The following is a 71238-nucleotide window of genomic DNA, read 5'->3' as shown; positions in this document are numbered from 1 at the left end:
AAAAAGATAGGACTATTACTTTGATTAGGAGCATATAAGACCTTCAAATACACAGAAGGCTTGCTGATATGCTTATTATATTGCCCTTAAATGTTAACACAAGAGTGACCACTCTTCCCAACAACCAAAACTATCATCAGATTTTGATCTACTTATCTGGTTGTTGTGTTGTTTTCTTTTTAACTCATTTTGCTGAGAATGCCACCCATCTAAATGAATCAAACTCCAGCATGTGACAAAATAGCTATTCCTAGGAGGCAAGAAAATTTCCCACCTACTCTGCTATTCACTTATTATAAAACAGCAAAAAGGAATCCCACAGAGAGATGTGAAAACTAAGAGAAAGGGGGATATACTTTTGATGGGTGCTGAGATGGAACTCTGAGAAACTCTCTTCAGAATATGTCTCCACTCATCCATGTCTATAGGGCATCACCAGAAGCCTGAGATTGGCTGCAGGGATATATACTGAGATGAATCCATGGGGGGCTTTCAAGCCCTCATTTAAAACTTGGCAGCTGTCCTCCAAAAGATGAAGGCAGAGGAGCAAAGAAATGTACCTATACTGAGGAAGTCAGAAGTATTATCACAGAGCCAAGCAAATTCCCTAGTGACCTTTCTTCCAGAACTGTACATCAGAAATTCTCAGTTTAAAGAGCTAGAAAATGACTGTTAAAGCCAAAGATCCTCCCACAAAGTTCACGAATGCCGAGAAACCAGGCTCTTCTGATGAGAAAGGGCTTCACCCCACCATCAAAAATTGGTGAAGTCAGTGGTGCACTGAACTCAGTAAATCTGCCACTGGTCCCAGACTCAACTCACACTTGGCTCAAATCAGAGTGATCAGCCCCAAATCCCAACACAATATGGTCAAGCTCTTTTATTACCGTTAGTGTGTGTGTGTGTGTGTGTGTGTGTGTGTGTGTGTGTGTGTGTGTGACAGAGACAGAGAGAGAGACAGAGAGACAGAGACAGAGAGACAGACAGAGATAACTATAAGTTGATTCTCTTCTTCCACCATGGGACCCCAGAGATGTAACTGAACTTGTCAGGCTTGGCAACAACTTATTTTATCCATGGACAATATCACTGGTCCTCTTTTTTTCTCAGATATTATTTTCACATAATACATCCAGGATCCATTTTTTTATTATTATACATAAAGGTTATAAAAACTCATGATTACAAGAGGAAAAAATTCACTATAATAGAAAGAGAAGTAGTCCAGATGTTGGAATCATCAGACAGCAAATAGAAAGGAACCAATAGATATAAGAACAGCTCAAACTAAACTATAAAGAGAAAAATCAAGATGAAAGATTAGAGCACTTGAGACATGGGAAAATATTTTAATACATATGGTTCAATATAGAGTATAAATTCTCTAATAATTGGAACTTTAGAAAGACATGTTAACGAGAGGCACAGGAGGAATGCTTGCAAAAAACTAGGGTTTATTTTTCCTAAAATCATTAAAAAGCACCATGCTACAGTCACAAGAAATGTAACAAAATACAGGAGAAAAAAAAAAAAAACAGCAAAATCCCATCTGTCATTATAGTCAAACTAGTAACACATAGAGCAAGTGTTAATATAGCCAGAGGAAAGTGGCAATGTTACAGGGGAAAAGAACAAACATAAAAAAATTAAGCAGGAGACAATAAACCCTCAGTGCTCAAAAGGAAAGAGCAAAAATAAATAAAAGCAAAATGCCTGAAACTCTTTACCTAACAAATATACACATCAAAAATGAAGACAAAAGGAAGAAATTTCCAGAGGGAAAAAGAGAAAGTACATCTGCAGTTAATTATATTTCAAGAAATGCACAATGTAAGGGATGCTATTCCAGGTAGACACCTTACTGCATCTGAGAAATAAAGAGTAAGAACACATTTATTAACTGGGTAAACATAAAAGCCCTTTTCAAAATTTCGTCACTTAAATAAATACGTATGTGACCTTAATTATAGTTAAAAGTCTATAGGCTGTCCAAAATAAAAGTAACTGTTTTAAGATTGTATAAGAAATATGGCAAATATATGGAAATATGATTAAATGTGCTTCTCATATCACCGTTTTTCAAATAAGATAGGGTGTCTGCAGGTAGATAATGATAACTTACAGTACTTATCAAGAGCCCAATGAGCTAGGAGATAAGAGAGATGAGCGCCATTAGACATTAGAGTTGATTTATTTAAGGAAGAAGTGACATAGAAGAGGATACAGCCAGTATTCACTTACAGCGATGGGTCAGCAATAACCTGAGATGGAGAGGTGCTCAGGGTAAGGTTAACACACAGATGCACAGGACCTCCTGCCCACTCTCAGTCCGAGGCTCTGAAAACTTTATGGATACCGGAGTTTAAAAACTACGGCCTATCCAGTCGAGCTGGGAAACAGGTCTCCTCAACCAGGCATCAGTTGGCTGAATAGAGAGAGGTGCCTAGGAAGACCTTGGAACTTGGACTTTGGATATGCCTGAGCTAAAGAAAATAAAGATCAAAGCAGCAGGGCCACTACTGTGGAAAGGCCCCAACAAGCTTGAGTAACTCTGTAACTTTCCCCTGAAACTATTTCTTTTGCTACAATGTGGCAGTGGGCTCCTGTGCACCCAGCACCAGGGAGACTGAAGTGGGAGTGAAGCTAAAGCTAGCCTGGGCTGCATAGGAAGATCCTGTCTCAGAAAAACAAAAGAGTAAAACACCACCAAAAGGAAATTGTCTCTGTAGCACAGTGCGTTATTTTGAATGAAAGTCTCAAAGGCAAGGGAGTAAAATAATCTGAGATTCATTTTTGCACATGTCCTAGAGTCAATACAGAGCTGGGAATACCACTTCCAGGGTATGTGAGCCTCTTTGTGGGTCTTTCTGTGTGAGACTGTTGTGTTTCCTTGTATCACAGCCACAAGGGCAAGAGACAGAAGCAGCTGTAAGCTATAATCTCTGCCATTTCACATTTGTCAGGGAAGGCATAAGCCCCCGTTAGAATTCAAGTGGGGAGAGGAGAGACTTTTTTGACAATGAGGTAAATATAAATAGGGCAAAGGGAGGAGAGTACTGGATATATCTATACACTTTTGTGTAGCAGGCTTTCTTGGGCCCGCAGCCCCCGAATCTCGATACAGAGACTTATTAGTTACGAATAACTTATTAGTAACTTATTAGTTACGAATGCTCTGCCTTAATTTAGTCTTGTCCCACTAGCTCTTGTAATTTATTTTAACCTGTTTCTCTTCATCTATGTTTTGCCTTGGGCTCTCTATTTTTCTTTCATTCTGTATGTCCTACTTTCCTGCTGCTTCTTTATCTGGGTGGTGGGTGGCTGCCTGGCTGGTTGGCGCCAGGGAGTCTATCTTTCTCCCTAGATTTCTCCTCCTACTTATCCTCTTTGCCTGCCAGACCTGCCTATCCCTCCTCTGCCTAGCTATTTGATGTTCAGGGTTTTATTAGACCAATCAGGAGCCTTAGACAGGCAAGGTGTACTGCCTTCTGCAATCCTTTGGAAACAAAATCTACCACAGCAGTCAATAGGGGAATAAATCAGATGATGAATCAGATGAATGGATAACAGTGACCCAGATGAGAAATTCCAACACAATTATATCTAAAATTGCATTATGGGGCTGAAGAGATGACTCCATGGTCAGGAGCACTGGCTGTTCTTCCAGGGATTCATTCCTAGCACTGGAATGGTGACTCACAACTCTCTGTAACTCCAGTTCCAGAGGATCTGATGCCCGTTTCTGGTGTCCATAACACCAGGCACCAAGTGGTACACAGACATACATGCAGGCAAACACACACACACACACACACACACACACACACTAAAAAAACAAAAATGAGAGAAAAATAGGACAGTCGAAGGGAGTCATGATGGCTGTTGTTGTTGTCAACTTGACTACATCTGGAATAAACTGCAATCCAGGAATGGAGGACACACCTGTGAGAGATTTTTTTTTTTTTTTTTTTTTTTTGCTTGGTTTGAAGTGGGTAAACCCACTTTTAGCCTGGCTGTTTGAGGTAGGAAGGCACACACTTTTGATCAGGATCTTGAGTCGGGAAGACACACACCCATAATTCACATTTTGAGGTGGGAAGACACACCTTTAATCTGGGCCAGATCGTCTGCTGGAAGCCTATGTAAAACATAGTAGGAAGCTTTTGCTCTTTGCCTGCTTGTTCTTACCTTGATAGAACATCCATTCCTTCACTGTCATTCAAGCCTACTTCTTCAGTCTTCCAGCTTATATTTAAGATTAGTTGAGACATTCCAGCCTTGTGGACTGAGCAGCTACTAGACTCTTGGACTTTCCATTCACAGGCATCCATCTTTGGATATTTGGACTGCAGTAAGTCATTCCAATAAATTCCCTTGGGAGCCTTTATCATTTATTACAGAAATAGCAATTAATATTCTAGGTATCAACTCCAGAATATTTGTTACTATGAGTTTGGCTGTATATAAAATATGTACTTCGTGCTTTATATTCTCAAATAGGCCCCAGAGAAAGGAATTCCTTCTCTTACCAAGGCATCAGCAGTTAAGAGCTGCAGTTTCTGGATCTCACACTACATAATCTTAGTTTTTCCCTTTGATATAGTGAGTGCTGAGAAGTCCCCTTTAATGAGTTAACAGCAAGTCAGGTTCCCACTAAGACTTACTTTTGCCAGGCCAGTTTTGCAAGTCACATCCAGGGAAGAAACTGAGGCACCTGCTTTTCTCAAGAGCCTACCTGCCTTCCTGGCTCTGAGAGATATGCATGTCAGAGAGTTGTTAAATGTGCCTGTGGGTATAAAAACTAGAAATCTTGTGGGATGAGAAGGCACTTTTAGAGACTTTTTAGAGGGACCTCAGGAGAACTTTTAGAAGAAGGAACTTTTGGAGACTTTTTTGGAGAAACCTCTGGAGAAGTTTTAGAGAATTTTTAGAAAGAACTCTTGGAGAATGTTTAAGAACTTTTGGAAGAGAACTTTAGGAGAACTTTTAGAGAAAGAACTTTTGAGGAGAGAGATTTAGAGAAATCTTAAAGAAGCTTTTGAAAGAGAACTTTTGGGAAGAATATTTTCTTGAAGAATAGAGTCATGAGAGGAATGTGTGCCTGTGTGAGCCAGTTTACTTCCCTCTCATTCTCAGACTGTTTTTAGAAAACCCCTACCCGCCTGCTGTCTAGCCTCTAGCCTGGACCCTGAAAGATCATTGAGGCTGGAACTTGAATGCTCTCGTTAATTCATTCTGAGTTCTGTCAGTCTGTTACTCTAACACTGGAGGGGAGTTTGCTTTGTGTCTTACCCAGGCTTCCTCCAAAAGCTCATTTTGATATAACAACACAACAGTAATTAATTTATTTTGAGGGGTTAAAGGATATACAATGAATAGTTGACTAAGGGTGATTGGTTCCTTTACACATACATAGAGGTGGGACAGATAGGTGTGAATAAATCCATGCTTATTCACACCAATCTGTCCCACCTCTATGTATGTGTAAACAGCCTATAGAGAGAAGTGCTGAGGATAAAAATCTTTGTCTCTTTACAATACCTCAGAATGTATATACTTAAGGTCATATAGGAATGAAGAGTGCAGTCAGGATTAGAATCCCTAACTCCAACTCTGTCAAACTGATCAATAAGAAGCCTGTTTTTTGTTTGTTTGTTTTTTGTTTTTTGTTTTTTGTTTTTTTTTTTTTGAGACAGGGTTTCTCTGTGTAGCCCTGGCTGTCTTGGAACTTGCTCTGTGGACTTGAATTCACAGAGATTAAATAAAACATAAATAGTGCGGCTTAGTGTTCCAGACTAAGAGGTTTTTGTTTTTGTTTTCTGCCATATATTCTAGAAAACAGTGTTAAAAAGAGGATGAATTACTCATGGAGATTAGGAGAGCATAAAGGGGAGTGAAGTGACTCCTACAGTTTTCCAGGTCCCTCACAAACATCCAGTGATCACAGGTCCTGAATGGCATCCTTTCTAAGCAAAATCTGCCTGAAACAGCACTGCCCTGCAATGCTAGTACCCCTGGGAACTTCAGCACTCCAGCGCTCTCCATCATTACAGAGGAGCAAAAGGAGTATTTGAAACCGCTCATTGACAAACACTGGAGGAAAAAAAAAATCTGACTTTTATTTTCAGCTAAGGAGTTGAGATGTTTAACGTATTTCCAATCAACTCGAAGCAAACAGCTTTGATTACAAACCAACCAATGTTCCTTTCCCACTTGAAGCTTCTCCAGCAGTAAAGGACAAGGCCTTAATCCCAGTTGTCCAGGACCAAAGCCTCAAATGCTTTTGACATCACAGTTCACCTTGGGTCACAAAACAAAGGGTATCAGCTTAACCTCTGCCCTGACCCCCTTCCCACTCTAGCCCCTCTTTCTTCCTCCCTTTCTGCTTTGTTATGGGAAGTATTTTAGTTTTTAAATATGTATTATATAATATATATTACATATATCTGGGCATCAGGCCTGGCGCTGATGGCGCACACCTTTAATCCCAGCACAAGGGAGGCAGAGGCAGGTGGATCTCTGTGAGTTTGAGGCCAGCCTGGTCTACAGAGTGAGTTTCAGGATAGCCTCCAAAACAATACAGAGAAACCCTGTCTCAAAAAAATTAAATTAAAAAAAAAAAAATATATATATATACATACATACATACATACATACCTATATATATATATATCTCCATGTGTATACATACATGGTGGGGGACCAGGGGGAAGGTTGTCCATGCACACTTTCACATGTACCAGAGTCTGAAAAGGTCAAAGGACAATGGCCTAGGGTGCTGTTGCCTGATGAACCATATACCTGGCCTCTTGTTTGGTTAAAATTCTACTGTCACTATTTGCACTTATCTGACCACTACATTTAAAAAAAAAAGAAAAAAAGTCAATGCAGCTACTGCAGGACTCTGAACTTGCAAACATTTCTTTCCAGACCTGAGTTCAAAACTACAAAACTAAAATAATACAAGCCAATAATGGGCTGGAGAGATAACTCACTGGTTTGAGTGTGTGCTGTGCAATCAGGAAGACTGGAGTTTGGATTCCTATACATAGATGCAAGTACACCCACATACATGAACACAAACACATAGAATAAACATAAAAAAACAGAAAATATATTTTTTTCTTTTGGGACTATATTAGGCATTACATTATCTGTATACCGAGTTGATTTTTTTCTTTCATTTTTGTATCTATTTCCTAAAGTATGGTTACTACAGAAATGGTACAATTTCTGCATCAAAACAAAACCCAGCAAGAGAGGCAGTCTCTTGTTACTTGAAACATAGTTTATGTAAGATCATTTATCATGAATTGCTGATAAGCTATTGTCTTATAAAAATATGGACCTTTGTTCCTTAGGGACCACCACCACTTCCCATAAGTTCTGCCTAATTCAACCTTTATAGGAATTCCAAGCTCCCCTAAGTTTTCTGAATCATCTCCTTCTCGAGCTACTCTTTTACTTTTCCTAGACATCTGGTAAGACAATTCTGCTTGCTGGAATGGATTCATAATTGATCCGAAGCTTTTATTTTCTGTCTAAAACATTTCAAATAGAGTTCTAACTAATGGGGGGCTTCCAGTAGAAATACTCATATCCTGAGCCATCCTAGCAAGAAACTGCTCCGCTCGGACCACAGGCACAAAAGAAATTTCAATGATAGCATTTTATACAAAAATTGCTGGTGAGGTGCTTTCAGTTCCTGGAACCAAAATATCTAGAGGTACTCAATCTTTCTTCAACTAACACCTGATCATCTGCTGATGCTGACAAAGCCAGACCAGTCATAAGATAAAAGACAAAAGCAGAAAACAACCCACCACAGACGTCGAGACACAAGAGACCATCTTGTCCTTTTGGGACCCTGCCAGTGACCTCCAGGAGACCTAGCTACGAAAGCGCACGCCTCAGGCCTGGGCATGTTTTTAGAAATACTTGCCTCATTTTACACAGACTCCACTGGAGTGGGTGTGGTAGTTCCTCATTTTTTGTTTTTAAGATGGATCTCAAAGATATCTCGCTGTACTGTATGAAGTGATGTTATAACCAACCTAAAGGACATGGAAAAATTAAAACTGCAAGTACTACCAAAAGCAGCAGTACTCCTTTAAAAATAAAATATTGTAGCCAATCTAAAGGATTTAAAGCCCTTAAGTTTTTGGACAAAGAAGAAGCTAATTTATCTACATTCCATGAGTCTAAATATCTTAGACTCATATTTGTGATCTGTTCTTGTAAAAGTTTTATATCACAGGAAATATGAGAATCTTTCCACACATCTAGTAAATGAGCCTTTGTTCTTTCCCAATCTTTTGAAGCATTGTAAGGGTAAGGTATAACACAAATATAATGATAACCAGAATGACACCTAATAGCCATTCTAGTTTTAATGTTGGCCACATCCTGTCCCATAGCTAGAACCACTTCCTCTAAGGCATTTAATTTTGCTTCTAATTTTTTTCATCTATAATACACTGTTATGACAATACTACTGAAATATTTTTCTGCATCTCATTTACAAACTGAGCTGTTTGCATTTCCCTAACTAAGGCAGTGGTGGAAACCGCAAAGGAGGTCAAAATAGCTATCAAAGCTGATATTCCTAAAATAAGAGCTGCCACAAATCTTTTTGGCCTAATTAAAGAATTTAAGGATTCCAATGTTTATAACACTGAGCTGTCATACCAAGGGTCGTTCCTCAAATCAACTGGAACCATAACATAAGAAGGCCTTTTAACAACAATCATAATTGTAAATTTCTTATCTAGTGCAGAAGTAACACAATTTGTTAAAATACAAGATAACAGGAAATATGAAAAGATTCTCCTTCTTTTCTAATATTTATCATTTTTTGATGTCCAAACAATAATCCATAAGGATATGCAACACAGGCTGAAACGGCAATTGCTGAACTAATTTGCAGTTTTGGTTTCCGCAACAGTATCATATTGGCTGCAGCAGCCAGTCTAAAAAGATCAGGGTGTACAGCAACATAATCTTGGTCCTGATCCCTAATAGCCCATGCAGGTTCAACAAAACCAGCAGAAAACCAACGCTTTAATGGCTCATTAGGTTTGTATCCATTAAATTTATCAGAATTAAATAAGATTGATAATCATAATTTGGAGAAGCTATTGAAAAAATCCCAGATCTGTTCAGTAGATCCTAAGGATAAAACATTGTCCCTGCATGATGAAATCCACATCGAAGCCAGGTTGGGAACTTAACGGAGTCCCCATCTCAAAATTGATCCCTTTTAAATTCTTGAATGCAATTTGGAAGCCTTTGAGGCAATGGCTGATCTCTATGAAAAGATTCATCAAAAATTATATACCCTAAAGTTTGAAATTGCAGTTCCCACATAAGTCTCTTACCCTGTTTTGGGTCCCGAGTATCAGCCTTTAAAGTAACCTCCCTGTCAGGAGTGTCTGTTAAAAAAGTCCTGTAGTTAACAGGAAGACACCCAGGTGGTATATCTCCTCTTAAAGCTAAGCAGATTGGTGACAAATCTGCTCTCCCCTCATAATTTACATATGTAGAGCAGTTCTTTCTCAGATGGTAATCTGGAGTTCCTCCTAAAAGTTCTGAATGACTTGTCATGACCTTTATGTAACCTGGATCTCTCCACCCAACTGGATGAATCAGAGGGGTCTTTGGCACCTAAGCCCAAAAACTTTCCCCTACAACCTCAGCCAGCTTAACAGCCAATATAGCTAAATAAGCAAGAAACACATTAACAGGAATAAACTTTGCATGAGATTTTTTTTTTTTTTTAACAACATTCTTAGCTTCTTTGGTGAGAGTCTCTGGCTGTGTCTAAGTTGGCAATTTCACTTTCCCCTGCTCGGTGTCCCGCTGGAGGGAAAGTCCCTTCAATGTTGTTTGAGTCTTGTGTAGGTCCTACTTCCTCTGCCTCCTCTGCCGTCTTGACAGGAGGGGCAGGGGCTGGGCGGATGAAGTGATCGGGGATCCAGATCAGTGAGTCTGCATCCTGTGGGAAGACACAAGCATAGCCCCGTCCCGAGGTACCCAATAGTAGGTCCTTCCAGAGGACCTGTGGGTGAACTTTCTGTAATGTTTTCCCCCAATGTCTCAGCATTAGTTGTTCCTTCTGAGGAATTTAAATGATTAAGCACAAACAGGGCATGAGGAAGTACATGATGGGGAGACAGATAGGATAGGAACTGGCCTTCTTGAGGCATTCTATATGTCCTTTTAGAGTTTGAAGAGTTCTTTTAATCATCGCCTGGCCCTCTGGGTTGTAAGGAATACCTGTGATATATGTTCAATGCCCCAAGAAGTCAAGAACTTTTGTAAAACCTTAGCAACAAAGCAGGAGCATTATCAGTTTTTAGCTTTCTGGGAATTATCAAAGTGGCAAATGCAGCACAAAGATGCTGAATAACATCCCTGACTGCGTCTCCCGTTCTGGCTGTGGCAAAAACCACATGAGAGAAAGTATCCACCACCACATCAACATAGCTTAGCTTCCCAAATTCTGGAACATGAGTCACATCCATCTGCCACAAGGCTAGTGACTTCAACCCTCTAGGGTTTACTCCCATCTTTGGAGCATTATTGCTTGGAGGACAAGCTCCGCATTGCTTAATTATTTATCTAGCTTGTTCTCTAGTAAGATGAAACATCCTCCTAAGAGCTAGTGCATTTTGATGATGCAGCTTGTGGTTCTCTAAAGCCTGTTCCACAGCTGGATACACTTGTGTAAAGAGGTCTGCTTGCCTGTTTCCTTCTGCCAGGGGCCCCGGAAGGCCTGTGTGTCCTCTTATATGCCCTATGTATAATTTATTTTGTCTCTTTACCAACTCTCTTAAGAGTTGAAGTACCCATTTTCTAGTACCATGTCTCTTCATCAACTCTCTTAGGAATTGAGGTACCCATTTTTTAGTACCTTGCCTTTATGCCAACTCTCTTGTGGCGGGGCTGAGAGGTTGCCCCTCTATTGGTTTTTTGACTGCTCTGGTTTATTCCTTCCTTGTGAAACTTAGATCTACATTCATTCCTCCAGTGTCTCCCCTTCTAACAATGGGGGCACATCCTCGGAGGCTGTTTTCGCCCCTTTCTCTTTTTCTTTTGGGCATTCTTTTTTCAGATGCCCTTCCTGTCCACAACTAAAACAGGAGGGTTGACCTTTTCCCCCTCCCTATGTCTTTTTCACCTAGGCGCTATATGGTTGGTTGTCCTTTCATGGCTGTAGCATAGGCCATTTCTTGTACTACTGCTGGTGAGGCATCCAAGCATGCTTTAATATATTCCTGTAAAGAACCTGTTTTTCTAATTGGTCTTATCAAATCCTAGCAAAACTGGTTAGCAATCTCCCAAGCCAACTGCTTAAGCAGAAGTTGTCCCTTCACTTGGAGGCAGCATTCCTCCAATCTGGAGATGAAAGACTCATAGGTCTCCTCATTGGCTTGTCTGATGCCTGATAAGGTGGTGCCCTTGGTACCCAGAGGAGGAATAGCTCTCCAAGCTAAAACTGCATTGGTAGTGATATCTTTTACTATTGCCTTAGGTATAGATACTTGTACATGGGGTGCCATAAAGGCTCCTGTGCCTAGTAGCATATCCATAGTAAGCTTAGGCTCCTTCCTTTTACTAGTGGTAAAGGTCAATCTGTTAAGGGTTGCTTTAGATCTTTCTTCATACTCTGTTCTCCAAAGTACATAGTCTCCTGGAGACAATGTAGCCTTAGCAGTCTGATGCCAATCAGGTGGTGTTAGCCATTGACTAGCAACCATATCCACAATCTGAATAGTGTAGGGGGCTGACAGGCCCATAGATTTTACTGCAGACTGTAATTCTTTTAAAGTCTTTAAGGGTAAGGGTTCCCATCCTGGCTCATCATCCTCTCTATCTACACCATGCACTACTGGTAAAGCAAAAGTTAAATCCCCTTCTTTCGGAGCCTGAACCACAGCTCCCTGAAAACCAACCAGAGGTAGGGAATCATTTTCTCGGTTTTGGTTTTGGCTTAATAGCAAAGGCTGCGACATTTACCTCAATGTCATGATGATCTCTGTCCTCACTAGGACCATATTGGGCAGCCTCTTCTTCCAAGACCCATCTTTCATGTTCATCTAATTCATCATCTAAGTCATTTCCCTATTTCTGTCTATTGGTGCCACAGCTAGTTAGTTGACCTCAATGGAGCGGTAAGTGTTGTTTCACAATTATCCACAGAGGGATTTTCTTGAATAAATTATCTCAAGAGGGGAGTTTACCATAAATGTGGGCAGAGCCCATGCAGAAGGAAGGTTTGGCTTTCTGCCTACTCACCTTCCCTCTACTGGCAAGTACAACTGTCCTGCTCCTGCCATTGCTGCATTCTTCACTCACATGAGAACCTCCTTCTTCAGGCTGCCAGCACTGTTTGGAGATCAGCAGTTCTCCAAAGAATCCTCCAGGCCCTCAGCATCAGGCTGGCACTTGAGACAGTTAGCCTCGTGGACGGAGAAACCCCAGGCTCTTGGCCTCTTGGTGTGAACCAGCCTTTGATGGACTACCTAGACCTTACCACAAGCTAATCTGATAAATCCCTTTTAAATCTGTATTCATGCTCTCACTTCTGTTCATCTGAAGAACCCTGACTGTACACATCAGAATAAGAACACTGTCATAAATTATCAAAACTTGATTTTAATGAGGGGAGATAACTTTAACAGATGTGAGAATGTTTTCTTTGTTGATTTTACATGAGAAAAACAGATGTGTTCTTCTACAGGAGAGGAAAAAAAGGGGAGGGAGTGAGGTTTAGAGAATTCTGACAGGTAACACATCACAAGGTTTGTCAGCCACCTTAGTGAGGAAAATAACAATGATCTCAACACATTCACTGCTGAACTGCTCAGTAACCCCAACTGATTTTCAAATTGGGAGGCAAATTACTGGCAATGAGTTCATCAAATTTAGATCTATCTTGAACTGGAACACTATAGAAATCAAGAACATCTCTGACCCTGCACATTTGATGAAGCCTGGAGTTAGGTACTGCATGGCCCAAGTCATCTGCTAAATGTGCCAAGAGTCTGAACTTCACATGACTATCATCCAGGGAGATATCTTGCCAATTACTAGGAAGAGATGAACCAAGAACTTCTTTGATACGTGATTCCAAGCGACTCTGGAGACCGTCAGGTGGTGTGTACGATCGGCTTCGTAAGGGTGGACACACCAAAACAGGTTCTTTTTTCACTTCTTCCACTGTCTCAGGTACCTCCGGCTCTTTCTCCTTTCTGGAATGACCAAAAGCAAACCTGAGTCTTTGGCTGAGTATCTTAATGAAGCTAATAAACATTTGACTGAATCTTGCCTTGCAATCAAAATCAAGTATTTTGTACACTTAAGACTTTCTGAGCACAGTGGAGAGCAGAAAAGAGTAAGATGGTCATCTACCCTTCAGATGTGTATAGTTGAATCAATTGTTAGAAAAGAAAACAAAAGCTTAGTATATATTTTACATACTTGCATGAATTCTAAAATTAAGTAAAGAACAAAGATAAGGAAAACTGTTCTGTATAGGGGTCCTAGTTCTCTGTCTCAGTTTGATTTCTATTACTATGACAAAACACCATGACAAAAGCAACTTGGGGAGGGAGAGAAGGGTTTATTTCATCTTACAGTCTGTATCACACACCCCATCACTGAGGGTCAGGGCAGGAACTCTGGAGGCAGGAACTGATGCAGCAGCCATGGAGGGCTGCTGCTTACTGCATTGCTCCCATGGCTCACACAGTACCACCTGCCAAGGGGTGGCACCACCCACAGTAAGATGGACACCCCCACAACTTTCAATCAAGAAAATATACCACAGCCCAATCTGGTAGGGACATTTTCTCAATTGAGGTTCTCTCTTTCAAATGCCTCTAGCTTGTATCAATCTGACATAAAACTAACCAGCATATCCTCCAAGATCTAACCCCAATACACATAGCTAAATTTACCTCCCAGCAATTTCTTATATACATTATAGACCTGTATTCTGCTTTCCAAAAACATTCCCACTTTGCTGACACTTGTTTGCTCAGGTAATATATCCTTACATGAAACAGTTTGATGGTTACTTATGGAAAATATACATATGCGGTAAGTCCTAAGACAAAATGTATGCCTCCTGAGAACTTTAACCTGACTTCTCTAATCAAATGGTAAGTTCCTTTGATCTTCACAGCATCTACATTGCCCAGTGGATCCCATCCTATACAAGTTTTAATTCTGATTATATTCTATCTCACCTACAAGATCAGAACTTCTCATTCCCAGGTATCTTTACCTTTTTGATTGGACAGTTCCTTGCTGTGTGTTAGGGGTCATTCTGTTCACTGTATGATATTTAGTAGCATCCTGGCATCACTTTACTTGACGGCAGTAACACTCCTGTCCTGAGTCACATCCATGAACACTGCCAACACTCTTTTGAGAACCACCACACCAGATTGTAAGCTCTTTAATATAATAGCCTGTTTTGTTAATTTGGGATTCTTTGAAAACAAACTTAACAACAGCTTAGAAAAGAATCTGGCTGACACACCATTTAAATGTGATGGTGTGTTAACTACCTAAATAAGAAATTGACCATCCCTGCAGAAACAGAAGACCAGCAATGAAATGCCTGGTCAAGAATATTCTAATTCTTTGTCCTTCATAAATTTTTGATTAACATCTCAGTGTTACTTCTTGTGATGGCTTGAATATATCACGCTCAAAAGTTCTTGTCTTGGACAGTATTTATAATTAGGCCTTTTTAGAGATAATTAGAGGAGATGAGACAAGGAAACTGGGAACTCCATAAAGGCATTAGTGGCTATAAAGAAGAGGAAGAAAAGAACCAAGCTAGCATGCTTGCTCCGTCTCATTATATACTACCCTCCGCTATGTTGTGGGGCAGCAAGAAGGTCTACAGATGTAGAGAAGATAATATTGGCAAGTTATTCACAAATCATCTACTTTTAGACATTTTACTGTCAATGGAAAAGGGACTAATACTCTACTGAAGTATTCCTAGTGTAAACAATATACTGCAATAGTTTCCATTTTTGAAGAAAACTAATCACTATTTTTTAAAAATGTCTCAAAAAAGTTATGTTCATTTAGTTTCTGCCCCCTTACCTCCCATATCCCTCAAGTCCCTTCCATTAGATTTCATCACTTTCAGAATAAAATGTAACTCAGGTAAATGACTCAACACTCCAAAGGATAGAGTGGCTAAAACAACAACAAAAAGAAAACCAAACAAACAAACCAAAACAAAAACCCCAAAAAACAAACAAACAAACAAACAAACAAAAACAACCTTGAGACCTAGAGAGATGGCTCACATGTCAGAGGCTCAAAAATAAAAACCAAAACTCTAACTCCATGCTGTCTACAAGAAACTTTTGTTTTTTAAGATTTAAGAGCTACATCAACCAAAACTGATGGGAAAGGGGTATTCCATGGGAACGGAAAAAAGAAGCAAAGTGGTCATAACTATACTTATATCAAACCAAATAAGCTTTTAAGTCAAACTTTTTCTCAAAGGTCATTAGATAGTAATAAAATGGTCAATTCAATTGGATATAAATAAATATGTACCCAATACCAGGACACCTAAATATACAAAGCAAATATGGACAAGCCTGAATTGATAAATTACTGAAAAAACAGAACTCAACAACACACTGTCAATAAACAGTGGATAAACTATTCTCACAGAGCATCAATAAATACTGAACTTTAATAATATTGTATACCAAATGGACACAAACAGAACTTTCTGTTGTAAAATATTTTTTCACACTGTATGTGTCACTGTGATTGGGGTTTAATAATGAGCTGAATGACCACTAGCTAGGCAGGAAGAAGTTAGGTGGGACTTCTGGGGACAAAGAGCTCTGGGAAGAATAAAGGAGAAGTCACCAGCCAGACACAGGGGAAGCAAGATGGGCAGTACAGAGGAAAGGTAACCGAACCACATAAAAGAATGTAGATTTAAAACTATGGGTTAATTTAAGTTATAAGAACTACTTTAGAACAAGCCTGAGCTAAGGCTGAGCTTTCATAATTAATAATTAGTTTCTGTGTTGTTTCTTGTGAGCTGGCAGCCCAAAGAAAAACCAGCATAAGCTTTCAATTTAACATCCTCCATTACACGAAACATTTGTATCTTTACTTGCTTCTTAAGCATGTACTGAACATTTTCTAGGATAGATTACATTATATCACAAAAGATGCCTCATGAATTTAAAAGATCAAAATCATACAAAAAAAGCCTTACTGACCACTATGGAAAAAAAACTAGTCACCAGTAATATTTAAAAAAAAAAAAACAATAATAACAAATCTAAGAAAACTAAGCAATATATCATTGGGTCAAAGAGGAAATCAAAAGGAAACTTCCAGACTATTTTGAAATATGGAACTGGAGAGATGGCTCAACAGGCAAAGTGCTTGCCAAGTGTGGTGGTTTAGATAGAAATGATCCCCATAGACTCTCATATTTGAATACTTGGTCACCAGGGAATGGCATTATTAAGAAGTGTGACCTTATTGGAAGAAGTACGTCATTGGAAGTGGGCTTTGAGGTTTCAAATGCTCAAGCCAGGCCCAGTGTCTCTCACTCTTCCTGCTGCCTGCAGAGATGTAGATAGAACTTTCCGCTACCTCTCCAGCACCATGTCCATCTGCATACTACCATGCTTCCCACCATGATAATGGACTAAACCTCTGAAATGAAAGCCAATACCAATTAAAGGTTTTCCTCTATAAAAGTTGCCATGGTTATGGTCACAATGACCATGAATAGAAACCCTAAGACACTAAGCAATAGAAGTTATCTTAGTTATGGTTTCTCTTGCTGTGAATAGACACCAAGACCACAGCAACTCTTACAAGGAAAACATCTAAGTGGGGTGGCTTACTTACAGTTTCAGAGGTTCAGTCCATTACCATCATGGTGAGGAGCATGACAGCATGCAGGCAAACATGGTGCTGGCTACATATTGATCTGAAGGCAACAGGAAGTGGACTGTGACTCTGGGAATAGCCTGAGCATAGGATAACTCAAAGCCCACCCCCACAGTAACACACTTCCTCCAACAAGACCACACCCACTCTACCAAGGCCACACCTCCTAATAGTGCCACTCCCTTGGGGGGCCATTTTCTTTCAAAACACCACACCTAGACACAAAGCAAACAAGAGGACCATGCTTCAATACTTATCATCCAGGAGAGAAAACTACTAGAAGGTGTGCATATCTGGTTATACACTGGGGAGACAGAGACAGGAAGTCTCAGGATGGATGGCTAGTCAACTGAGTCAAATCACTGGGCTCCAGGTTCAGTGAGAGACCATGTCTCAAACTATAAGGTGGAGAGTGACTAAAGATACCCAACTTTGACTTCTATCTTCCACATATATGCATGCCATGTGTTGCACAAAAAATAAAAGACCCAGAGACTGATACTGGGGTTCAAGCTTCAAGATAAAGATCAGAAAAGCAAAACAGCCTCGCACTAGCTCTTATTCTATCTCACACTGAAAGGCGATCCAGGCTCCACCAAACCTCAGACTGATGCCTCTCCTCAGCATGGCTGGAGAATCCTGAGACTGAATGTCTTTCAATGTGGCTGGAGAATGAATACCTCCTATCCTCAATGTGGCTGGAGAATGAATGCTTCACACTGAGACCTTGGTCCTGTCTTAGATACCTCCCCAGTGCTGGGATTAAAGGCGTGTGATCCCAGGTGCTGAGATCATCTTTGTGTGAGCTGTTTCTCTTTAGGACTGGATCAATCTTGTATAGATCTGGGTGGCCTTGAACTCACAGAGATCCATCTACCTCTTAATCCCAAATCCTAGGATTAAAGGTGTGTACCACCACCTCCTAGCTTCTGGCTGCTGGGATTAAAGGTGTGTATCTCCACTGCCTGATCTCTATAGTTTGAGGCTGGCTTTGCTTTCTGAATCCTCAAGCAAGCTTTAATAGATCATAAATAATATATCAACACATACATGCACACAAAGACATACACAATATCTTGAGATATGTGAAAATGTGCAACATAAGTATGCAGGCTACTTTTATGTCAATAGCAAATAAGAGACTGAAGAAAAACAATAAAACAGCAAAACCATCCCAACAAAGACTGGAATCAAATATCTTCATATAATAATCATACCATACATTCAAGAAAGAACTAATATCAGCCCTTCTGAAACTCACTTCCAAAATCATTTTACGAAACCAGGATACTAAAGCCAGACAAAGTCACCGCCACAAAAAACTACGAGCCAATTATCATTGATGAACATAGATGTAATAATCTTCAATGAAATAGAAGCAAACCAAATGCAATAGCACATCAAAAAGACAACTACACTATGACTAAATAGAACACTTGCTTGGACCACAAAGTTTGTTCAATACACACAAACCAATGATGATATGCCACACTGACAGAATGAAAGTAAAAAATCTCAGTCATCTCAATAGAAGCAGAAAGTGTCTGGTATATGGCAAAACACTCATCAACAATTGAAGCTCTAAACAAAATAGGTAGAGAATTGACCACAACCAGATAAATACAATTTAGGGAACCCCACTGCTAAAATCATAATGAATGGGGGGGAAAAATACTAACAAAACAGTTTTCTTTCCAAGATCAGGTACAAGCAAGGAAGGATGCTCAGTTTTAGAACTTATTTTTGGGGGGCAGGAAGGATTAGGGGGTTCTTTCTATGTAAAATACACTGGCCTTGAACTTATCATTCTCCTGCCTCAACCTCTGCAAACCACTATAACATCTTATTAGAAGGCATACTCAAGAGCTCTGAGGAAAGAAAAAGATATAAAAGTCAACCAAATTAGAAAGAAGTAAATTTGTCTCTGCAGATGACAAGTCTCTCAGTAGAAAACCTCAGATTGTACAACACACACAAGAAATTTCTAGAATAAACCCAGTAAAGTTGCAGGATGGGAAATTAACATTAAAAAAAAAAAAAAAAAAAAAAAAGCTCTAGTACTCTGGAGGCTGAAAAATGGCTCAGCAGTTAGGAGAACTTGCTTCCAGAGTTCAGTTCCCAGTATCCACATCAGGTTGTTAGCTCATAACCACCTGTAACTCCAGTCCTAGGGATCTGATGCCCTCTTCTGGCCTTAAAGGGTATCAGCACACACATATGGATACATACACATACATAAATAAATAAATACATAAATAAAATAAATCCTCAACAAAGTCAGTAGTTTCTTTAGAGAGATAAGTAATTATTCCAAAAAAATTCAAGTCTGTTTACAATAGCGGGCGAAAAATGAAAACATTTAGGTAAAAAAAAGTAACCAAGTAGGTTAAAGATCATCTATACACCGAAAACTTTACAAACAGAAAACAGATAAATGAGAAGACAGCCCATTTTCAAGAATTGAAAATCAATTTTTACATTATTTTACCAATATTGTTAATATGTCTTCACTACTTAACATATTTAACCCAATGCCTACCAAAAAAAAAAAAAAAAAAAACACCAAATGGCATTTTTCAAAGACATATAGAGCAATCTTAAAACATGAATAGTAGCGGGAGGGGAGAGGGGAGGAGGGAAAGAACTTTATTTCCATTTTGATTAAAAACAGAAAACCCCCGCGAAGGGGTTTGGCTTACTGAGCACCTACGTTAATCGTTTAGATTGATCAGTCCGCATGAGTCTTTCGCTTGCAGACACCACACAGCGGGCCTTTGACACGTGGTCAGTGCTATTTACAACGGAAACGTGAGACGCGAGGGAAAGGGCACCGTGTGGCCATTCGAAGAGGCCCTGCCAGAGGCGGAACCATAGCCCCAACCTTTTAGCTCGGATTCCCACTCCACGCTAACTCCTGCAGGCTACGGACCAGGGTCCCGTCTCTACCCTCCGGGCGCTCCCCCGCTCCCCCGCTCCTGGTTACTTTCGCGGAACGTAGCCCATTGAGAAATCCTCAGCTTTACCTGGATCGAGACCAAAAGTCTCTACGTGTAGCCAAGGGAGCCTTCCACAGCCAGCCTCTTCCAGCAAACCGGCATACACAGAGCGCCGCCATCTTCGACAAGCGTCCCTGAGCGCCCTAACGTGCCCAACTCAGCCAATCAGATGCGAGCTTACTGCAGCGGTCCCTGTTGTGGCCTAACCCTGTGCACACCGGGAAATGTAGTCCAGTTGCCATTTGCGGAAGAAGGCTGTGGCGCGTTCCCGGGGCATGTTGGAAGTTGTAGTTGGAGAGGTTCCGTGAAGGTTCCGGGTAACGCCTTCTGGTCCGGGGGTGGTCGGTGGTAGCACCGCTTGAGTGTGAAGTGGAGAAATTGGCGACAAGGAGACTACTGCGAGGCCTGAAAGACTGCGCAGCCGGGCAGAAGACGGGGCTTGGGGTTGGCGGATATCCAGGCATAATGTCTGATATGTCCCTGGGAACATGACCGCTCCGAGACCGAGGCAGGACCTCACTAGACCCATCCAGTGAGCCTCGTCTTGGCGGGGCCTAATTTCCAGCAGTTGGCTAGGCCTCACCAGAGCCTCATTGCTGTGTGGCTGCTATTCCTGGACGAGGAGATGGCGTCCCCGAGCCCACTGCTGGAGCCAAAGGTGAGTTGCCCTTTCCAGAGAGCTCCGTTATTTCGCCACTCCCGAGACGGACAGGCTGCGCCATCACCTCTTCCCCAGTGCCTGTCAATTGGCCTCCAGCTCTAAGGAAAGGACCCCAGCCAACTGCCCGTGTGCCCCTTGCTCCGGGGTGCAATTAGTTCACTTACAAACTGTCCACAGGCTCTTTTTTTTTTTTCCATTTTTCCCCCAAGAACAACTTGGAGAAAAATAAGACTGTTCCAAGTTAGTTCTCATTTGTGAGCTCCCCAGGTGAGACACTATTTTTGATTTCCTCTGTCTTCTGCAGCTGTCATGATGGCTGAACTCAAAGTGGGTGCTTAGGGAACTAATAGAATGGAGTTGTAGTGGGTCACCAGCTGGTGTAGGTAGACCATTGGAGGGGGACAGTGAGGTGAAGGAAGCTTGGAGAGGTCTGGAGGCTGTTAACTATCATTAAAATAGTAGTGGTGTCACTGTGTAATAACTAAACCAGAAAGGACCTTCAGTTTGGAAAGTACGAATTGAGATCAGTTCCTTACCAGTCTGGGGTGCCTGGCTGTACCTGTCAGTTCCAAGAGATGGGCACCTTTTGATACCAGTAATAGCGTCTCCCACTTCCAGTGGTAGAATTGTCCTTGAGATAACTGGAACTGACTGCAGAAATCACACTATTTCAGCAGTTGCTGACATTTGAGGATATAACTATGTTTTTTTTTTTTTTTTTTTTTTTTTTTTTTTTTTTTTTTTTTTTTTTTTTACCCAGGAGGAGTGGGATTATCTGGATCCAACTCGGAGAAGCCTGTATAAAGATGTCATGATGGACAGTTATGGAAACATGGTCTCACTGGGTAAGATTGTACTGTTTCTCTAACTAACATATCTAACTTGCTAACACTCATATTCAGAATGCTTCAGCCAATACTGTTTTTTTTCCAAAATTCTGATTCAGATCTCGCAGCCATTAACTATTTCCATAGCTCTCTTATCCCTGGCTTCCTTGTAACCAAAAGGAAAGGTTTTCTAGCTTCCTGATCTCATTCCGTTACTGTTCTGTGCTTTTCTTCATGGTCCATCTTCCCACTGCTTTCCTCCCACCCCTTTTCACTGCCTTCTGGAGCCTGGGTTTCTTTACACAGTGTTCTGGACTCCTCCTGGACCACACTGAAACCTGGCACTTTCCCAAGGACACTGCTTCTCTGGCAAACCTTCAAGTGGGGGCTGCTCATTCTCTCCAGTTGTCCTTCCTCTTGCTTTGTCTCAAGGCTGAGAGGCAGAAGTTAGTTGTTCTTCCAGCTCTTCAGTGCTGCTCCCAAAGCATTTGTTTTCCACCTTCCAATAAAATGTCCTCTTCTATCAGCAGTCTTGCTCTACCCATTCTGTTTATCACCATCTGTCAACTTTTTTGTCTTTTAGTCTTCACTGCTAAACCCAGTCAGTAAGTGAGCCTCAGTGAATCTTGGTCATGTAGACCCCAGTAACAGTTGGTTGTTGACTATAACTAAACAAAGAGGTGAAACAGGCCTGCTTCTTGCCCTGGTGTGTAGCTTGCCTTTCCATCTGTCCTTTGCCTTTCCACCTAAATCTATTCATTCTTAATGTATTTCCTGCCTCTTGTTGTGTCCTTGTCTTCCCGATGGTTTCAGTCTTGTCCTCACTTGGGAAGATCTCTTCTAATCACCAGCATGATATCTGGCCACTTTGATATTATGCTATACTGGTTCTACAAATTTCAAATCTTGTATTTATTATGAGATTTATTCTTTTTGCCCCTTTCTTCCTAATACCCACCCCACAGCAGGAACAATTCTCTAAGTAAAGGATCAGTGCCTCTAAGTATCTAGTGAGGAGGGGATGTTTGTTGTTTTGAGAAAGGATCTCTCTGTGTAGCCCTAGTTGACCTGGAAATCACTTTGTAGACATGGCTGGCCTGGAGGTCACAGGACTCCACCCACCTCTGCTTCCTAAGTGATTAGGAATTCCTAAGGGATTAAAGGCGTGCACCATACACACCATAGTGTGTGTATATGTGTCTCCTAATTTACTTTGGGTTTAAATCTCAGCATTTTTTTGTATGTGATATGCTTCTTTTCCTATTAATTTAGTAGCAGTTTCAAAATTTAAAATTTTCTCATCACTTTGTGTGCTTCATCTTGTATTTCACAGACAAAATAAAGTTCATTAACATGAATTCTTAACTACTGTGCTCCTCTTCCAAACACTCTATAGCAGCTTCAGTCTTTTCACCAGAAACCGAGCTATCACCTCATTTCTTTGTCCCTTGCTACTTAAAGAAATTGGGAGGATGTTTCTGGGGATCGAGCCTAGTGTGTTGTTTATGCTAAGCAGCCTTTCTACCAGTGGGTACATCTCCAGGTCCTTACCCTCTGTAACCTCTGTTCTTATGATAGCTCTACATCATGGCCTTTCCAGCTTGGGGAAAAAGAAAAAAAAAAGAAAACAACTGAACCAGTATCTTCCTCTTCCTGTTCCTGTGATTTCCTGCTTCTCTTTTCCCACCAGGGTTTTTGTAAGTTCATGTATATTTTGTGCAGCTTTACCTTCTGCTGTCTCTGTGATTTTTGTCTTGGCTCCTCAGTCTCCTTAAGTTGTTCCACAAGGATTTAACAGCCTCACTGTCAGATGTAGTAGACTCTTGGACCTTATTCTAGCCCTTTATGAATGTCTATGACTTTTTGTTACTTGAGACAGGTTTTTGCTTCAAAGCTGACCTCAAATTCACAATATTCCCACTTCAGCCAACCCAAATTTCTGGGATTTCAGGCATACCACACTACACATTGTTGGCTTAAAACTCTGTTTTTGTTTTGTAATTATTTTTTTCTTTATTTTTTTCTTTGAATTAGAAACAAGATTGTTTTACATGTCAATCCCAGTTCCCACTCCCTCCCCACCTCCCCTGCCACCCGCCCCCAACTAATACCCTACCTATCATATACCCTTTCTGCTCCCCAGGGAGAGTGAGGCCTTCCTTAGGGCCTCAGACTTCCATCAGAGTCTATCATATCCTTTGGGATAGGGCCTAGGCCCACCCACATGTGTCTTGGCTCAGGGAGTATCCCTGTATGTGGATTGGGCTCCCAAAGTCCACATTTATGCTAGGGATAAGTGCTGAACTACTACAGGAGGTCCCATAGATTTCCGAGGTCTCCTCACTGAAACCCACCTTCCTGGGATCTGGATCAGTCCCATGCTGGTATCCCAGCTATCAGTCTGGGGACCAAGAGCTCCCCATTGTTTAGGTCAGCTGTTTCTGTGGGTTTTACCAGCCTGGTCTGGACACCTTTGCCCAACACTCCTCCTTCTCTTCAACTGGATTCCAGTTCAGTTCAGTGATTAGTTGTGGGTGTCTGCTTCTACTTCCACCAGTTACTGGATGAAGGTTATAGGATGGCATATAAGTCAGTCATCAATCTCATTATCAGGGGAGGACATTTAAGGTAGCCTCTCCTCTGTTGCTTAGATTGTTAGTTGGTGTCATCTTTGTAGATCTCCAGACCTTTCCCTAGTGCCTGATTTCTCTGTAAACCTAAAATGTCTCCCTCTATTATGGTATCTCCTTTCTTGTTTTCTTCTATTCTGCCCCCGACTCAACCTTTCTGTTCCCTTATGTCCTCCTCGTCCCTCCTCGTCTCTAAAGAAAGAAAATAAAGAAGATACTAGAAAATGGAAGGATCTCCCATGTTCTTGGATAGGTAGGATCAACATAGTAAAAATGGCAATCTTGCCAAGAGCCATCTACAGATTCAATGCAATCCCCATCAAAATCCCAATGTAATTCTTCACAGACCTTTAAAAAAAATTCTCAACTTTATGTGGAAAAACAAAAGACCCAGGATAGCAAAAACAACCCTGTGCAATAAAGGAACTTCTGGAGGCATTACCATCCCTGACTTCAAGCTCTGTTACAGAGCTATAGTCCTGAAAACAGCTTGGTATTGGCACAAAAATGACAGGTAGACTAATGGAATAGAGTTGAAAACCCCGATATTGACCCACACACCTACGAACACTTGATTTTTGACAAAGAAGCTAAATTTATATGATGGAATAAAGAAAGCATCTTCAACAAATGGTGCTGGCATAACTGGATGCTGGAATGTAGAAGACAGCAGATAGATCCATGTCTGTCACCATGCACAAAACTTAACTCCAAATGGATCAAAGATCTCAGCATGCTTAAAACTCTTTATTGCTTTTCTGTATTTGCCTGTGTTCTTTATTATCTATACCCTTTGCTTGGAGGACCTTACCTATACTCGGGTCATTAACTGCCAGCATGAGATGGTAAGTCCTGCCTAAGAAAGGTAATGTGACACCTAACTACCTCCCTATGAAAATCCTAGTTCCTCCACTGCCAGTTTTGTGACTGTGGAGGAAATAATCTAGATTTTTCTTCAGAAAATCAAAATAGTAATGACATATACGTCTTACATTGTTGTTTCTATTACTGAGTGAGTTAGAATGTCTGTAAAGCACTTAAAATGCTGACTAGCAGGTAATAAAAATAATGAAAGTATTGATTGATGTTTCCTTTTTTCCACTTCATTTGATTGATGTTTTCCTTGTCACCTCTGTTGAGCTCCAGATTGACAGTTCTCTTCATTTGGAAACAATGTAGGTTATGTCTGACAAGTCTCAGGTAGTCCATTGAGATCTCGGGGATCTTCTCTGCCCAGTTAATACCCCTTCTTCACTTCCTTTGATTCCATTTCTGTCCGTCTGCAAATCATTCTCTGTGTTAGTTCTCATTACACACTGCTCAGCACTGAGGTCAGCACCATCTTTCCCATTGGATGTTTTCAGCACTTAAAAACATAAAGCCAGGCCTGTATTATATGCTTCTTGAGTAGTCATGTTTCTGAGTAAGTTACAAATTAATTTAATTCTCTTAGTTGGATTATTGTCTTCTGCTAAACTAGGTCCTGGCCACCAAGGTGATTTTGTACTAGTCTTTGTTTAAAACTTCTGATGGTTCTATAACAGTAAAACTTCACAAATTCAGCCTCTAGATGATCTCTTCCCCTTTTGTCATATGTCTGGCTCACTGGCAGCTTATTTACATGGGGCATATCCAGAAGGGTACCTGGTTGACAGATCCAGACTAGTGCCAGCCCTACCTGCACCTCATATATGGGAACACACATGAGCAAAGGGAGAGCAGTGAGCTCTTTGGTGATCTTGTGTTTTCAGGTTTTCCTCCTTATTTAATCTTAAATACAGCTTTTCACTGTTCATTATTATCCTTCCACAGTCTCTTCATGCTCTTCAACAGATCCTACTTAGGTTCTTTTGACGAGTGTTCCCTTAGCCAGAGATCACTGTTACTCTACTCTAATGTAGTGTGCTCCTCAATTTCATCTGACTATTTTCCAAAACATGGCTCTTTCCTACCTTTATTTCATACTTTTCCGTTTTGGTTTTTCTTTAAAATCTTAATAGCTACATTGATGATACAGAAAAATAGCTAATCACTCAGTTCTTTGGCTTTTATTCCATTGACTCATACTGGATCTTGTCAGAACTGAGAGTCATTGAGCCTACAAGACCTTAGACTCATTTTTTTTTCTTTTGACCAGTTAGTAAAATTATTCTCTTCTCAGTTAAATTATTCATTCACTTAACAGTTATTAAACACTATGCTAGGTCCTACAAATTCATTTCTTCCCCATTCTCCCACTTGTTTGAACCAAGAAAATTGGCCATTCTATAATTTTTTATATAGTAATGTTATCAACTATGGCCAGCAGATCAAATATGTCCCACAGCCTGTTTTCATAAATCAATTTTTAATGAAAGAGACATTCCTTGTTGTAATTTCTCTAATTCTTTGAACAACAGTGGCAGGGACCATATAGCTAGAGTGAAAATATTATCTGGTCCTTTACTGAGAAACTGTAACGACTACAGTTCTAAAGTTGATTTACTTTCATATTGCCATCAATGGATATCTTCTGAGCCTTCTAGATTTTTTTTAGCCCAATAGTTAAGGATATTATTCATGCTAGGGAATTTTTTTAAATAGCGACATATATCTTATAGAATATATAAGCATGATTCTAGCTTTTCAGAATAGCACTGAAAAGGGAAGTTTACTCAGTCTCAAAAAGTAAGGAACTGTGTTCTTTTTTGTCAGATTAGGCTACTATAACAAAAGACTCTAGCCTGGATGGTGTAAACACATTTAACTTTTATAGTTCTCTAGACTAGGAAGTTCAATCTTATTTTCTTGAATAAACATCCAGAAAATACAGAGTAACAGTTTCTAGCAAAACATCTTACTGTGTTATTAGACAAACAAACAGACAAACAAAAAAACTTAAATCTGGTAAAATTTACAAAGACTTTTTAAGGTAACTGCTTTGGACAAAATTGCAAATACCCAAAGGTTTCTTTGGTAAACAATGTTGAAAATGATTATAAAATGAGATATACAAAAATAAATGATGTGAAAGACAATTCAACTAATTTACTTATGTAATGTATCAAAGCTATAAAATAGAAAGGTTGCATTGAGGCATAGAAGCCATATGAAGAATTCTGAGCATTATGATATTATCAAAAAGAGCTGCCATTTGATCTTAAAGAATGTGGTTGGTGAATCCTCAGGTAATTCCATGAATAGAATTTCATCTTTAAACAAATGTCTGGAATCCATAATGCTATGCTACATTTATATATATAAATGTAGCGTGATGGAAACCTCAAGATCAATGTTTCTCAACCTGTGGGTTGCAACCCATTTAGGAGGTCAAATGACTCTTTTACAGGAGTCCCATAACAGATAGCCTGCATATCAGATGTTTATGTTATGATTCATAACAGTAGCAAAATGCAGTTATGAAGTAGCAATGGAAATAATTTTGTGGTTGGGAACCAGCATAACATGAAGAACTGTATTAAAGGGTCACACACACACCATTAGGAAGATTGAAAACCACTGCTCAAGATAAATGCATGCCTGATTGCAAGGGTTAAAATAAGAAGTAGAAATTAGAAAGAAATCCATAATTTTGGGTAACTAAAAATGAGAAAGAAATGGAGAAATCTAGGATTTAAGAATAATAGGTAGAGGTGTTGATTAGAAATGGGGAGACATTAAGAGATAGAGGCATTTAAATGGAGTTATATTTCTAAGATACTGTTAAAAGGACTTAAACCTAAGTAATAGCCATACAAAGAAGTTGTCAAAGGTAGAGAAGAATAATGAAGTAAATTCAGTTGAAAAAAGTCAAAGAAGTAGGCAGGCAAGTTAAGAAATGGGATGATCAACAATGTTGGATTCTGCTGCTGAAGAAAATAATGAAATGCAGACTTTAAAACCCCACCATGTTGTTTGAAAGTCTTTAGTGGTTTAGTGAAAAATTTTCTCTATATTCTGGAAACAAACTATACTTCATTGTAGCTTACAAAAGAAGTTGAATAAGAAGAAGATGAGGAGGTAAGGAAAACAATGGGGAGCTGCAGTGTAAGATTTTGTTTCAGGTGGCTTCTGTAAGAAAAAGATTTGAGGCTGAAAATGAAGTTGGTCATACCATGGTAGGAAGATGCTAATGGAAAGCGCAGATTGAAAGAAGAGGAAAGAATTGCACATCTGCTCAGAGGACAGTGGGATCAGGCGGGGTAGTGAATTGCTTTTGGACATGAATGACATATACATACCCTGTTGCAGATCATTTTTATAGGTAGAGGCAGAAAGGTGAAGGAACTCTTCATTCTTTTGTGTTGTGTTAAGGGAAGCAATCCAGTGAAGTGAATCTGAGAGGAGATACTAGCCTAAGAAAGAAACCATGCTTCTAGTTGTTGCTTGGGAAAATAAGAAAATTTTTAAATTTTTATTGGGGAGGGTGGTATACAATAACTTAACAATGTTTGAAGTAATCAAAAAGCTAGGAAGACTGCAAAATTGTGAGAAAAGACAGTTATAGAAAAGGAACTTGTTTAGAGTCAAATATAAAGTTGAGTTATCAAACAGCTGGAGATGGAAAATCAGACTAGTGCTTATATCATTATATTCTTTTTTCCCCTTCATTTTATGCAAGGTTTTTGTTAGAATGCTTTAAAATGTGGTTGGTTTATTTTAGATGATATCATAAGCTACCACAGACTACTTTTTTCACTTTTTTCCATTAACTATGAACATAGTTATATTTATCTTATTTTTATTAATAGATACCTCAATTCTTTATTATAGGTGCAGCTATTTACTTAATATCTTGTCATCATCATTAGTATTTTTTCTCCAGTTTCACTTAACATCATTTTATTTGGTAGTGCTTTATGTTTTATCTTTGAATCCTAGCTCATAACTTAATATCTAGCATGCTTTAGATAGTCAGTCAGTAAATTCTGGTTAATAAATTAATTGTAGAATTCCCAGGTTCTTTGTCTTTCATTCTTCCTGGAATCCTTTTATGTGTTTCTTTTTCTCAACTCTTAGTCTACTCATACCCCAATAATGCTTTCTCATCCTAAATTTCCTGAACTTACTATTTTATTCCTATGGTATCCTTTCTTTGATAGCCACACTGCTCTAAAAACTTTAAACAATCAGATAACTAATGTTAAGTAATACTGAACTAGTGACACACAGATAGTCTAGCTACTAAGAATGATGAAGTAGAATCTCATTAGCCCAGGAATTCAAAGCTAGTCCAGGCAATATATTTTGCTTCTTTAAAAAATTATTTGATAAAATGTATATTAGGAATTAATTTTAAAACTGAAGTAGTGAAAGAAAATACACATTAGTTATAATAGATTGGTTTATCTTGATGACCTTATTTTTCTACTAACTTGTCTTTGCCATTAAAGAACTTGGCTGATGATTATAATTTTTTTTACAAATATTTCAGATGTTCTAAGCAAAAATAAAGATGAAGAGCCAACTGTGAAAGAAGAAATTGAGGAAGACATAGAACCACCAGGTGTAATAGTAACAAGAATCAAAAGTGAAATTGACCAGGATCCTATAGCTACAGAAACCTTTGAACTTGTTGGTAGGTTAGATAAACAAAGAGGGATCTTCTTATGGGAAATACCACGTGAATCTTTGACCCAGGAACAGAAAATGTTCAGAGGGCATGCTAATGTTCGTAAGAGACCAAACTCAGAAGAGAAGTGTCATAAGTGTGAAGAATGTGGAAAGGGTTTTGCCCGCAAAGCCCATTTCATTCAGCATCAAAGGGTCCATACTGGGGAGAAACCTTTTCAGTGCAATGAGTGTGGGAAAAGCTTTAGTCGAAGTTCATTTGTTATTGAACATCAGAGAATTCACACTGGAGAACGGCCCTACGAGTGTAATTACTGTGGGAAAACCTTTAGTGTGAGCTCTACTCTTATTAGACATCAGAGAATCCACACCGGAGAAAGGCCTTACCAGTGTAATCAGTGTAAACAGAGCTTTAGCCAGAGAAGGAGCCTGGTTAAACATCAAAGGATTCACACAGGTGAGAAGCCCCATAAATGTAGTGACTGTGGAAAAGCCTTCAGCTGGAAATCACATCTTATTGAGCATCAGAGAACACACACTGGTGAGAAACCGTATCACTGTACCAAATGCAAGAAAAGTTTTAGTCGAAACTCATTGCTTGTTGAACACCAGAGAATTCATACTGGAGAAAGACCTCATAAATGTGGTGAATGTGGGAAAGCTTTTAGATTAAGTACATACCTCATACAACACCAAAAAATCCACACTGGTGAGAAGCCTTTTCTCTGTATTGAATGTGGAAAAAGCTTCAGTCGGAGCTCATTCCTTATTGAACATCAGAGGATCCATACTGGTGAACGTCCTTATCAGTGCAAAGAGTGCGGCAAGAGTTTCAGTCAGCTTTGCAACCTTACTCGTCATCAGAGAATTCACACAGGAGATAAACCCCACAAATGTGAGGAGTGTGGAAAAGCCTTCAGTAGAAGCTCAGGACTTATTCAGCATCAGAGAATACACATCAGGGAAAAGACTTCTCTGTACAACGAAACTAAGGAAAGTTTTGATCCTAATTGCAGTCTTGTTGTACAGCAGGAAGTCTGCCCAAAGGAAAAATCTTACAAATGCGATGAATGTGGGAAAACGTTTAGTGTTAGTGCTCATCTTGTACAACATCAAAGGACCCACACCGGTGAAAAGCCCTACCTGTGTACTGTCTGTGGGAAAAGCTTCAGTCGGAGCTCATTTCTTATTGAACATCAGAGGATTCACACTGGTGAGAGACCTTATTTGTGCAGACAGTGTGGCAAAAGTTTTAGCCAACTTTGTAATCTTATTCGACATCAGGGTGTTCACACTGGTAATAAACCCCATAAATGTGAGGAATGTGGGAAAGCCTTTAGCAGGAACTCAGGTCTTATTCAACACCAGAGAATACATACAGGAGAGAAACCTTACAGGTGTGAAAAATGTGACAAAAGTTTTAGTCAACAACGCAGCCTTGTCAACCATCAGAAGATCCATACAGAGGTGAAAAAACAAGAAATTTATGAATGTGATGCTTGTGGTGAAGCCTTTAACTGTCAGATTTCTCTAATTCAGCATCAAAAATTGCATATTATGTGGATGCAATAAAAATAGAGACACTCATATACCTGAGTTTGAGACTAGCTACCCAAGTGCAGTTTTAGTATGGCCCCAATGTGGGTCAAATTTACTGATAAAGCAATTTCTCATTGGCCTTCTTCAAGTAGTTCTAAAGGTCCTATGAATAGTGGACAGTGTCTGTGGGAGACTGAATTATGATTACTCTGTTTTCATAGCCACAGAGATTTATTGATTAAGCCTCTAACCTTTCAGTGGAGTTGACTTGGCAAAGCATAGGAGAAATGTTATGAAGGACCAAGTAATGTTAATACAAGGAAACTAGGAGCAACTGATGGAGAGCTGGAAATAATTCAGAAAGTCTGGTTACCATCACCTATAGTTGTCTTTCAGTTCCGATTAAACAGGTCAAACCCCAGTGATGAAGCAGATGTAATTTGTGAAAGTCCAGATATTTTCAAAGATATTTAGACAGTGTTTATCACTGTCTAAAAAGTTGTGTAGAAAATTAGTTTGTGAAAGGTGAGAGCTTCCCCAGCTTCCCAGGTTGATAAAATGAGTGAATCAAATTGTAAAGGTTTTTGTAGGTAATTAAACCAATAAAGGTGTTACCAAGCAATCTTTGGGAGACTCTCCCTGACCCCAAAATGGGACCCAAAAGATAGAAAGTTACTGATTTATTTTGTGCTGTCCCATCTGTGAAACCTGTTTGTAATACTGTATCAATATGTTTATTCCTGAATTATCAGGAACATGTGAAAGTGTACATATTTTGATTACTAAGAATTGGAAATAAAAAAGACCTAAAGTATATGCTAGAAAGCTGAGGTATTTTGGTATTGTTTAGGTTTTATGGTAGATTTGCAAGCAAGTTTTAAATACTTATTTCTTGATTCTACGTCCTTTTTTAGTTAATACTTATATACCTATTAACTTATATCTCTTAATCATTAATACATATATATCTATTAACTTATATATCATAATCATTAAAACCTATTTGGGTTTTTGCTTTGTGTTATTTGTTGCGTTAGAGTAATATCAGTCCTAATATAGTCCTAATATCAGTAGTTCTGAAAATCTGCATCAGAGGTTGGAAGGAAATTACTACTGTTCTCCCTGTGACTCATTTGCATTTTTCTGGAGTACTGTAACATAAGATTAAGTCTGGGTTCTTCAGTATCTGAGATTAGAGTTCTAAGTCATCATAACCCTGACCCACACCCTATTAATTTGAGCATGTGGCCTTTTTCCTATATACCACTGTGTTAGTTAGGGTTTCTGTTGCTGTGATGAAACCTCATGACCAGAAAGCAAGGTAGACACGGGGTTATTTGGCTTATATTTCCACATCGCTATTCATCACTAAAGGAAGACAGCACAGGATCCTGGAGGCGGGAGCTGATGCAAATGCCATGGAGGGGTCCTGCTTACTGGTTTGCTTCCCTAGGCTTGCTCAACCTGCTTCTAGAACCCAAAACCACCAGCTCAGGGATGGCATCATGGACAATGACCTGGGCCCTCCCCCATTGATCACTAATTGAGAAAATGCTTTATTGCTTGATTTCATGGGCTTCTTCCTCTCTGATGACTAGCTTGTATGGACCTGACTCTCATGACAACATAGAGACCAAAAGATTATAGCATGAGGCTCTTGTCAAGGCCCTTCCTGGAGGATCCAGTGTTGAGAATAGTTCATAATCCAGAGTTCTAAAGGACACTCTCAGGAAGTCAGTGTCTATGGACATGTGCCCAGCAGCATGCCTCAGGGCTTTACCTCTGCCTTATATGTAATCAAAATCATGCATGCCACAAAAACCAAGATCCAGAAGCCTCAGTGGCAATCTAAGAGAGAAAGAGAAACCAGAGTTAGTGATACAGATTGCTTAGACTGCCAGAGTAACAGAGTAAGCCACTCTCACTTCCTTGATCCCTGCCCTTTTTAGTGGCAGGGTGATAAAAAAAAAAGAAAGAAAGAAAGAAAGAAAGAAAGAAAGAAAGAAAGAAAGAAAGAAAGAGGAAGGAAAAACCCCTGGGTGGTTTGCAAAGTGACGACAGTCATAATAATAAACACGTTTTTGGTCGTAAGACTTCAGTACCACAGCATGGGTTGACTGTAGAAGCAAAACTGAAGACATAGTAAGTCACTGCTCATCAAGAGATGGCTTGTGGGCTGGGAAACAAGCCACTTAGAAAGTGAGTCCTGTCCCACAGCTGAGTCTCTGGCCAAATCCCACATCTGCAGAGAAATCTTTTGTAAGAGGTGACTCTACTCTCAGCTTGACTGTGGTCCTACATTTTAGATAATTTTGCAAAGCCAAGTTCTTATATGAATACTCATGCACACATACATGTCCATAGCCATGCATGTTAGTCAATGCCCAGACCCATCCCCTAAGGAAAATAAAAGGATAAATGTGGATGAATGTGAAGAGATGGATAATGAGGGGATGTCTCACATTTAATTGGATAGGCTAAGACACCCCAAGACCCACTGTCTTCAAGATAGAGGCCCAGGAAAGTCAGTAGCATAGTCCAACCCAAACTTAATATCCAGAAGCCAGCCTGAGTCCAAAGCTCTAAGAAGTAGGAATGACCAGAGCTTGGTGTCTCAGCCGAATCAGACAGTAAATTGGACTTTCTTCACTATGCTTCATCCAGCCCTTAGTAGACAGGATGGTACCCACCACACTGGTGAGGACGGACCTTTACCCAATTTTCCAGTATATTACTAACTCTTTAGGGACAAGCCTCTCAAGTATGTCCAGAAACATTTTTTTAACCATATATCTGGGTATCTCTTATTCTGGTCAACTTGACAACTAGAATTACCTGTCACATGTATACATAAAGTATTTATGTGTGCAAATGATTTTCATGGGTACAAATACCTCAGATTGGATTGGGAAACTACAAACACCAATGTGCTTTGAATTTGCATCTTTAGAAAATTCTGTTGGAGCTGTAGACATGAATCATCATGGTGGCAAATGTAGTTTGGATGGCTGGATCATGCCACTCTCATTTCCCTGAGTCCTTTCAATTTTAATGTTGGAGTGATTTAAAATGGGGGTTGGGGAGATGGAGATCCACCAGCATAGTTTCAAGAGTGGACCATAATTTTTGAAAAACACATTTTGGGGCAGATGGTGGTGGTGGTGGTCCATGCTTTTAATCCTAGCACTTGAGAGTCAGAGGCTGGTATATTTCTGTGAGTTTGAGGCCAGCCTGGTCTACAAAGTGAGTTCTAGGACAACTAAGGCTACATTTTGACTTATTTTAGCAAGTAGCTAAGAGTACTTGTTTCTCTTGCAGAGCAGCCAAGTTCAGTTCCCAGAACCCAGGTCAGGGAGCTCACATCACATATAATTCCAGTTCAAGGAAATCTGACACTCTTCTGGCCTCCACAGGCACCACACATGCAAACGCCTACACACATGCACATAAATTCAAATTCTTTACAGTTCTGTCTTGAGGGAAGGGTGGAGATAGCTCAGTTGATAAGAGTGTTTGCATAGCATGCTTAATACCATGGAAGAAATCTCTAGCACTGAATCAACAGGGCACATGATGGCACATGCCTATAGTACCAACACTTGGGAGGACTGAGGTCCAAGGTCACCTTTAACTACATGAGATAGAGACCAATCTGGTCTACATGAAAGTAAACCAGGACAGCCACTAACAGATTCTGAGGGAAATGCAGTGGCATAGTGTCCTGTTGCACACCCACTGGTGATCACACCAGACTCCAATGGATAGTTTCAAATCCATGGTAACTTTAAAAGTCCTACAGTCTTTATAAATTCAAACACATTAAAACTTCATTCCTTTAAAATATCCAATCTCTTTTAAAATCCAAAGTCCAGTAAAATGTGTTCTTCCAGGGGGAGAAATTGAGATAGTCACAATCTAAACCAAGCAAAACCAAATTCCAACAGTATAAATAACTCAATGTCCAATTATCTGGGATTCACTCACAATCTTCTAGATTCCTCCAAAGGGCTTGGGTCATTCTCCAGCCCTGCCCTCTGCAACACATACAGCTTGTCTTCTAGGCTCTGGCTGGCTCCACGCCACTGTAGCTATTGTTCTTATGATCATCCTATGGTACTGGCATCTCCAAAACTCTGGGGTTCCTTGCTGCAGCTGGGCTGCACTTTAACCAGTAGCCTCTCATAGGCTCTTTTCACAGTGCCAAGCCTCAACTTCTTTGCATGACCCCTTCAGTCCTGGGCTTTCAACTGCTACTGAGGCTGCACCTTCACCAATGGCCTTTCCTGGCCTCTCACAGTGCCAAGCCACAGCTGCTCTCCATTACTCCTTCATGCCGTCAAAACCAGCACCATCTAGGTGACAATTACAACCTTACCAAGTCCTGCGACCAATACAAGGTACAACCTTAGCTGCCTCCTAAACACAACTTCTATGAGCTCTCAGGAAACATTTCCCAGAAGATTTCATCTCAGTGATGCTAGTCTCTTCTGGATCACCACTAATTTCTCAGCTCCAGCTGACCAGTATCAAGTATCCCAGCAAAGCAAACTTTGAATCAATACCCCACTCCTGGTATCAACATGGGTTCTCTAGAGTCACAGAACTTATGGAATGAATCTCTCTCTCTCTCTCTCTCTCTCTCTCTCTCTCTCTCTCTCTCTCTCTCTCTCTCTCTCTCTCTCTCTCTCACACACACACACACACACACATATATATCAGAAATATAGTAGTTGCTCAGTCCCATGAGGCTGGGTGTCTCAACTGGTCTTCTATAGATGCTAGGATTCCAAAGAAGTTGACTCCAATGCCGGAGAAGGAAAGGATGTGCTGACAAGGTGAGGGCAAGCAGGCAAAGAACAAAGGCTTCCTTCTTTCATTGTTTTTTTTCAGGCTTCAGCAGAAGGTGTGGCCCAGATTATAGGTGTGACTTTGTGCCTCAAGATCCAGATTACAGGCATGTGTCATCCTACCTCAAAATCTGGATCAAAAGCCTTCGTCTTCCAGCCTCAAGATCCAAATCAAGGCATGTTGTCTTCCTGCCTTAAGATCCAGATCACAAGTGTGCCCTCCACTTCTGGATTGTAGTTCATTCCAGATATAGTCAAGTTGACAACCAAAAATAGCCATCAAAACCACCCATTCTACCATTCATTTTCAAGCTTCCTTCTAGCTTCAAATACTATGTGTGTTCACATAAATGTTGAGACTGTATGTATGGTAATATATCTACATTGCCTTGTTACATTGTACTATCTGTTGTTACATTGTCACTATACAGTTATGAATTTCAAAACTGTATTTGTTAATTAATTCAGCCTGTCAGATGACTTAGCTGATAAAGGCTTTGCTACCTAGGACCTGACTTCCTGATGAAAGGAGAGAACAACTGCACTTTGTTCTCTGACTTCCACATTTCCACTTAGCAGCCATATAATCTCAAACACAAAATAATCTTTAAAACTGCCCTACTCATTAAACTGCACTTGTCCTACATCTTGCCAGTTTATTTTTTACCAATGGTTCCTAGGTCAAGGTCTCACCTAATGATGCATCATCTTAGAACTCCTCTCAATCTTTTAAAACACCTTAATGCAGTGTGTTTTCAATGAAAGCATAAATAAGCTAACCTATTCTAGGGATAAGCCCATAATTCTTTATCCTCATTCCTTAAAGACCATGTGTTTCCAAAATCAGATCTTTCCAGATTTTATTACATAACTCTCCATAGGGGCTTGGCAGGGCCTCAAACACATTAATATATTTATTGCAGCAATGACGACAGACAACCTCAAGTCCATTTTGCCACCAAGTAATATCCTGCTAACTTATATTAAACTCAAGGTTTTCAGAACTTTTTTATTTTAGAACTATGAATAATGGATTGTGAGCCTATTGTTGAGATGTACTTACATGTTTATTCTCTCAACAATACACACACACACACACACACACACACACACACACACACACACACACAAACAAGATGAAAACAAGCCACAAAGTGTAAGGTGTCCATGAACCCATTAGCTAGTGGTAAAGCAAGCTTTTGAATGTAGTTAGGGTGCCTGTTTCTGTGATAAAACAACATGGCCATACAGCTTATACTCCATCATGATGGGAATTCAGGGCAGGAACTGAAACAGGCCATGGAGGGATGCAACATTTTGGTTTGCTCCCCATAGCTTGCTCAGCCTGCTTTTAACACCTAGGACCCCCTGCCTGCAGTGGCACCATCCACAGTGAGTTGGGCCCTCCCACATCAATCACTAATTAAGAAAATGCCCCACAGTCCAATCCTATGTAGTCATTTTCTCAGTTGAGGTTCCCTCTTCTCAAAAGACTCTAGCTCATGCTAAGTTGACATAAAACTAGCCTGTGCACTAAATGTAAAATCTGTGCTCCCTTCGAAGAGGAGTTTTCAGACTATATTAGCCAAAGTCTCACTAACCGTATTTGAGACCTTGAATGATTTACTAGGGCACTGAAATTCAGTTTGCTCACCTTGCTTGTGAGACCCCTAAAAAGCTAAATCAGGTGAACCTGCAGTACATTTTTGGCTTGACTTAATGCCTTCCCCATGATGTCTGCAATTCTTGAAAGCTTGTTTTCTCATTGCCATACACAGTATGATTATTAAATAGTCTCAGTATCTCGATTTTTGAAAGGCAAATGTAGGCTCATATTTGAAACAGCTTTGTCTTACAAAAGACAAGTACCTTTAGATTGGTAATGGTTCCCCTTCTCACTGAAGGTCTTTCAGTTACCTTCCCATAATTACAACTTCTATACCTCACTTCAAATGCCACCTTCTCCTGTATTGTACCAAGCACCTAGTTGGTATCTCCTCCCTATTTACTAACTCCCAGTCTGTGGCTTCTGAGCTTTCTTCACTGCTTAAGCTTATTTGACGTAAGAGTATCACATTTTCCTTAAAGACAAAATCCTCTTAGTTACTTTCTATATTTGTAATCAGATTTTATTTCAGTGTCTATTGATATAATTGGTGTTCAGAGAGACAGCAGGAGCTGATGTTTAAAGTTATGTAATAATTCTCTTCTTGTCACACAGAATTCAGGAAATTAACATAAATAACATTGCAATTAGAATTATAGCCCTTCAGTACAAAAAGTGTATCAGACAGTGGCTAGGGAAATTACTATATAAAAATTCTCTCCCCCGGGGGAACTGTAAATCAACCTTGATCAAAGAAAAAGGCCTGATCATAGTAAGTCCATAATTAACCATCTTAATGACATCTAAAAGGTTTGTTTCTAACATAGATTCAGATCATTTTTAGACAAGAAGAGATCTGTCACACAAGGTGCTACCTATAAGCTTTTAAGGACAGTATGGCACATGGAAGGAATTACGGCCCTTCTTCTTACATTAAAAGCTGTACTATTGTAATGTTCCATGTTGCAGATTCTCATCTGTGAAAAGGTCAGCAGAAACATCTGACAGTTCTGATGCAAAAACTCTTGAAGATGCCACTTGGTTCCTGGGATGTAAATCTGAATTCAAATGGTCTACCAGTGTGACTTCTGCCTTCTCCCCTACCATTTAATCTTTGTCATACTTAGTCACAGATTTGATAACACCCCAGCTACTTGTTTGAATTTTCTTTCTGCTTATTTATTCTCTGGGTTTTTATCTGGATACCACCATTGTGTCATTTTTCAATGTGCCGTCTTGATTTCCTCCAGTGAAATATGTCTTTGCATACCTAGAACTTCACTAGTAACCTACTGTGTTTTCACAGAATGGAAAAAGTCTAGAATCTGAGGTCTGTACTCCTCACCTGCTCTACTGAGACAAACTGAAAGTTTATTCAAGAAATTATAATCTTTGTCTCAAATCTTCATGATGCAGAATATGCATTTTTTGCTTATTGCCCAAAATGAATGCAGTAAGAAATTCAGATCTACACCAACGGAAGAGTTATTGAGCACTGCTAACAGCTTTGCCATGGCCTTCCTCCCTGGTGCTGTACTCATTATAGAGTTGGAGTCTAACTTCTCACCATTAAAATACTGGTGTCGCCCTTGGGAAGCACTGTAAGTGGTCTATCTGTAAAACAGAAGCCCTCTGCTCATGACCTAGATTTATAATTAAGGTAAGTTTTGACATACTTAGAAGAATATAGCTGCTTCTAGGAAAGTATTGACAAGCACATGGAAATAAATACTCAGATGTAGATGGCACATAGTAAGTAAAGTTCACTCTCCTATGCTTCACTCCCGGGCCTTCTTAGAAGTCCCCTTAGATGAATTCTCTTATTCCTCAAAATCTTATCTTTATGCCTCTATTTCTTAATTCACTTAATCTAGTATCACTTTTCTTTATAAAATACTCAAGAGATTTAGCTTGTTTTACCTCCTGTATTTTAATTATAGGTATGTATTTTTTTAAATATGTAGCTCCAACATCATTTAAAACTTTACTTCTGTGCACATCCCTTTTTTGTAGTATTCCTAATTCCCTTTGTTTTTCCTCCCTTCTCCTCTTATCACATATCCCAACTCCCATCATGTAAATCATCCTTTCTGTGTTGTCCAAAGTTTCAGTGTTTAAATTGTCATGTGATTGTGATTTCCTTAACCCCCCCCCTTTTTTTTTTGAAAATTAGGTATGAACACTGACAGTCAAAAACTAAAATTATGTGACTATTTTTATTGTACACCTAGGGAACAAACATGACTTTGAGGGGAAAATGTAGTTTTGTGCCACAAAACCTGGGTACTTGATGAGGAATGCTCCAAGCCAGGAGGTGCATCAAGTCACTCCTTGCACTCCACAGGTTGTGAGAAATGATTCTCTGTTGCATCTTAGCGTTTTCAAATAGCCCCAAACTAGAAGTCTAGACTGACTCTTCTCAAGCATGGTGCACAGTGGAATTCCCAAAAGATGGAGTTTCTAGTGTCATTCAGCAAACAGGAAAATCAGCCATTTGACTTCAGTAGATATCCAAAGCTGAGGAGCCTGTCTATTATTCATGCCAGTCATGTCTAGTATAGTCAAAGACTGTGAAATGCAGAGTCCATCAGCAGGAGTAAGAAAGTGAACAGTGCCAACTGAAGGTTTATACACTTTTTTATTTTTTATTTTTTTCTGTTGCTGTGCATCCTTCATAACCAACTCCCGGTAAGTATGTTTTATTAAAATTCCCCTCTCCACCCCCAGCTTCTGAGGTGCTTTCCTCAGCAGTTGCTGTGTGTGTGGAGGACTGGCTTTCCTTTGAAGCCTGTTCTTTCTTGGATGTGTGTGTGGGAACATGGGGAACTGCAGGTATTCAGAGACTACTGTGTGACACGCTCATACTTGTGTTTCAAGAGCTGATTGAGCTTTTCCCCTGTGTTTATGATTCACATATATTGTGTTTTAAGCAGTTCAATCAAATTTTATCTAATCCCCAGAATTCACTGAAGCCCTTAGCTCTCCATCCAAAATACTTAGGAAAGCTGGAGCCTGGCTGGCGGGTGACAGGATCTAGTAGGTGTAGGAGGCTGTGAAGAGCGATTGAGTAGCAGCAGCACCTGAAGAACCTGTGTGGACATACTTTCCTTGTGCTGCCTGGCAATTGGCCTATAAAACAAACATATGAGAAGATACTGAATTAAGGAACCACTGCCCCTGGCTTTATGCTCTCTCGTACTCATTTGAAACCACTACACTTCCATTTGGTTATTTTAACTATTTACCACCTCTTTCTATGTTTTCTTCCTTGTAATCCTTTGAGGTTCATTTCACTTATTGCCCATCATTTCCCTCCTTCATGTCTTTCTAAGACCCATTGTCTCTTACAATCTGGTATCCGCTTGGTACTTCTACCTTCAATGACCCTCATTCCTAATCTCACCTTTCTCTTCTTTGTTGGAACTTTTTTGTTGAGGGTCACTAGTATGCTCCTCAATATTAATCTCAGGACTTTTTCTTTTAATTTCTCTGTAATATATTATGTTGGCTCATTGGAACTCTTGTACTGGGTCTTAGTTCCTAGAATCTTTAATTCATCCTACTATATAATTGGCGATTTCACCATATCCTTTCTTTTTCATATTTCCAAATGAAAGGCATCTCAAGTTCAGGCCTTGATCCTCTAATCTCCCCTCCAAAGTGTCTTGATTGAGAATGCCTTTCTATCTTCTACAATCAACTGTCTGGCTAGGATAAAAATTCAACACCCTTTCTAAGCCCAATCTTTCTACTTAACTGTAATATCACATTTTTAATACCAAAAAGACACTATCTGTAGGAGCATTCATGGACTGTAGGGAATAATACTTCTCCAAGCAAGACTATCAGGCACCACATAGTAACGAAGTACATAAAAGTGAGCAGCTTCTTACCAGAGCCCGCTTCATGAAAGCTTCTTGAGTTGCCTTCTTGTTTTCAGCCTTGCCACCCCAGGCAGCCAAAGCACTAGCCTGTAGGGCTCTTCCATATGAGAAACTTAGTTTCCAGGGCTTTGGCAGAGGGCAACGGTTGATAGCATTGAGGTTGAGTGTAGCATCCTCCTCACTCATGCCTCCAGACAAAAAGCAGATGCCTGGAATGAGAGAAGTCATTCTACTGTATTAGTCCCAGCTTGGAAAAAACAAGCAATAGGCCTAAAAGAAATATCATCTCTTAGTCTTCTACTGGATTTTCATGGGACTGGGTCACAGAAGTCACTTTGCCCTTGCTGAGGCTAGTTGGGCTTAGAAGAGAAGGGCTTTAATAAGGAGGGCAGTGAGACACACATATGTGAACCTTCAGATAGACTGAAGATACTTGGCATCACACAATAGAATATGAACTATTGGATGCCTGTGAGGTAGACGATGATATCTGATATCTTGTTCCAAGGACCCAAACAGGCTGTACATAAAACACGTTTGTGGCTCTCTTCCAAAGGATAAGAGAAAAGACCTTAAATCTGAGGAGAAAGAAGGCCTTACCAGGAACAGCTGCAGGAACAGTGCGATGGAGAGCAGTGACGGTGGCCATAGCCACTTGCTCTGGTGTGTACTTCTTGCTGCAGGCATGCCCAGCAGTTACCATGTTTGGTTTTAGCAGGGTACCTTCTAGGTAAACATGATGATCATTGAGGGCCTTGTAGACAGCAGCCAAGACCTGAAAAATAAGAGGACCAAAGAGATGAAATTTGGAATAAGTTCTAGAATCACATGGCCCTGACACTTCTGCATTACAAGGATGCAAGGTAAAGGAATCACCGTGTGTTTCTTGGTCAAAGCTTCTGAGACCTCCACATCTCCTCTGAGCTATGTATTTGCATACTGTATCACTGAGCCTAACTACATTGGGCCATCGCTACTACTAGCTATTCCTCTGCATAAACTATTGTCATAACTGTTTCCTAGAGAATCCTCATTCTTCTCTTCATATTTCCTTGGTCAGTGTCATCATTGGAGACTGCCTTGATTCAGTAGTTTGGGACATCTAAAGTATCCTCCATTTTTACATGGAATCTTAATGATAATAATAGCACACATTTTAGAAACAGTTCTTTGACATGCTACTTTAGACTACATAATTCTTCTTACAAGTGTAGAAATTCAGGTGAGGCAACAATATGTCTGTCATACTTTCTTATGATTTATGAAGAAAATCACCATCTTTCAGAACTACTATGACTGGTTTAGAAAATCTCATTTGAACAATATGGTTCATAATTTATCATGTGAAGCTTTTATTTTAAGATAGTATACACATAGAGTTGAGGTCCAAAAGAGGCAATATGCCTTGCTCTGGGTCCTACAGTAAGCAAAAAGTCTGTAATTCCAAATCTTGTTACTACAAGATACCATACACTGAAGTGTGAAGGGTTGATAAACACCTCTTTACCTTTCCCATACTATATAATGACACTAAACTACAGGTTATTTCTAAAACTCATCTATGTTTAAGTAAAAGCCTTTTGTTATAAAAAATTTTAACTGGAATATAGAACTTTTTATTTCAAACATACCTTCTCAGAAACATACTGGCAGTACTCTAAGTCATGGTCTCCATCAGGCAGCACCTCTGGCTCAACAATAGGCACCAGCCCATTCTGAAGAAGAAAATGGAGGAGACACAACAATGAAGTGATGCTCACTGTGGTCCTCTGCTAGGGAGCAGCCATCAGATGTGACTGATAGAAAAACAAGGCATTAAGGAAAGATACTTTGCAGTTTAATTGAAGGTGATTACAAGAAGCATGGAGTATCTAGTTAGCCCTTTTGGTTTAGACACACCCACACAGAAGTGAAGTTAAATGCTTTTCTGGAATGGGCTTAAAATGCAAACCTTTAATTTCTATATCTTATTCTAACTGCAGATAATTCTAACTATCTAAGAAACTAGTGGCCATCCTTTTAAGACAGCCAAGAAATACCCTCTAGTATTAATTAAGGAATTCAAGAAGGGTTTGCAGTTCTCATTTGGAATTTCCAAGTACCCACAGCTCCAGTAATCTTAACAAAATTACCCACAATTACAAATCAAACTTAACTCTAACCCAGAGATACTTCAGCACACACTGGCTGGAAATGTTAGCATCCAGTCACCATCCTATAAGAAACAGGTTGAACTGTGGCCTTTTCCAAGTTCTGACTACCCTCTAGCTAGGGATTTAAGATGATCATCACTTGGGCATTATGGAATATAAACAAGCAGAGTCCCTGCCTCTAGAGCAGTGCCTCTCAACCTGTGGGTCATTATCCCTGTGGGGTTACATATCAGATATGCTGCATATCAGATATTTACATTACAATTCATAACAGTAGCAAAACTACAGCTATGAAGTAGCAATGAAATAATTTTATGGTTGGGAGGTTGCCACAACATGAGGAACTGTATTAAAGGGTCGCAGCATTAGGAAGGTTGAGAAGGTCTAGAGCCTGATTCTTTTGAAGATTTGGCTTATAGAACAATAGTAGAGGGAAGCCACTGATAGCACTGATCCTGAAGTCATATTTTAATAGGTTCTATTCCTACTGGCTTGTGGAACCAGAGTCCTCTCTACATATGTGGCTATGGCTAAAATAATAAAATATGATATATAATATACTAATGCATATTTATATCTATTAGTAAAGGAAGAAGAGAGATTGTGCCTGATTATAATGAAATTGAAAGAGGCCCTGAAGAAAGGTATAGACTACTTCTCAGCTCAAGGTGAAAGGAGAGCACCTGCTGACAGATGCTGGCATAGCGAGCCAGAGCGTTGGCATTTTCCTGGATAGCAAGGCTGGAGGGACACTGGTCAGCAATCCTCAGAACAGCACGCCACTTCCCAAAGTCAACACCATCTTTCTTGTACTGAGCACAGCGTTCAGAGAGGCCATCAAGTCCTGCAAGTCACAATAGAAAAAAAAAAAAGGCTTCTTTGTACCCCGTACCTGGTCTGTGAGGCCCCTGATTGAGTGAAGGAGTTTTCCAGTGGTTTACCTTTGAGTACTGAGAACACACAAGCAAATTAACATTGATCACAGTATGGAACCAGAAGGCCTAGCTTTAATAACCTCAGTTTTTGATAAATGTATTTGATATACTCTAAGAAAAACCTAGGGAACTCATAGTCAAAAACAATCCTCATAAGTGTGGAAATTGTTGCATCTGGTGTTTAAATGTCTTGGCCATAAATTTTGAACATGTGAAAAATGACATCTCAGATTCAAATTCCGCTGAGCTAACCTGATGGATGGTGTGGCTAACTTCTTAGACAGTGAATAGCTTTCAAAAAGATCTGTATAGCATGTTATGGAACAGGATCCAAACTGGCCCCCAAACTGGAGGCCATTCCTCTCTACTGCTCCTGGAATGTTCTATAAAGACCGTGGTTCCAGGTACAGTGTGTGTGTCTGTTTCAGGTGACATACTGAGTAAGCACTATAAGTACATCGTCTAACACAGTCCCTGAACTATTCTGCCAAGTAGGTCCTGCCACCCATTTAACTGTGACAGAACTAAAGACTGGCATAAGGTCATGCAGTTATTACATGGAGGAAGTGAGACTAATGTATTGGGGATGCAGCTGAATGGTTGGGTGCTTGCCCTGCATGTGCGAAGCCTTGGATTCAATACCCAGTACCACACAAATATGGGTATTCTGGCTTATTCCCATAATACAGTACTCTGCAGACTTGAGACAGGGGGTTGCTGTGAGTTTCAGGCCAGCCTGAACTATATAGAGTGAGATTCTCTCTCAAAACCCAAAACCAAGGTTGACCACATGACTCGTAAATAAAGATGCTTGCTGCCAATGGTGACCTCAGGTTGAGCCCCAGAACTTACATGTTGGAAGGAAAGAACTGATTCTCTTAAGTTGTCTTCTGACTTTCACATACACATACACACAGTATGGTAAGGCACATGTGTGTATGTGTGCGCGCGCGCGCGTGCGCGCACGCGCGCGAGCAAACACACACACACAAGCACACACGCACGCACACACGTGCATACACACACACCATAAAAAAGAAAAAGTATTAGGGATATAGTTGCCTTCAATTCTAGCCTACAGAGTGTTCTTTGTCTCATCAGTAGGCAAGGTTCTTACCTTGAATGGTGGTTTCTTTGTTTGTTCCTGCAAGGGGAGCACTTCCTTGGTCCAACTGTAGATAAAAACAATAAGCAGGTTGGCAAGTGTCAAACAGGAGTGAAACAGCAAAACTCCTGGCTCTGTTCTCATCTTTCACAAGCAAGCAAATTAGGAAGGCAAGTCGCTAGGGGGCATAGTTCAGCTCACAGCTGGAGGGAGCTAACCTGCTGAGAACAGTGTCAGTCCTGACATTTATGGAGCATTTGCTCCTCCCAGGCACTGTGCTCAGAAGGGAGGTAAAGAGATTAGGGATGCAACTCAGCTCAATCTAACAGAGAGGTAGGTAGTCTGTGTGCAAGCAAGTTACAGCACCGCATGGGCTTCAGTTTTCATTCCTACTGTCTAAAATAAAGACAGGAACTAAATCTACCATGGTGTTTTGTGTGAAGGATTAAGTAGCACTTGCAGTTGTATGCACTCAGCGAATGCTGCTTTTCACTGGAGAAGTGCATGCTCTCTCGAAGACTGGGGAAGAAGACAGAACAAATGCTTTAATAAAAACAATTGCTATTGACTGAAAAGCTACAGGACAGGTTCTGCTTTAAAACTTCATTCTATCTTTATATTATGCACGGAGTAGGTACTAATAGTCTCAAGAAATGTCGAACTATGGATACAGAGACTAAATTCCTTGCAAAATCCTGGTTGAAAAGAGAGCAGTGGAACAGAAGTCTGGGAGAGGATGTGGGTCTCCATCGGGAAAGGAGAGTGGCAAAGGGTGAGAAATGAAGGCACACTGGTGAGTTCAGGCGGTGTACTGCCCAGGGTGCTGGGAGTGTGCACAGGAGAAGGCAGAGTTGGGTAGGAATGACAGTATTCACCTTGATGCCCACCACAATTCCCTTCTCCTTGAGAATGTTTCTGAACAGCTTTCCCTGGCTGTCCTTCTGGTAGAGGGTCTCATGGAAAAGGATCACTCCCCCGATGCTCTGGTTGACGGAATTGTCAACAGTAAAGAGGAGTTCTCGGAACTGCCTGCGGTTCTCTTCAGTATTTTCCACTTTTATCCTCTGTAGGCGGTTTCCCATGGTGCCTAGAGATGGGCCACAGGCAACATGATGAGAAGCAAGCCAGTGCTATCCTATTGTCTTCTCTACACTCAATATACCTAATCAGGGTGAAAAGCAAGGGACCCTTCACCTTGCCTTTAAACCCAGATCTTCAAAGTTCCTGTCTGGGTTTTGGTCTTCAAAGGAGGAAACACTAGTTGCTCTAACACAATGACTGGGAAATTTGCAGGCTGCCATGCAGGGTCAGGTGGACATGGAGGTCTTTGGGGGTGTGAAAGGCCCTCTAGTCCTTGCCTTTCCAATCCTAAATCTCATTGGATAGCCATGCAGTGGAAAGAGGGAAGGGACAGACTGTTAACTTTAGCTCTTACTATTTTAGGGTAGACCTTGAAGGACTGTTCTAGCTCTACCTGTGCCTTCCTGTGAGTTCCTCAGTCACAAGCCTTGGCCTAGTCTAGGTGTCTCCCTGACTAGGCTGGTCTAGTCTAAACTGACTTCTCATTAGCAGCAAGTCCAAGCTGGGATAAGGCAGATCTCATTACCCAAATCTATCTCATTTTCTGTTTCTCTTCAGGGCAAGTTCTCAATACCCTGCCCATACCATGTTATAAAGTTATAAAGAATCAATGGCTACTGACTTCTCCTTGGTTATTGAATTTATGACTTCAACAGGCTAGAGATGGCTTGAGTTTCTTCCTTTGGTATTCTAGAATCTTCTTAGTGAGACTCTATAGCTCCAAAGACCTATACTCACCAACTATGAGTACATAAACCTTTACTTTCTCTGAGAGGAAGGAGACCGATTGCCAAGTTGCCTTTTCTGAGTATAGAAGCATGGCTATGCTGTTGTGTGGCATGACTTTCTTACACTCACCTACAGATTCGTCTGCAGCCAGGATGCCCTTTCCGTTGGCAACAATACGTTGGGCAATCTCTGAGAGCTCCTTCTTCTGCTCTGAGGTGAGGGCTGGAAATCGGTAGGCCATGGTGACAGGTCTAGAAAAGAATACAGAACAACTGCACAGAACTGTGGGTGGCTTCAATGAATTAGTGACCAGGACAGGACTGTTAAAATGTGCAGGCAGGCTATATGGGCTCCACTGACACTTCTGGTCCATTTTCAATGAGCCCTGTTGGGTCCCCTTTGCCCTAATAAGTGTAGTCATTCACATTGGATGAAGATAAGATGACAGATGTTCAGGATGAAGGTAAGATGTCAGATATTCATGGTGGCCTTAGACAGAAGCTTTCCCAGGAGGTCTTGGAGATCACTGACCCTGAGGCTGAACCAGCTAATTGGCGATTCACTTTAGTCTGGCAAATGGAAGGAATTTCAGTGACAGACTAGCTCTCTGTCCTATGGATTCCTGGTGCTTCAGGGTATTCTAAATGGCTATGACTATGCCCCATTTTTATCTGTTAGTCTCTAGTTCCAGCAGATTATTCTCTAGGGAACAATGTATGTTTGTCCTTAAAATGAACCTCCCTCTGCCTTTGGGTTAGAGCAGGTGAGGCACTGGATTAACCATCTATGAGACTAGTTGGGTTACACCACTGAGAAATTTTCCCAAGAGCCTCTGGACTAGAGATTCTGGCCCTTGCTGAAGTCACATGGTGGTCCCTGCTGTAGTTATTCCTAGCTTACTGCTAAGTACAGAGAGATACCGCCACACACCTAAGCAGCTTTCTCAGGAGTAGCCCAAACCCCAATCTAGAAGAAGGCTAACTTGCCACCCAGCTTTATCTTTTAGCCACTTTTCCCATTTTCTCCAACCCTCTGAGGAAAGCTCTTGGGACTCTGTCCCTTGATATAAGGAATCAATGCCTGCTGAACTAATTCATGAGAAGGTGTAACTGACAATCTCACTGTTGCTACTCTCTACATCACTACAAATTCTTTCTCTAGCCCAATACTGTCATTGGGCAGTAGGGCAAGCCAGTGGGCAACATATTTAAAGAAAACTAGTTCTAAGACTCCTTCTACTCTCAGCCAGAGGAAGATGACATTTCCCATGTTTATATATTATGTCTAGCATCAAGGATTTTTAGCTTCATAGCTAGCCTCCAGATCTTCAGACAGGCAAAGGCTAACCAGAATGGTAACTGTCAAATCAACATACAAAATCCCCCTCTCAGTTTAGGTATTGGCACAAATAAATTGGCAGTTTCCAAAAAGTACCCTTAATAAAACAAAAGGAAAAACTGATCTAGTAATAACACATTCTTCTCTATTGCCATGCATGCTGCTAATTGCTTGGCATTTACCATGCAATGTATTCCTCACAATAATCCCAGAAAGCAATTCAATTCTGTCCCTCTCCATAGTAGTTTAAATGAGAATGGCCCCCATAGGCTCATATATTTGAATACTCAGACCCAGTTGTTGGAACTATTTTGGAAAGATCAGAAAGTGTGGCCTCGTCAGAAGAGATGTGTCACTGGGAGCTGGCTTTGAAGCTTCCAAAGCTCTTATTCCCAGTTAGTTCTCTCTGCCTCACAGTTGTGGCTCAGGATCCAGTGCCATGCCTGCCTGACAGCTGCCATGCTCCCTGCTGTGATGGTCGGGGGGGGGGGGGACTCTAACCCTCTGGAACTGTGGGCCCCAAATTAAATGCTTTCTTTTATAATTTGCCTTAGTCATGGTGTTTTGTCATGGCCATAGAAAAGTTGCTAGAACACCCTCCTATCATTAGATGAGGAGGGAATATACAATAGTCTAAATTGTTTTTTGTAGGGCCAATATCTAATAATGTACAAATTTAGGGGAAAGAGTGGTGCTCCCCTTTATCCTCTTTTTATTCAAAGGGAGCAGCAGATTTGTTGGAAAGAATTGACCCAAGATGATTCCTAATGCATTAATGACAGCCCCAGTGTACCTTGGGCTAAGCATTATTACACCAAGATATCACCAGTTCACCAACATCTGACATTCACATGGAAATCTGTTGCCAGTTCATCAGACAGAGCTTGGGTCGAGGACCAACTCTGCCTCCCTACTTAGAAACATGGGCGAATCATGAAAGGTCTCTGGGTTTTATTTTGACAGTAATCAGTTGACACTAATATCTGCTCTGACAATCAGAGCACCCTTGTTTCTGTTACTAGCAGGTTGTTGTCTCTGTTCCGGGCATGCCTACTCAACAAGAATTACAGTGAGGTAAGTCCAACTCATCCTGTTTACAAGAAATTAAACTTCAACAAAGGGACTAAAGGTCTGTACCACATCAGCGCAAATTTTGCTCCTCAGTTAATCATAAAATAGTCACCGGTCAATGTTCACAAACAGAAGACAGAATGCCAGCCTGGTGTGGATAATTATAGATAATGAATTTTATATCCCCAAACTTCTGATTTCTGAGAACCCAAGTCATTTTATTTTTAAAAGTGTGACGGGAAATAATTTACCTTAATTATTAAGTGAATAAATCCCAGAGAAATATGTAATACTATTGTCCTATTTAAAAAAAAAACAACAAAAGAAATTATAGCAAGACCTCACATTTTGTTGCATACATCCTTTGAAATTTTGATTGTGTGTGTGTGTTAACAGCTGCATATATAATTCATGGGGGAAAGCTGTATAGATTTACGTACATGATGAGACAGTAAGTAGAGTGAGGCAGAGCTCAGTTGGTCTTGGAGATGTTTATATCAAACCTACCACCCTAAAGATGAGGAGCCTGAGGCCCACAAGGCCTAAGTTATGTTCTGTGGCTGAGTAACATCTTAATGGTTTCTTACTTAGAACACTATTTCTAGTCTTTCTGCAAAGGGGTCAAAGGACTCTTGCAGTGTGGTTCTTTCTGCCTTCCTTGAAGAAGTTCTGCAGTCAGTCACTTGTAAGATGTGGATATTTAACTTCTGGAGAAGTAAGAGCAGAGTCCACTTGTTTCAAGATTGGTGGACTTTCAAGACAAACACAGGGGTGAGGCTATAATTCATTGTAAGTCTGATTACCAAGCTGTGTCCATAGCACTTCTGTGTATGGGAGCATGAAAATGTGCATAGCTTTGTACTCACCCAGCTGCTACAGAGGCACACATGGTAATATGACTTAAGGCTGCCTTAGACAGCCTGATTCCTGTTACTCTTTCCTCCAAACTGTGCCCTAAACCAAAGGGACTGTTAGGTTTTCAGCGGCCACACCCATTCCCTGTCCTCTCCCTTCAAATTCTAGCCTGGACCTGTGTGCTCCTCAGATACTCCTTACCTAAAGTAGCAATACCACAGCAACAGAGTTCAAGCTCTGGCTGAGCCACACTAACCTATGGAGCCCTAGGTAATAGGTTGAAGAGGGGTTTATAAAAAAGACAATGTATTCTCACAGTGTGACTATTTTTAAGATAGAGAAATCAGCAGGATTTAATTCCTAGCATTTGAAGCTGCACAGCTCTCAGAGTATCTAGTTCAAATAGAAAATTCTAGGGAAAATATCAAGTGTGTTGGAAGGCTTTGGAATTCATAATTGAAGATGATCTCTCTGAAGTGTCTAACCCAGGAGAAGGCAAAGGGCAAGGGCCCCAAGGGTTCATTTGTGTGATGAAAAAAACTCCAGCACTAGTACCAGTAGGTGTGGGAAAAGAACACAGAAAATGACACCAGGCAGTAGACACTCAAACAAAATGTCACAATAAGTAGTTGTTAGGAAAAGAAATGATCAGGAATCCAGCCTGATTAGAATCCTACAAATTAAAGTGTTTACAGTAGTTTTACAAGACAAAAGACTTAGAGGTGCCTCACATGGCAAACAGTAACTGGCCATTCACCTGGGGCATTTTTGCCACCTTCAGGAAAGGTATGAATGCGTATTCATGCTCAGAGAGAGAAAAATAGTCACTGCGACAGATCCATCAAGGTTTTAGACACCATTGGGCAAACACACTTTCTCCTCTCCAGGCACAGTGCTATCATTAACCTGCCTTGCTGGTCCAACCCAGGTATTCAAGGGAAGTCCTTTTACTTACACAGTAAAGCAGAAGAGTCCTCTGATAGGGATATGAGAAGCTGTGTGAGGTGGCAGCTGCCAAATCGGATGGATCTGCTCAGAGAGCACGGTTTTTATAGCCCTCACACGGACGTCTGCTGGATTGTTTTTAACTTTTGCCCTCCCCCTCCTACCACAACTCAGTAGGGAGGTGTTTATTCAATAACTCTGATTGGCTCACGAACAGCCAATCTTTGTAATCAGGCTCACACACTCCTCAGGCTCATAGAATGGTAGAGCTACCAGGGAGTCTTTAGATTACGCAGTTCCCACTCCAGGCCTGACACTATACATGTGAGAACACTGAAGCACTGTGGATTATGAAACGTCCCCCAAATCACACAATAAGTGATAGACTGAGTGCTGGGCCAGTCGAGAGACTCCAGAAGTGTGTTAGCTGAGCTCTGGCACTTTTCAAACACCTAACCTTCTCAAGACCATTTACTTATTGGTCTATTTATTTTAGCTCTCAGGGCCTTAATTTCTTCCTATGAACAGTGAGATTCCACCCTCACAGGAGCATGGATTTATAGAGTCTGCAGCCATCAGATACTGAAGAATTATGAATTCCAAATTAACTCATCCAGGTTGTGTTGCCATTGCTTATCCTCACGCTTCCTTAGTAGCCAGTGGCAGTATGTCTTCTAAAATTTATAGTTAAATAGAAATGATCTTTCAGTAAAAGAAAAATCCTGAATCCTTAATTCCTATGTGTTGAACTTTATTTTGATGGAAAATAATTATCTATCTATTTATTTGTTTGGGGGGGCATACTATGGTATGAATGTGAATATCTGAAGATAATTTGGAGAGTAGGTTTTCTCCTTCCACCATGTGGTACCAGGGATTCGAACTTAGGTCATTATGCTTAGCAGCAGGCATCTTTACCCATTGAGCCACCCTCCTACCTCCCCAAGTTCTACTTTAAAAGAAATTATTGTTTCACTGTACATGTCCTCATCTCCAAAAATTCAAGTGTGTTCCCTGGTGTGTTTCATGCCAGACCCCATTCTCTTGTTCACTGATTTCATCCTATCTCAATCTTTCTACCTTTAAAAATAGTTTTATTCTTTATAAGTTCCATACATGAATGTAATGTATATTGATGAATTCAATCTACCACTACCCCCTCCATTTCTTCTAGTAAAACCTTATCACATCTCCATCCTAGTTTAATATCCTCTTTTTATTTACTTATTGTTGGCATTAGTACACACACACACACACACACACACACACACACACACACACACACACACACCGCTTGCAAGTCCAACTAGCGCTGTCCATGTGCACATGGGTGTGTAGATACCCTCTGGGGCATGATCAGCATACCAGCAGCATATCCCACAAAGAGAGGAACTCTCTCCCTCAGCGCTCAAATGCCAATGAAGTCTCTGGTGTAGGAGAGCCTCGGGGGCCTCTTTCCCATCTATGCTGAGTCTTTGACGGTCGTGATCTTGCATAGGTATTGTTCAGGTGACCACAGGGGCTGTGAGTTGATGAGTGCAACAGCCATGTCATGTCCAGAAGTCGGCACTTCACACTTTTCCTCTAACCTACCAGTTCTTGCATTCTTTCTGACTTGCCCTCTGTGAAGTTTTCTGAGACTTAGAGATATGCTCAGGGTTAAAGGCTTAAGTGAATACAGGGGAATTTGGGAAATGAAAGGGTGAAGACTGGTTAGGCAAAATTAAGAATACATTAACATATGGATTTCTAGTTTGTAAGCTAATTAAAAGTATATAATATATTTTTTCTAAATCAATACAATTTCTCAAATTTATTTATTTTTCTTAAAGAAGTACTTCTAATCTCTGTCAAAAGGGAAGTTAGGAAAGGTACCCCCTCCCTTGTAAACACTGAAATACAGATCTGGGAAACCAGGATCAACACACACAAAAAGTGCATTTTACAAAATATCAACTAAAATATATTTTACATGGATTATACTTCCATTGAAATTCTACCAGCTGCATTTTCATGTTCGAAAAAATATTTCCACATCTAAGAGATTCCAAAAGCATTTAACATCTGGGCAGCAGCCCCTGCCTACTAGGAGTCTCATCTCCTTTCCTGTGGGTGAGGCTGGGCTCCTTGGCAGCACCCTAGAACGAGCAGGCTCCCAAAGGGTCCACTGCCACTCTGCCAGCCTCTTACTTGTCCCTTGCTCTTCCAGACTGATGCCTTCCTCTAAAGAGCTTATTCAATACAAAATCTTTCCCTTTGGGGCTGGGACAGGGCTTCCAAAACAATACTTAACCTCTGAAGCCTTCAGGCCCTCACCCAGCCCATCACCCATCAGGAGCAATCAATCTATTTTCTAAGAATCAGGACCTGGACCTGGAGTTGCCAGGGCTTTGCCTTCAGGGCTCACTTCCATCTCCCACTGTAGCCTGTGCCAGACTGTACTAACCCCAGTGCCTGCATCTCCCCTCTCCAGGGGAGGACCCAGTGTCACCTCCCACAGCGTATGCCCCTGGAGCATGCCCTTGTAGAAGTGCTTGGCTGGCAGGTTCCCAGTGTTGGGCCCAAACCCAACCACACTGCACCCTCCCTAACCCCATGCTCCTCTTTGGTACTAAGAAGGTACAAATAACCAGGCTTCCAGCCTCTCAGAGAGCCCAGGCCCAGGCTAGGACAACAGGGGACCCAGCTTCCTGACCAATCTCTGGTAGGAGCATGAGGTGAGAACAAACTGAAAATACAGGTCCTAGCTCCTAGAGTGAGTGGCTGCAGCTCTGGTCTGTGGACGGACACAGTGTTGATTCTCACTGGGATGTAAATTAGTGCAATCTACAAAAGATGAGGGGTAAGGGGTGGCAGGGCGAGGGGAGCCACAGCACTCCTTTGGTTTGATTTCAGGTGGGTGTGGCTTGAAGAGTCATGTGTGAAGTTCTGCAAGAGGTTTCCCAGAACCTCCAAGTATAAGGCAAGAGGAAAAATCTTCAACAAATCAGTAGCAATTTTCCTTGTCCCCTGCCCCCCACCCTCTCTCCCAGCACTCATCAGCTCTTTCAGATATGACAAGCTCCATGTTGACCAGTACTCTGGGAAGCCAGACCTGCTGGGTGGCCCTTAATGGAAAGTCGACGGGAGGCAGACACCCATGGGTGGGCCCGGTCAACTTGTGCCAGCACCAGTAGCTACTGCAGGGGTAAAGGAAGAAAGCCAGGGAAAAGCCTTGAGTCCAGGAAGAGGAAGTCAAAGCTTGGCTCTCTTGCCTCATGGAGCAAGCCAGAGCTGTGCTAGAATCTGCAGAACCTGGTCCCAGACTGACAGGGAAGCAGTGGGTCACAGTGGGTGAGGTAAAGCTGGCTCCTGCCACCCTTGGAGGCCTGGGAAGGCTCGAAAGGGCCTGGTGGGCCTGTTTCTGGAGGGACCTTATCCCTTCTACTTGGCCCTGCCCTGCCTTGGCCCATGTCCCTCAGGTTTGGCCCAACCTTAGGGAAGACTGAATCTTCGGAGTCTTTACCCTGGGGTGCACAGATGGGCACACCTCAGGCCAAGCTGAGAGCTCAGGTTCCTTTCTCATATCCTGGCCTCCCTTTCTCCCACGTGGCCCAGAATCCATATGCCTTCCCCCCTACCCCCCAGAGAACCATAGGCCAGCAACCCATGGCCCCTTAACCAAGTGCTGTGCTTCAAGCAGTGTCCCCTACCCCAGGCCCCACTCTCCCGAAGGCAGCCCGAGTATGAGCATGAAGAGGCTACAGGGGGTTCTTGAGGATGCGGCCATGGCGGAAGTCATAGACATGGCCGCAAAGGAACACCAGTTCAGGATCCGTGTCCTCCGGCACTGTGCGGTGTGGTGGGGTAGAGTAGTCTGAAAATGGGGGCACCAGTGCTGTCTTTCGGCTGGGAAGGCCCTCGCCTCGGCGCTTGGCCATGGCACAGAATCTGCAGTACTTGGCAAAGGTTAGCACATAGCACTTCTCCTCAATGCAAGCCACACTGTTCTGGTCCTGATGTCTTGATGCAAAGACTTAATTCTGCAAAGGCTCATGCATGCTCGGGCTGCGGCCTCCCTGTAAGTGCTCAGGCCGGTAATACCACAGGAGGCTCATCATCAGTTCTCCTGACTCGGGGTTCTCCCAGAGGGCGGAGATCTTGGCCACATAAGGTGTAGACGTCTTTCTTGGGCCTGACTTGAGGAGGACAGTGTCTCGGACTCGGATTATCTCTCCATGCCGCTCAACTGCCTGGTAGCTCTTTCGGATGGCAGGTTCCGGCTCATCCAGGACATATACTGCCTTCTCACAGGCAGCACCTACAGGTACCCAGCCATTAGTGCGGCGGCGACGGCGGCGGCGAGGACGTGGGCACTGGACACGAGGCTGCTTGGGGTGGCTGGGCCTGCGGGCAGCCTTGCTCCTCACAGTGTACCTACAGCTGGAGCCTGTGCGCAGACCAGACTTGGAGCCACTTGGAGGCTTGGCACTCTGAGGGCATGCCCGGGCTACCGTCTGGGGCTCCGAGGTGGGCGTCTGAAGATGGGGGATGGGCTCTGCTGCAGGTGGCACACTGGGCACAGGGCATCCCAGAAGGGGGTGAGCAGGTGAGGCTGGGTGGCCAGCTTCTGGGAGAGGAAATTCCAGCTGGCCGTGGGACCTGCAGCCTTCTGCTGGAAAAGGCATTTTGTAGGGGCAGCCACCACAAGTAGTGCCAATGTGGGTGAGAGGCAGGGGCAACACTCCACAAATGCTGTAGCCATTCACTTCAGTGTCCTCACTGGAGCAGTAGCGAGATGAGCTCCAAGGAGGGTGCTGGAAAGGGATGCCAGAGGGCACTGAGCTTGGGGACATGAGGAGCCCCTCATTGGGGGCTGCCACGGGAGACAGCTTGCCTTCTGGGAGCATGAGGCAAGGGGAGTAGCCCCCACACTGCAGCCCATCTTGGCCATAGTACAGGTAGAATCTGCCTTGTGTAGTGAGCTCAGACCCTCCACATACACCGCTATAGTCGGCTGGATTGCCAGGCAGCAGCAGTGGAGACAGCTGAGGTGCAGGGAAAGAGGGCTGATGCAGTTCCTGCTTGGGGGCAGGTGACTCTTCCCCTGGACGCCCAGGCTCTGGCTTCAGGGCTGCCTGCCCACCCATCAGCAAAGGCAGGTGGGGGTGCAAGGGGTCCTCCAGAGCCTTGCCGGGGGGGCCTGGTGAGATGGCTGGATGGGTGGCCCTTGAGGAGTAGCAGATGGACAAGGCTCATCAGGCTGTTCTTGCCAGCTGCGGGGGGGGGGGCTGTAGTCTCCCCAGAGCCAGCCCCCTGCCGACCTGCCGAACCTTGGGACAGTTCTTGCCATTGACCTTGGCCCATTTTGGCCGCAGGATCTTGGGTGCCAGGGGCTCAGTGGAGCACCCATCTGCTTCTCCCTGGGCTCGAGAAGGTCGAAGAGGTAGCTCCCGCTCCTGGCTGAGTTTCAAGAAGGCAGCTGCGTTTAGGCTAGCCAGTCCCTTGGGAGCTGGGTCTCCATCTCGACGGGCACCTTCATCTGGAGTTGGCTCTGGGGACAGGTCCCGACTTCCCTCTCCAAGGTCTCCCAGCCGAGGTCGCTTCTTAGAGAAAGACCAGGCCCCTGTGGCCCGGTCACGGCTCCGGTGAGGGTCCCCCCCTCGGCTTCGGCGGGCACCTGCCAGACTGCTGGTGTCCTCCCTCTCCAGCAGCAGATTATTGAGGGCCTCTGCATTAAGGGAGGCAAGGCGCCGCTTGCGGGGCTGCACAAGACTAGTGTTCTCACTGGATGGGGCCGGGCTAGGGGGCTTGGGCAGGTCAGGGGGCAGCTCATCAGCCTCATTCGCACTCCGTGGACCAGCCACATTTTCCAGGCGAGTCAGCAGCACTTTACAGGCTTTGGGCTTTTCCGGAACCAGTGAACGTTTACGCAATGGGTAGTTCTTGCAGCGCCCTGTGAGATGCCCTGGACTGTCAGGCATGCCTGGCTCCACATCTTCAGCCCCCTGATCCATATTGCTGTCTTCCATCTGCAGGGGCTCCCCTCGGCCAGTGGGGCCAGAACTAAGCATAGGAAGGGACTTCCTCCGAGTGTGTGTCATGGAAACCCTCCTACCTAGCTTTCCCATAGTCACCTTATGCTGTGGCTCCGTCTCTCACACCCACAGACATCAAAAGTATATAATATATTTAAAGAGGGAATTTGGACAGAAGTACCTGAATGGATGGAGAATGATGCTCCCAGAAAATATGAGCTGTGAAATGAAAATCGCAATGCCAGGCATGAAATAGTTTCGTAAAAGTTATGTGTCAGGGAGGCCCTAGAGGCATCCAAAATGACATAGACTACAGTATTGCCCTTGGCTGACCACCATAACTGGAAAGGACCATATTGTTGAAGATGCCATTCACTTTGCACATAGGACATAGTGACATAGACCTTGAACTGACCAGGAAACCCAATACATAGTGTCAGTAGGTACTTTCCAGGATGCTGGGGGAGAAAAGATGTCAGTGGTCCTAGTCAGCATTTCACTGACCTGCAGGAAAGTTGTGTCCATTGGTACAAAGTAGTATGAATGTTAAAAGAGTAGCTAACTACTTTCTAATTGGATTTGAATCCACAGCAGGGATTTCATGCCGGTACGGTAAACCCAGTTAAAAGCTCGTGACTGGGAGATCATAGGCTCTAGAAGAAACCTACTATTATTTTGCTAAATGGTTTTGCTATCAAATTGCATTTGAAATATTTATATTTTTACCCATAGATTTGTTCTAATCTCAACTTTGGTCAGAGGACCTTCTTTTCTGCAGTGGGCAATAGTTAATGAAGAGACTCATAACTGGTTAAAGTGGGGAGTATAAACAGCTGTGGATAGATCATCCATATAAACCCTTCAATACTTGCCTTCAAGTCAGTAAAAATTTGAATTGAACTTAATGCTGTTGATTTAATCCGCCAGAACTTCCCAAATATGTCACAAAATATGGGTTCATTATATAGATTTTCCCACTGAGTATTAGATCTAAATATAATGTTAAAGAAAGTAAACAAAAATGTTAAGTACTTCCTGAGGAAAATGATGGGGTCAAATAAAAATAAATACACTTCCTGAGGTAAATGATGAAGGAGGCATAAATCTAAACATGGTGGAATTTTCATGACATAGGAAAATAAATGTTCTTTGAAACATGCTGCTTTGATATAACTCATAAAATGGAAAGCCAAAGCAAAGTGTTTAATATTGCAGAATGAGGCACTACAATTCCTTGGCCAAAATGAGAAACAGTGTGCTCAGGGGGTACAGGGTTTTGTGAATTCAGATCCCCAGTACTTATGTAAAAAACAAGAAACAGAATGTGCTTGTTAGTGCAGGGATAGAGCCTGGGGCCTTCCACAGATACCAGGTTCAGTGAGAGAAACTGTCTCAGAAAGTAAGAGTAATGGAAGAAAACATCCGGGGTTGGAGAGATCCCTCCAGAGGTTAAGAGCACTGGATGCTCTTCCAGAGGTCCTGAGTTCAATTCCCAGCAACCACATGGTGATTCACAACCATCAATAATGAGATATGGTGTCCTTTTCTGTCGTGTAGGCATACATGCCAGCTGAACATTGTATGGATAATAAATAAATATGTCTTTAAAAAAAAGAAAACATCCAGCGTTGACCACCGGACTCTGCACCTGTGTACAGGTGCCTGCACATTCACACACACACACACACACACAAATGCACAAACTACACATGTGTACATAGGGGAGGGAAAGAAAAGGTGCAATGAAATGAGAAACTCCATTGGTCATCAATGGCACATACTCTGGTTCCCACATCTTCACCAGGTACCCGTCTAAGCACTAGGTTCTTGATTCATTAGACCAAGATGACCTGAACTAGAGACCTGTGAGCTTTCATCATACATGATTGCTGTAAAAATAGAATTGAGGGGTAGCTCATGTAGAGCACATGGCCAACATGCACAAACATCCAGAAAGAGAAACTCAAAGGAAGAATTGAGTGATGACAAAAGAATTATGAGTGTTATAATAAATATGGTAACAGTAATAACACCTGTCATTTCTTTTTCAAGGCTTGCTTCTTTCATAGTTGATCTTTAATTGCTGCATCTTCTGGAGAAAGGTTTATCATCCCTACTTTATGCACAAAGAAACTGTGGTTCAGAGAGCAAGGAATTTGTCCAGACTCACAAGGCAGGCACACGGAGAATCAGTTTGCTCAAAGCCATGGTCTGAGGCAGACCCAACCGCATTTTGGTGGCCAGAGACAGCATGAATTATTAGCTCATTCTCTATTCCCTTCTAAGAGTTTATGACCTTGGACATTAACCCTGCATTAATCAGAGAGGAATGACTTGCGTTGGCAGACCTAGGTAGGCATTCCTGCTTAGGCTGGGCATTGTTTCACGTGAACAGCTGCATGGCCAGTCAGAGGAGCAGGAGTCCCCTGGCCCCTGAGCAGTACCACTGGATGATGCTCTTGTGGCATCAGCATGCCCACATCTGGGGCTTTCAGTTCAAGTGAAACTCAGAGTTCAAGAGAGCAGAGCTAATACTTGCCGGACCTTAGGAAAAATTCAGCTGCTGACTCAAGTAGATTGTTTGCAGGGTTATTTTATTGCTGCTTGGTTGTTTGGTGTCTGCTTATGTTTTGTGTTGTCGATGAAGATTTTTTGTTGTTTGGTTCTTTTTTTTGTCTGGAAGAACTGTTTCCCTTTATAAAACTCTCCTTTATAAAACTTTGTAAACTGCTCAAAGTTATGCTATGATCTTTAGGAAGACTAAGTGGACTTGGAGGCTGTGGAACACTGGGGAATGTCCCAATCAACATATGTGCAACGAGATAGCAATGCCTCCAGAAGAAATTAATTATGAGGACTGAGGGTGTGATTTTGTGGGAAAGTGTTTGCCTTGCATGTATAAGGCCGGAGATTCAATCTCTACTACAACAAAAACAAAACCAATCAATCAAACAACAAAACATGAGGACGTGATTATCAAGCATGAATTCAATGACATGAATAGAGGTCTAGCAGAGAGCAGGATTTTTATCAAAATTCTGATATATATATGCCAAACTCTGATTGAGAGGTGTCCAATTACAGATTATTTCAAAAGACAATATAATGTCATTCATGCACCCTACCATCAACATTTTCAACAATTCTCCCTTTATTATCAACTTGCTGCCCACTTTAAATACTTTCAATTTGAATATGATAAACAAGTCAAATATATTCATGTACAGCATGAGGTGTGAAACTAGCACCTGTAAACATTGACCACTGAGGTGCTAGTGATATTGAGGGGAAAGGACTCTAATAAAAAGAGGCACATGCACAAGGGGTGACAGGAATAATCAGGTCTGAAATTTTTAAAATGTCATTTCAAAATTGTGATACAGATATTTCTATATTGTTTTGCTATCTGCTTTTGACGCTAGGATGATTTAAGACACTGATTATTTTAGTCAAGGGGTGGTGGGCTAGCATCACCAGCACAGTTGTATACTATCTTAACTGAGTTTCTGTATTGGGTTTTTGTTATCTGTATGGAGAGTTTATAAAGAATGTACTGTATTCTGAGAGTACAGGAAGAGCAATGTTAACCTAATCTTGAGCTCGTAACCTCAGAGGTAGGAGAAGACTGAGGCCACAATTCAAAACAGATCAAACTGAATTAAAAAATGTATTAATAACTCCTACAGCTGATAAACACCTTAAGCAAAGTGGCAGGATACAAGATTAACTCAAAAAAAATCTGTAGGCCTACTTTATACCAATGACACACTGGGGAGAAATAAATTGGAGAACGATCACCCTTTATAATTGCCACAAACAACATAAAATACCTTGGGGTAACACTAACCAAAAAAGTACCTGTACCGTAAGAATTTTGAGTCTCTAAAGAAAGAAATTAAATAAGATTCCAGAAAATGGAAAGATCTCCCATGCTCTTGCATAGGTAGGATCAACATAGTAAAAATGGCAATCTTGCCAAAAGCAATCTATAGATTCAATGCAATCCCCATCAAAATCCCAACACAATTCTTTACAGACCATGAAAGAACAATTCTCAACTTTATATGGAAAAACAAAAGACCCAGGATAGCCAAAACAACCCTGTATAATAAAGGAACTTCTGGAGGCATCACCATCCCTGGTTTCAAGCTCTATTACAGAGCTATAGTCCTGAAAACAGCTTGTTATTGGCACAAAAATAGACAGGAAGACCAATGGAATAGAGTTGAAAACCCTGATATTAACCCACACACCTACGAACACCTGATTTTTGACAAACAATCCAAATTCATACAATGGAACAAAGAGAACATCTTCAACAAATGGTGCTGGCATAACTGGATGTGGACATGTAGAAGACTGTAGATAGACCCAAGCCTATAGCCATGCACAAAACTTAAGTAAAAATGGACCAAAGATCTCAACATAAATCCAGTCACACTGATCCTATTAGAAGACAAAGTGGGAAATACCCTTGAATTCATTGGTACAGGAGATTGCTTCCTGAACATAACATCAGTAGCACAGACACTGAGATCAACAATTGATAAATGGGACCTCCTGAAACTGAAAAGCTTCTGTAAGGCAAAGGACACAGTCAGCAAGACAAAACGGCAGCCCACAGACTAGAAAAAGATATTCACCAACCCCACATCTGACAGAGGGCTGATCTCCAAAATATACAAAGAACTCAAGAAGCTAGTCTCCAAAACACTAAACAATCCAATTAAAAAGTGGGGTACAGAACTAAATAGACAATTCTCAACAGAGGAATCTAAAATAGCTGAAAAACACTTGAGAAAGTGCTCAACATCCTTAGCCATCAGGGAAATGCAAATCAAAACAACTCTGAGATACCAGCTTACTCCTGTCAGAATGGCCAAAATCAAAAACACCAATCACAGTTTATGCTGGAGAGGATGTGGAGAAAAGGGAACACTTCTCCACTCCTGGTGGGAGTGCCAACTTGTATAGCCACTTTGGAAATCAGTATGACAACTCCTCAAGAAAATGGGAATGAGTCTACCACAAGATCCAGCAATTCCACTCCTAGGCATATACCCAAAAGAAGCACATTCATATAACAATGACATCTGTTAACGATGTTCATAGCAGCACTATTTGTAATAGCCAGAAACTGGAAGCAGCCTAGATGCCCCTCAACTGAAGAATGGATACAGAAAATGTGTTATATTTACACAATGGAGTACTACTCAGTGGAAAAAAAGCAATGGAATCTTGAAATTTGCAGGAAAATGGATGGAACTAGAAGAAACCATTCTGAGGGAGGTAACCCAATCACAAAAGGACAAACATGATATGTACTCACTCATATTTGGATTTTAGACATAGAGTAAAGGATTACCAGCCTACAATCCACACGGCCAGAGAAGCTAGTAAACAAGGAGGACCCTAAGAGGGATATACATGGTCCCCTGGAAAAGGGGAAAGGGTCAAGATCCCCTGAGCAAATTGGGAGCACGGGAAGAAGGGAGAAGAAGCTAGGAGAATGAGAAGGGGAGAAGAAGAGGGATGCAGAGGACATGAGGGAGCAGAAAGGTTGAGTCAAGGGAAGAATAGAAGATAACAAGAATGGAGATACCATAATAGAGGGAGACATTTTAGGTTTATCAGGCACTCAGGAAATGTCTGGAGATCTACAAAGATGACATCAGCTAACAATCTAAGCAACAAAGGAGAGGCTACCTTAAATGCCCTCCCCTGATAATGAGATTGATGACTGACTTATATGCTACCCGATAGCCCACATCCAGCAGCTGGTGGAAGCAGAAGCAGACACCCACAACTAATCACTGAACTGAACTGGAATCCAGATGCAGAGAAGGACGGAAGAAGAGCAAAGGGGTCCAGGCCAGTTCGGCGAAACCCACAGAAACAGCTGACCTGAACAATGGGGAGCTCTTGCTCCCCTGACTGATAGCTGGGATACCAGCATGGGACTGAAGCAGACCCCAGGAACATGGGTTTCAGTGAGGAAACCTCAGAAATCTACAGGACCTGCTGTAGTAGTTCAGTATTTATCCCTAGCATAGGTGTGGACTTTGGGAGCCCATTCCATAGAGGAATACTCCCTGAGCCAAGACACACGGGGATGGGCCTAGGCCCTATCCCAAAGGATACAATAGACTCTTATGACCCCCCCCCATGGAAGGCCTCACCATCCAGGGGGAACAGAAAGAATATATGATAGATAGGGTTTTAGTTGGGGGGGGGCGGTAGGGGAGGATGGGAGTGAGAAGGGAACTGGGATTGTCATGTAAAACAATATTGTTTCTAATTCAAATTTAAAAAATCTGGGAAAAAATAAAATAAAATAAATGTATTAATAAATTGTGGTGGTGGTGGTGGTGATGATGAGGTGGTTGCAGTAGTGGTGATGGTGTTGACGCTAAAGATGGTGGTTGTGATGATCATGGGTGGGGAGGGGGTTGCCATGAATGTCTCCATGAAGTAACATGAAAAAGAGATCTAAGAAAGGTATGAAAGTTGTAGTTTTGTACACGGCCAATTAATGCTCCATGCTAATAGTTTCAACCTGCCTGTTAGAACTATGAGGGTTGGGATAGTAATGTTTCACCTCTGTCCCCAGCATCTAGCGATGTGTCTGCAATACATGTGGTACCTAATACGTATTTTTGAATAAAAGTGCCAATATGAGCATGAATCATTCATACAAATCTCAAAATGTCTAGAGTAAGCAGCTTAACTTTTTAGTCATTGTGATCTTTGAAGTAACTAGAATATGGTTCTCACTACCTAGGTTTTGAAAACTCTTCTATTATTCATTTGCTGTTTCACAGGAACCTGGGCTGCAACTCTACCATCATGTCAGACAAGAGCGAAAGCCCCCTACTTCTAAAACAATATGCTGATAAACTATACATGACATAAAGTTTGCCATCTTAATCATTTTAAGTGTCCAGTTCAGTATCATTAAAAATATATACATTGCTGCTATGAACATAGTTGAGCAAATGTCCTTGTGGTATGAGTGTGCATCCTTTGGGTATATGCCCAATAATGGTATTGCTGGGTCTTGAGGTAGATCAATTCCAAATTTTTTGAGAAACTGCCATACTGATTTCCAAAGTGGCTGTACAAGTCACCTGCAATGGAGGAGTGCTCCTCTTATTCCACATCCTGTCCAGCATAAGCTATCAGTGATGTTTGTGATCTTAGCCACTCTAACTGGTGTAACATAGTATCTTAGAGTCATTTTGGGTTGCATTTCTCTGATGACTGAGAATGTTGAGCAATTCCTGAAGTGTCTTTTGGCCATTTGAGAATTCTCTGTTTGGATATGCACCCCATTTTTATTGGATTATTTGGTGTTTTGGTGTCTAGTTTCTTGAGTTCCTTATACATTTTGGATATCATCCTTCAGTCAGATGTGGGGTTGTTGAAGATCTTTTCCCATTCTGTAAGCTTCTGTTTTGTCTTATTGACTGTGCCATTTGCCTTACAGAAGCTTCTTAGTTTCAAGAGGTTCCATGTTTTAATTGTTGCTCAGTGTTTGTGCTACTGGTGTTATATTTAGGAAGTGTTCTCCTGTGCCCATGGATTCAAGACTACATCTCACTTTGTGTTCTATGGGATTTAATGTGGCTGGATTTATGATGAGGTCTTTGATCCATTTGGACTTGAGTTTCAGCTCATGTATGGGGATAGATACGGATTTATTCGCATTCTTCTACATGCTGCCATCCAGTTATTCCAGCACTATTTGCTGAAGATGCTTTCTTTTTTCTATTGTATAACTTTAGCTTCTTTGTAAAAATCAGGTGATCATAGGTGTGTGGATTAATATCAGGCTATTCGATTAGATTCTATTGGTCCACCTGTGTATTTTTATGCCAATACCAAGTTGTTTTCATTACTATAGCTCTATAATTGAGCTTGAAGTCGGGGATGGTAATGTCTCCAGAAGTTCCTTTCTTGCACAGGATTGATTTTGCTATCCTGGGTTTTTTGTTTTTCCATATGAACTTGAGTATTGTTCTTTGAGGTGAAGAATTGTGTTGGGATTTTGATGGGATTGCATTGAATCTGTAGTTTGTTTTTGGTAAGATTGCCATTTTTATTATGTTGATCCTACCTATCCAAGAGTATGGGAGATACTTCCATTTTCTGGTATCTTCTTAAATTTCTTTAAAGGCTCAAAGTTCTTACTGTATATGTCTTTCACTTTTTTGGTTAGCGTTACCCCAAGATATTTTGTGTTGTTTGTGGCTATTGTAAAGGGTAATGTTTCTCTGATTTCTTGCTCAGTCCTTGTATCATTTGTATATAGAAGAGCTACTGATTTTTGTGAGTTGATCTTGTATCCTTGCACGTTACTGAAGGAGTTTATCAGCTGTAGGAATTCCCTGGTAGAACTTTGGGGTCACTTATGTCTACTATCACAAATAGTGAAAGTTTGATATCTTCCTTTTCAATTTTTATCACCTTGATCTCCTTTTGTCTTATTGCTCATATAATGGGATCCTATAGCTGTCTCATAGCTGTTGTGTTTCAGTTAGCATAATATCTTTAAATTTCATTCATAATGTTGTCCCCAGACTTCATCCTGTTTCATCTAGGTACTTTGCTTCTGGCACACAATGCCTTTGCACTCCAGGCGCATAATATTTTGTTGCATTATTATGTCACATTTTGTGCATCCGTTTACCAGTAAATGAATCCCTGGGTTGTTTTGACCTTTGGTTATTGTGGATAATTTTGCCATCAATCCACATGTATAAAGAGTGTGTTGAGAGATGACTTAGCAGGCAAGAGAATTTTCTGTTATTCCAGAAGATTCAAGTTTGGAGTTCAGCATGTAAAGTGGCTGACTCACAACTGTGTAATTCCAGCTCTAGTGAATATGCTGCCCACCTCAGGTTTCCAAAGGCATCAACACACAAACGGCAGACACATGGACACACAAGACACATAAAATCAAAGAAATAAACTTTTAAACATATGTGCCTAGCATATGAAAGACCCCAGGCTTGATCTCCTGCTCCTAGAATAAAAACTGCTTTATGAAATAAGTTAGTCTTAGAAGGATACATTTGCATACTTTCTCTGATATGTGGAATCTAGTGAGGGGGAAAAGCATAAAAATAGAAGGCAGACTATGAATGAAGAGGAAGGGATTTGAAGGAGGGGTAAAAAGAGAGTGCTGTGACGGTGAATATGATGAAAGTATGGAACAAACACCCAGGAAGAAAAATGTCACAGTAAAACCTATTATTTTGTACAATTAATATTTGCTGACAAAATTTGAAAATTTTACTTTAAATTCCTCTATGTTCTTTCCTTAATGTTTCAGCTTTATTGATTTAAGATCATATATCATATATCATTTGATTTACCATATTAAAATGGATTTATTTGTTTTTATTTTATACATATGAGTGTTTGCCTGCTGTATGTATGTGAACCGTGTGCTGACTGTTTCCAAGAAGAGCACATCAGCGTCCCTGGAACTGGAGGTTACAGTTTATTTTTTAGTTTTACTTTGTGTGTATGTGTGTTTTGCCTGCATGCATGTATGTGCACCAAACATACAGTGCCCATTGAGACAAGAAGAAGGTGTCAGATGCCCTGGAATTGGAATTATGGAAAATTATGAGCCACCATATGGGTGCGGGGAATAAAATCTGGACTCTCTACAAGAGCAGCTCATGTTCTTAATCACTGTGACATCTCTCCATCCCCTCCATTTGCAGTTTTTTAAAACTCAGAACTGGAAGGTGTGAGAGCTTTACAGCATGAGAGGAAGGCTCAGAGACCAGAATTAGAATGAAAGGGCTCTCGCTACCTTCCATTTCTTCATGGCAGTGTTTTGACAGTCTCCATTGCTAAGCCATCAGAATTGTTTGTTCTGAGATCAGGGGGCCTGTGTGGGCTGAACCATCTGGGGCCAGCAACTTGAAGAGTATTTCTCTAGTCTAGGGCTCAGAAATCCCACTCCCTAGACACTGAAGACTAAAACCGAGGCCTGAAATGGACAAAGAAATTTCCCTAAAAGGGGCCACATCTGCATGGTACAGCTGAAAGAATCTTGGCTGGAATTGGCATTTATCTTCTCCAGCCTTCATTAGAGGTATTTCCTTATTGAAACCAGTGCTACTGAGCTTTTAGGACTCTGAAATAAGCAGGACTTGTTCATTGATAATTTGAGGATTTTCTTATTGGAGGAAATGTGTCCCATCAGTTAAGATGTGGCAGAGATAGACCAAGTAGGAAAGAGCTTCAGAGTTACTAAGGAACCAAATCTACCTACCAGGAGCAGTTAGAGACAGGCCCTCAGTGCCCATCAAGTTCTGTGTTCCCATGTCCCCTCACACTGTGCTATTTACCACCTTGTCTGTGTTTTCTCTTTGCCTTTTGCTCAATCATCTCAAAGTCCAACTTTTCCCTCACTATCTAATCTGGCAGTTGGTTACTTATGTCATTTATGAATTCCAACCTAATACTTCTTTCGCTGACTTTATCTCTTAGTGAAACTTTTGGCCTTATGATGGAAGGGCATGGTGTGCCAGGATCAAGGCACCCAGATGAGGAAGCATGAAGCCTGGGTGCTGAGGCCAGCATGGCTGCTGACTAACCACAAGACTAGGAGAACCACTGTCTTCCAGCTGCTGTCTCCCCGATGTGTAAAATGGGCCTAGAAATGATACCCTGTCCATTTTACTGGGCTGTTGCCTTGCTCGAGTGATGTCATCTAAATGTGAACTCTGAAAATAGTGAAGTCCTTAGTAACTGAAAAGTGCTATTAATGCTACCTCACCAGAGCAGGCATTGGAGTGCTCCTGTGGAGCACACAAGCGCGCGCGCACGCGCGCGCGCGCACACACACACACACACACACACACACACACACACACAAGAATCAGAAAACATCCCGCCTTAACTCTAACCTGTCCCCAATAGCTAGATGACATTACTCACAGGAGAGTATGACCATTTATTGTGCACACACTCCTTACAAGGCCTTCTCTAAATACGGCACAGAATGCGGCATTCATTCCCACCCATGAGTGGAGTAGGTATCTTATCCAGTAGTAAACAGAGCCTGAAATGCAAGCTCAAGATGCTAAAGCTCCTATCTACAGGAAGAGAAGGTCCCCTTGTTTTGTGGTATTCGGTAGTATGTTTCTCCAAATTACATTTTTCTTTTTTTTTTTGGTTGTCAGCCTAGCCTTTAACAGCTGAGCCATCCCTCCAGCCCCAAAATACATGTTTTTGAAATACACAGTTGTCCTAGGAAACAGTTTAAGACAGTAACAGAGTGGCTCTCAACCTTCCTGATGCTGTGACCCTTTAAAACAGTTCCTCATGTTGTGGTGACCCCCCCAACCATATATTATTTTCATTGCTACTTCATAACTGTGATTTTACTACAGTTATGAATCATGATGCAAATATCTGATAGGCAGGATATCTGATAGGTGACCCCCAAAGGGGTCGTGAGCCACATCTTGAGAACCACTATATAACATAAGCCGCTTAGGCCATCTTAGATGATTAAACAGCTTCTGAAAATACTGCTGACATGGGTGCTGCACTGACTCTTACCTAGGAATCTTCAAAGTACTGGCATGCGTGGAGAAGTGGATGGTTCTAACTTCTCCCCAACCTCTTCCTACTTCATGATTACTCCACCCTGTCTCAGTGATCATAAGAATAAAAAATGTCAGTCAGATCTGACCCAGGATGCACTTCCCTGAAGGTCAAAGCCCCAGACTGGCCAGGGGCAGGCGGTTCCCAGTCATCTGCTCACCAAGATGCCACCTTCACACCAACAGCGTGAAGAACAGGGCCACCCATCTCTGCCTTTTAAAGAATCGGCCACGAACTTCCTTGCTAAGTCAAGGTAAACATATAATATATATATATATATATATATATATATATATATATATATGAGCAATACTAAATGGATTCACAGGTGGCATTAATATAGTTATTCATATCTATAGAACAATAATAAAGAAAAAGAGGCCATGAATTTGGAAAGTGCCAGTGGGGATGGGGGAGGAAGGGTGACCATGAATTAAGGCCATTCACGTGTGCTTCTGAGTCACAAGATGACTGAGTAGCAGAAGGGCCACCCTGCTGCCATGCCATCCTGCCAGGCAAGCAGACGGGCTGACTTCCGCAGCAGCCCCAGGAGAGTGCAGCCAGACTGCATGGACACAGCCTGGGAGGCACAGATAATTGCAGGCCTGCTCAGTGTCCCTGGTGCTCCGCCCAACTGGGGTGTAACATGAAGCTGGAACAAGTTGTCTCCTTGGCAGGGAACCAGGGAGCTTTTGCTTCTCACACTGCACCCAGCTGGAGGAACACGTGGAATGACCATGACCTAGAGGCCATGCCCTTGCTGCAGGAGCACCTGGTGTGGGAGAGAGGGGCGAAGTCATTCTCTTTGAATCAATCTGTTTCCCACCCCCAGTCCTGGGGCAGAGCCAGACTGCCCCTTTTGTTACTCCTCTAGGGTGGTTCTTGGATTCCAGGGAGGAATGTTAAGCTGTCACTTTAGAAGTGTGAAGACTAAAAAACTCAGACACATATTACAAGATCATCATGCTCCGGAGTCTTCCAGTCAGAGGAAACAAACAGCTCAGAGCTCTTGCTAATCCTGTGGAAAGGTAAACATGCCAGTCATTTCCCCAAGTGCCCTCAGCCTCTCCTCCAAACCACAGGAAGGCCCAGTCTCTGAGACAGCAAGGTGTCTTCTCACCTCCACCCTTGCCCCCAGGGAAGCTAGGACAACTGCTTGTGGGGCCTCAAGAAAAGACCCTCTTATACAGGTATGCTAGGGAGGGAAGGCCAGGTCTCAGATGAGATGGAGCTCAGAGATCAGCACCACACTCCTTGCCAGTTTAGACCCAGAGAGAAATGATTGAGACTTCTATTCCTGAACCTCCAGAAAGTACAGTGCTTTTCCTCAGCTTTGGGGAAGTTGACAGTGTGCGTGCATGTGAGTGTCTTTGTGTGTGTGTGTGATGCACACACACACTTTGCACCTTCAAACAAACTTTGCACCTTCAAACAAGTCAATTTACTGAGCCTCAGGCAAGGGTCACCTGCTCTGCTAGCAACAAGCCACTCTCAGAAGCTTTAGACTTCCTGTGACTAGAAAGGTGGCCTCCTTCCTAAGCACTTGCTGTATTACAGAGAAACAGTGGTTTTTCCCTTTAGTACACAATACATGTGGAGAGCCCCCAGAGAAACAAGGGAGACCTTTGACAGTGAATTCAAGGGAAAGGTGATCGACTTCATAGGGAAGAATAAGAATGTGGGAGCTCTGAGCAGAGTTTGGAGTGCAAAGCTTGTGTGTGTGTGTGTGTGTGTGTGTGTGTGTGTGTGTGTGAGATGGAAGGAGGAGGGTGGTGTGTATTGAGATGTGATGAAGAACAGTCTTTCTATGGCTCTGTTTCCAGCCTTTCCCTTGTGACTATGGGAATGGAACAGGGTTAGAAAACCCAAGAGAAGGT

General features: G+C 41.6%; 5 protein-coding genes across 7 annotated transcripts in view; 1 reads left to right on the top strand and 4 right to left on the bottom strand.

Moving 5' to 3' along the window:
- Baat (bile acid-CoA:amino acid N-acyltransferase) overlaps positions 1–5426 on the bottom strand; it is a 12356-nt gene extending 6930 nt beyond the window's left edge. For both annotated transcript variants that reach the window (XR_004768264.1, XM_035439879.1), the window contains exon 1: positions 4189–5426. Coding sequence is in view for 1 of the 2 variants with exons in the window: in XM_035439879.1 (XP_035295770.1) it covers positions 4189–4219 (31 nt within the window). In the remaining variant the exon portion in view is untranslated. The remainder of the gene's footprint in view (positions 1–4188) is intronic.
- Positions 5427–12637: 7211 nt separating this feature from the next.
- Positions 12638–20139, bottom strand: Mrpl50 (mitochondrial ribosomal protein L50). Its single transcript, XM_027403104.2, has 2 exons — positions 19986–20139; positions 12638–13253 (listed from the first exon to the last, which is right to left on the bottom strand). Exons 1-2 carry the CDS (start codon positions 20075–20077, stop codon positions 12866–12868), a joined length of 480 nt encoding a protein of 159 aa, XP_027258905.1. The 5' UTR covers positions 20078–20139; the 3' UTR covers positions 12638–12865.
- A 93-nt stretch (positions 20140–20232) lies between these two features.
- Positions 20233–31995, top strand: Znf189 (zinc finger protein 189). 2 transcript variants are annotated; one of them, XM_027403103.2, is made up of 3 exons: positions 20233–20616; positions 21383–21464; positions 29490–31995. In XM_027403103.2, the coding sequence occupies exons 1-3, from the start codon at positions 20584–20586 to the stop codon at positions 31196–31198; spliced, it is 1824 nt and encodes a 607-aa protein (XP_027258904.1). In that variant the 5' UTR covers positions 20233–20583; the 3' UTR covers positions 31199–31995. The 2 variants fall into 2 exon arrangements, with proteins under 2 accessions (XP_027258904.1, XP_027258903.1); XM_027403102.2 differs by having other exon boundaries at positions 20235–20616; positions 21380–21464.
- An 8292-nt stretch (positions 31996–40287) lies between these two features.
- On the bottom strand, positions 40288–47746 carry Aldob (aldolase, fructose-bisphosphate B). The gene is made up of 8 exons (XM_035438972.1): positions 47634–47746; positions 46571–46782; positions 45708–45762; positions 44339–44499; positions 43134–43217; positions 42103–42277; positions 41512–41711; positions 40288–40747 (listed from the first exon to the last, which is right to left on the bottom strand). The coding sequence occupies exons 1-8, from the start codon at positions 47743–47745 to the stop codon at positions 40652–40654; spliced, it is 1095 nt and encodes a 364-aa protein (XP_035294863.1). The 5' UTR covers position 47746; the 3' UTR covers positions 40288–40651.
- A 7591-nt stretch (positions 47747–55337) lies between these two features.
- On the bottom strand, positions 55338–57817 carry LOC100759233 (bromo adjacent homology domain-containing 1 protein-like). The gene is given in 4 exon segments (XM_035439878.1): positions 55338–56890; positions 56893–56973; positions 56976–57023; positions 57026–57817. Coding segments are annotated over 4 exon segments (2337 nt in total). The 5' UTR covers positions 57797–57817; the 3' UTR covers positions 55338–55453.
- Between the last annotated feature and the right edge of the window lie 13421 nt (positions 57818–71238).

Source organism: Cricetulus griseus, chromosome 2 (assembly GCF_003668045.3).
Source record: "Cricetulus griseus strain 17A/GY chromosome 2, alternate assembly CriGri-PICRH-1.0, whole genome shotgun sequence".
Lineage (NCBI taxonomy): Eukaryota > Metazoa > Chordata > Mammalia > Rodentia > Cricetidae > Cricetulus > Cricetulus griseus.
The sequence above is the reverse complement of the archived record's forward strand: the minus strand, read 5'-3'. Positions and strand labels throughout refer to the sequence as shown.

Coding starts and splice junctions, on each gene's coding strand:
- Aldob (XM_035438972.1), bottom strand. CDS start 47,745: ATGGCCTACCGATTTCCAGCCCTCACCTCAGAGCAGAAGAAGGAGCTC. Junction 45,763..46,570: donor GAATTGTGGTGGGCATCAAG/GTGAATACTGTC, acceptor TTTTATCTACAG/TTGGACCAAGGAAGTGCTCC. Junction 44,500..45,707: donor CAAAGAAACCACCATTCAAG/GTAAGAACCTTG, acceptor TGTGACTTGCAG/GACTTGATGGCCTCTCTGAA.
- Znf189 (XM_027403102.2), top strand. CDS start 20,584: ATGGCGTCCCCGAGCCCACTGCTGGAGCCAAAG. Junction 20,617..21,379: donor GCCCACTGCTGGAGCCAAAG/GTGAGTTGCCCT, acceptor TTTTTTACCCAG/GAGGAGTGGGATTATCTGGA. Junction 21,465..29,489: donor TGGAAACATGGTCTCACTGG/GTAAGATTGTAC, acceptor CAAATATTTCAG/ATGTTCTAAGCAAAAATAAA.
- Mrpl50 (XM_027403104.2), bottom strand. CDS start 20,077: ATGGCGGCGCTCTGTGTATGCCGGTTTGCTGGAAGAGGCTGGCTGTGG. Junction 13,254..19,985: donor GACTTTTGGTCTCGATCCAG/GTAAAGCTGAGG, acceptor TGGTCATTCCAG/AAAGGAGAAAGAGCCGGAGG.